This window comes from Poromitra crassiceps (genome assembly GCF_964638095.1).
Source record: "Poromitra crassiceps genome assembly, chromosome: 14".
Lineage (NCBI taxonomy): Eukaryota > Metazoa > Chordata > Actinopteri > Beryciformes > Melamphaidae > Poromitra > Poromitra crassiceps.
Genome location: NC_139633.1, coordinates 7,346,440 through 7,418,528, shown reverse-complemented (window position 1 = coordinate 7,418,528; position 72,089 = coordinate 7,346,440). Strand labels below are relative to the sequence as shown.

The 72,089-nt window shown below is 44.3% G+C and overlaps 2 protein-coding genes across 2 annotated transcripts; both read right to left on the bottom strand.

Annotated features, from left to right (window-relative positions):
* Positions 1-8,627: 8,627 nt before the first annotated feature.
* prorsd1 (prolyl-tRNA synthetase domain containing 1) lies at positions 8,628-13,908 on the bottom strand. Its single transcript, XM_083651144.1, has 4 exons — positions 13,780-13,908; positions 11,586-11,711; positions 10,711-10,800; positions 8,628-10,363 (listed from the first exon to the last, which is right to left on the bottom strand). Exons 1-4 carry the CDS (start codon positions 13,873-13,875, stop codon positions 10,151-10,153), a joined length of 525 nt encoding a protein of 174 aa, XP_083507270.1. The 5' UTR covers positions 13,876-13,908; the 3' UTR covers positions 8,628-10,150.
* Positions 13,909-17,600: 3,692 nt separating this feature from the next.
* On the bottom strand, positions 17,601-50,347 carry LOC310788795 (NLR family CARD domain-containing protein 3-like; the record flags this gene model as incomplete). The annotated part of the gene is made up of 7 exons (XM_083650369.1): positions 50,273-50,347; positions 49,747-49,972; positions 47,565-49,347; positions 47,297-47,470; positions 44,732-44,905; positions 44,536-44,582; positions 17,601-18,145 (listed from the first exon to the last, which is right to left on the bottom strand). Exons 1-7 carry the CDS (start codon positions 50,273-50,275, stop codon positions 17,601-17,603), a joined length of 2,952 nt encoding a protein of 983 aa, XP_083506495.1. The 5' UTR covers positions 50,276-50,347.
* Positions 50,348-72,089: the final 21,742 nt, after the last annotated feature.

Here is a 72,089-nt window from a genome sequence, read left to right as displayed (position 1 = left end):
AGTTACTGTGACACAGTCAAAAATGCCAAGCAAAAAATTGCAATAAATCCATATTAATTATATTAATTTATTGCAATTTTCCACCAACAACACAGCCGGGTGTAGTCTTAGCGTGCATTTATTTTCCTCATGCAATATTGATCATTTAACTATGGCAGTTGGGAGAGAGAGGGAGGGGAGAGGGAGGGGGAGAGAGAGGGAGGGGGTGAAAACTGTACTATTGTATATTCCATGTTTTAGAAATAAACAAATAATTAAGCTGTTACATATTGGTGATTATATTATGTAACATTATGATATGATGAATATATATATAACAAACAGAATACCTCAATATGATTTATGTATAAACGGATGTTTTTGTAAATTGACATGTTTCCTTCTGCTTTGTTGATTTTGTTTCAGATCAACAGTCCTCACAATGAAGTCAGTGACCCGAGAGAGAGAGAGAGAGAGAGAGAGAGGCAGAGAAGAGAGAGAGAGAGAGAGAGAGGCAGAGAAGAGAGAGAGAGAGAGAGAGAGGCAGAGAAGAGAGAGAGAGAGAGAGAGAGAGAGAGGCAGAGAAGAGAGAGAGAGAGAGAGGCAGAGAAGAGAGAGAGAGAGAGAGAGAGAGAGAGAGAGAGACAGAGAAGAGAGACAGAGAGAGAGAGAGAGAGAGAGAGAGAGGCACAGAGCAGTGCATGGCTTTGATTGGGGGAATTAGCGGTGGTTCCCACTCTAACCCTCCTGTAGCCATTCATCTGAAGACAAAGCAGTGATTTGAATACAAAGCGTCTGAAGGCGGCTGAACAATGTCAGCCGTTTTCCTGTGTGTGTGTGTGTGTGTGTGTGTGTGTGTGTGTGTGTGTGTGTGTGAGCACGTGCGTGTGTGTGTGTGTGTGTGTGTGTGTGTGTGTGTGTGTGTGTGTGTGCGCGTGCGTGCATGTGTGTGTGTGTTGTGTGTTGGCCGGTGGGTGCTCACAAACTCCTGTCTGAACCAGCTGAATTTTGAAAGAATGGTTCAAACAATTACTAATGATGATATAATTTAGTATTAAAGGGACGGCTCACCCTAAAATCCAAAATACATATTTTTCCTCTCACCTGTAGCGCTATTTTATCCATCTATATCGTTTTGTGATAGTTCTATATATAGATAGATATAGAGACCAAAACCGTTTTTGAACCAGGCTAACATGGTTATTTCTGTTATAAATTCGGGTATTTTAACATGGGGGGTGAATGGTGAAGGACTCACTATTGCAGCCAGCCCCCAAATGGCCATTCGAGGAACTGCAGTGTTTGGCACTTCCGTGTTGGCTTCATCCTTCCAAGGTGCTTGGTTGCTATGGATGTCAGAGTGTGGTGTGTGTATACTACTACTACTACTATGATAGTGATGATAGTAGCTCTAAAGCACTAACTCATCTGTTGTTTATTAAAAAAAATAGTTTGTCAGTGTTGTTTGCAGCAGATTAGATGTGAATCCACTCTGATAGAAAACAGCAGAGAGAGAGAGTTTAACCTACAGGAACCAGCTGCACAGCAGGCAGCAGGCGTGTCACATGACACCTGTCCTGTACGGTACAGTTACCACTGTGTGTGTGTGTGTGTGTGTGTGTGTGTGTGTGTGTGTGTGTGTGTGTGTGTGTGTGTGTGTGTGTGTGTGTGTGTGTGTGTGCGCGCGCGTGTGTATGTAGTGCCCTTCATTTCACTATGTCCACTTCCTGCATGACATCATCCTCACAGTTCCCCCGAATGACATCTGCACTGTTTACTCCCCGAGTCATATGATTGTACCTGAACACACACACACACACACACAGACACACACACACACACACACCACACCTCACCACACCACACACACACACACACACACACACACACACACACCACACCTCACACACACACACACACACACACACACACACACACACACACACACACACACACACACACACACACACACACACCACACACACACACACACACACACACACACACACACACACACACACACCACACCTCACACACACACACACACACACACACACACACACACACACACACACACACACACACACACACACTTAACTACTCCTTTTCCATCATTAAACCCTAATTCCCAAAATTCATTTCAGAATCTATCTATAAATATGGAAATATATTTGATTTCAAAAGTTCACCTGCTGGATACAAGATGTCTCCTACTTCACTGTAAAGCCCATTGTCAGTCTATGTGCACTGGAGGCTTCACGTTTCCACACATCACACTTGTGTACAAATCATGCTTGTAAGAAAGTAAATTTTCACTGAGGTCAAAGAAACCTTCAGCTTGCAGCAGACAAATGTGAAAACAGCCTTCTAGTGTCAAACTCTGCACAGAGAAGCTCAGACATCTAACTGAAGGAACAAGAAGAAAAACAGATCTGAGTCGAGGGAGAAGAGCAAAAAGCCAAAATGACAGACGTGTCCCTGTACAGAACGAGGGTTTTTATCTTTATGGAGCATCGAGAACAAACCATTACAGCCGAATCTGGAACCAAAACAGGGCCGACTGACGCAGAATCAAACCCAAAATGAGCCCTAAACCTAACCCTAAACCTAACCCTGAACCCCAGCGAGCGACCGCTGCAGCTGAGCCCATCCTTAGACACACGTAATTATCATTTTCAACAAAATATATAGGAATGTTTTGCTCCAGAAAACGCCACGTTCATTTTGGGCTAAATCTCCTCGCGTTTGGTTCTCAGAGGTGGAAAGTAACTATAAGTACTAGAAGTTGAGTACTACCATGTTATGGTACTTTATACTTCTACTCCATTATATTTTAGAGGGAAATATTGTACTTTTTACTCCTTTATTTGACTTAAGTAACTAGTAACTTTGCAGATTCAGATTATTAATGCAAAAGACAATGAATTAATAAATAGTGCTGTATTATTATAATGCCTGTAAGCTACCCAGCAGCATTATAAAGTATAGCACATCAGCCCACCTTTTCCAGCTGCAAAATTGAATTGGTGCTTACACATTAAAGCATCAATAATTATAATTCAATGATACTATATTATTCTGAAATGGACCATTCTGCATAACGAGTACTTTTATGTTTGTTGATTTACAGAAGTATATTTTGATACTACTATGAATACAGGACTTTTACTTGCAACAGAGTATACTGTGGTAAAAGATCTGAGTACTTCTTCCACCATTGTTGGTTCTAAATCAGAACTCAGAAGTTACGTTGTTTATTCTGCTCTCAAACTTCAACATATCAATAACTGTGTGTGATATACCAGTGTGTGTGTGTGTGGTCTGAAGCTAGTGAGAGTGTGTGCAGCAGTGTGTGTGTGTGTGTGTGTGTGTGTGTGTGTGTGTGTGCGCGCCGCGCGTGCATGTGTGTGTGCAGCAGGTGTGTGTGTGTGTGTGTGCAGCAGGCGTGCGTGTGTGTGTGTGTGTGTGTGTGTGTGTGCGGCAGGTGTGTGTGTGTGTGTGTGTGTGTGTGTGTGTGTGTGTGTGTGCGTGTGTCTGTGTGTGTGTGTGTGTGCGTGCGTGCGTGTGTGCAGCAGGCGTGCGTGTGTGCAGCAGTGTGTGAGTGGGGGTGTGTGTGTGCGTGCGTGTGTGCACCAGGTGTGCATGCAGCAGGCGTGCATGTGTGCAGCAGTGTGTGTGTGCATGTGTGTGCGTGCGTGCGTGTGTGCAGCAGTGTGTGTGTGCGTGTGTGTGTGCAGCAGTGTGTGTGTGTGTGTGCGCGTGTGTGTGTGTGTGCACGCAGCAGGCGTGTGTGTGTGTGTGCAGCTGTGTGTGTGTGTGTGTGTGTGTGTGTGTGTGTGTGTGTGTGTGTGTGTGTGTGTGTGTGTGTGCAGCAGGCTGTGATACGGTGGGTTTGGTTACAGAAAGCAGCCACAAACCTCCAGCAGCGTTTTGTTATAACACCTCGCATCCGCAACCAGACTCCCATTCAGCAGGGAGAAATATCACCGGCTTCAATTCCAAACACTGAGAACGCCTGAAAGCCACAGAGACCAAACCGCCGCTGTTACACCGCAATCTGTGACCAGCAATGAGTTGCCATGACGACCAGCTGGTGACCCGCCCCCCACGGGGGCCACGACCTAAATTGGGCCGCGACCCCTCGTTTGGGAAACACTGGCTTATGGGGAAAGAAGCAATAACAGCTGGGGGAGCTTTCCTCTCTTTATGAGGCCTGACTGTCATTATGTTTTCTGAGGTCAAAAATAACACTTTTTTTCAAATTAAGTTTGAGAAACAACCCTTTTTTTTATTATTAAACTGTGAAAATCTAAACATTTGTTTATTTTTGCATGCATGTATATACAGTAAGTGCAATTTGCATGACCTAATCTTCAAGTTCTTTAGGACTATAGGCCTACATAGCCTCTTCCTAAAAGTCACCATGTCTGACAGCAGCCATCAGCATAATGTGACCAGTGACCACACTGTACTGTCTGGAGCCATGAACAAGCGCCCTCTGCTGTCACACATTTGGCATCGGCATGACAGCAAAACCCAGTCTGGAGCAGCACTGAGAGGATGATTAAACCCAGCCTGGAGCAGCACTGAGAGGATGATTAAACCCAGCCTGGAGCAGCACTGAGAGGAGGTGATGATTAAACCCAGCCTGGAGCAGCACTGAGAGGATGATTAAACCCAGCCTGGAGCAGCACTGAGAGGATGATTAAACCCAGCCTGGAGCAGCACTGAGAGGATGATTAAACCCAGCCTGGAGCAGCACTGAGAGGAGGTGATGATTAAACCCAGCCTGGAGCAGCACTGAGAGGAAGTGATGATTAAACCCAGCCTGGAGCAGCACTGAGAGGATGATTAAACCCAGCCTGGAGCAGCACTGAGAGGAAGTGATGATTAAACCCAGCCTGGAGCAGCACTGAGAGGATGATTAAACCCAGCCTGGAGCAGCACTGAGAGGAAGTGATGATTAAACCAGCCTGGAGCAGCACTGAGAGGATGATTAAACCCAGCCTGGAGCAGCACTGAGAGGAAGTGATGATTAAACCCAGCCTGGAGCAGCACTGAGAGGATGATTAAACCCAGCCTGGAGCAGCACTGAGCTGATGATTAAACCAGCCTGGAGCAGCACTGAGAGGAGGTGATGATTAAACCCAGCCTGGAGCAGCACTGGGAGGAAGTGATGATTAAACCCAGCCTGGAGCAGCACTGAGAGGATGTGATGATTAAACCCACTCTGGAGCAGCACTGAGAGGATGTGATGATTAAACCCAGTCTGGAGCAGCACTGAGAGGAAGTGATGATTAAACCCAGCCTGGAGCAGCACTGAGAGGAGGTGATGATTAAACCCAGTCTGGAGCAGCACTGAGAGGATGTGATGATTAAACCCAGCCTGGAGCAGCACTGAGAGGATGATTAAACCCAGCCTGGAGCAGCACTGAGAGGAAGTGATGATTAAACCCAGCCTGGAGCAGCACTGAGAGGAAGTGATGATAAAACCCAGCCTGGAGCAGCACTGAGAGGATGTGATGATTAAACCCAGTCTGGAGCAGCACTGAGAGGAAGTGATGATTAAACCAGCCTGGAGCAGCACTGAGAGGATGTGATGATTAAACCCAGCCTGGAGCAGCACTGAGAGGAGGTGATGATTAAACCCAGCCTGGAGCAGCACTGAGAGGATGTGATGATTAAACCCAGTCTGGAGCAGCACTGAGAGGATGATTAAACCCAGCCTGGAGCAGCACTGAGAGGAGGTGATGATTAAACCCAGCCTGGAGCAGCACTGAGAGGAGGTCAAAATCAACACATACAGTAGGTCGGCATTCTTGACTGAAACAGCTCATGAAGCTGCTGCAGCCTGGACCTTGGCCTCTCTCTCAGCACCAAGAGATAAGATATCAGATCAGATCAGATCAGATCAGATAAGATAAGATAGGCTCTTCCTCAGCTCAGAGCTGTCCTACATCTCTCTGCCTGCATGGGAACAGCCTGGCCGGGTCCCCCCCCCCCTCCATACACAGCAGCTCAGATGATAGTCAGACAGGAGAACTTTGCGTGGCCTGCTGCTATATCACAGTGTTCTTCTCAACCTCTTTCATATCAAGCACCCCCAATCTAGTCCACATTAGAGCCATGGACCCCCATTTGATTAGAACATGAGAATAGCCTCTCTCTCTCTCTCTATACTGCTGGAAAGACAAGCTCTCTCTCTCTCTCTCTCACACACACAAACACACTTTCCCCTCTGTCTCCACTCTCTACACACACACACACACACACACACACACACTTTCTCCTCTCCCTCACCTCTCTCTGCTCTCTCTCTCTCACACACACACACTCTCTCTCTCTCTCTCTCTCTCTCTCCACAATCCAGCTGGAAGACAAGTGATCTCTCTCTCTCACCTTGACAAACAGCATTCAGATGATCTGCTTTTCCTCGTGTCTCCTCTATCTGCCCCTGGATCTCCTTCTTCTTCAGACCGACACCTCCTCAGGGGGAGAGAGGAGCTATGACCGGCTCGCTGCGCTCCTCCTTCTCTCTCTCTGTCTCTCACTCTGTGTGTGTGTCTCTCTCTCTGTCTGCTGCGCTCACTCAGCAGCAGTCTCCCAGGTGACTCAGACAGAGAATGACATCATCCCTGTCACCACATACACCTGTTTCCTCATGAAGCCCCACCCCCACAAACCAGGAAGCCCAGCCCCCCGCCCTCACTTACTTCCTGGATCTCTTAAAGGGGCAGGAGGCACTGGTCTCATCCATCCATGGTCTCGTCTGGGTTAGAGAGAACAACAGAAGAAGAGTTTGGCTCTGACGTGTGTGTGTGTGTGTGTGTGTGTGTGTGTGTGTGTGTGTGTGCGTGCGTGTGTTACAACCAGATAGGTTAATACAATTTGTTAAAGGAACAGTCCGCCCATTTTCAACCAGCTTTTTATCATTACAACATCAGTAGTAGATCAGAAAACTGTAAACAGTTTTGCAGTCATTCATTTAGTTTGACAGTTATTGAGAGTTATTTGCTTGAGTTCAGGTGTGGACCAGCAAAGACAGAAATAGAATGATACAATAGAATAAACCATAGAATGATGATAATAGAATGAACAATAGAATGATGAAATGTAGTAAGTGCTGCCAGTGCAGTGAAATGATTTAAAAAATCCTAATATAAACATGATGAGTCTGGAGACAAGATACATTTGTGCAGAAACAGAAACAACAAACCAAAAAGAAAAAGAAAAAAAAATACTTACATTTCTCGAAAGGTGCATTCACAGATCTCAGGAATAATTTCAGGAAACGCGTTGATTGCATGAGGGAAAAGTTCATATGGATTTAAGGATTTTGTTTCTGGACTTAAAAGTCTTTAAATCTGCAATTTTCTTGCTTGATATTGATTCTTTTTTTAAATTATAAATTATAGGCACTTTGGCAAAAATATAGGCTATATATACTAAACAAACTGAAACCCTTCAGCAAAGCAGAACACACACACACACATTCTCTCTCTCTCTCTCTCACACACACACACACACACACACACACACACACACACACGTGTCTGTCTAGCCAGTGGTTGATAGTTACTTACTTCTACATAACACACCCAATCTAATTATCACTTTCATACATGAACACACACACACGCAGACTCTGTAATAGTGACTTTTACCACACGGACAGACACACACACACACACACACACACACACACACACACACACACACACACACACACACACACTAAGAGCAGTGCTTATTTTTGGCCTGTCTCCCATAGCGACCAGCCTGCGCTCTGTCGCCACGGCGATAGATCTGCGGCACAGAATTGCAACTGACACAAAACATACAGACGCTGATGGGCGAGAGACAATACAGAGACTGCAGGAAAATATGCGTTGTCTCTCTCTCTCATGTTGCTGTACAAATCCATGTTAGAGGAGAAAATAATAGATGAATGGAAGAAAAGAAAGAGCAAAGATCTGGTAATAACAGCTCTCTCTCTCTCTCTCTCTACTGGGGGATTGACCATGTGACCTTCTGGATCCAGGACAGAGGTGGTATTATTATTATTATTATTATTATAATCATCGTCATTTTACACTCTTTTATTGTATTTATGTAGGCTACACTCAAGATACTTATTTTCATATACTATAATTACATTTTCTGAAGGGGTATTATTAGTTGTTTTTACATAAAGCTATAATCATGTTGTTTTTTATTTTACTTGTTTATTGTATTACATCAATAATTTCTCTACCAAGATTTTTCCCGACAAAATGTCGCCAACAACAGTGGACAGTCAACAACAGTGGCACCTGCAGTTCACACACACACACGCACACGCACGCACACACACACACACACACACACACACACACACACACACACACACACACACCCACCGTGTGAACGAATGCATGGGAACTGACCATCAGTAGGCTATGTGAAGTTTATTCGCACATTTTACATCACAATACCCGAGTTCATTATGAATGCAGGCTGGGCCTCACGTCCCCTTTCACAGGGGGGGGGGGGGGGGGGGGGGGGGGGGGGTAAACACATAGAGAGGGGTGAGAGAATTATGTGGGAGATAAATATAGATCTTTAGAATGAGAATGAATACATAGCAATAGTTTGCCATCATGGGGCAGCAAACTTTCATATCAACAAGCTACACCTCTAAAATGTCAAACATTGTTGAAGCAGGAGATGCAATGTCATTTTCTTAGTTTCATTGCATCATGCAGTTACTGCTCCTGGACTTCAGTTGAATGCAACAAGGTTTTAAAATAAATCAGATCGGATAGGATTTATAATAGATCGGATAGGATTTATGATAGATCAGATAGGATTTAGTAGTAGCTTACATTTTTACATTGTTGGCTGCAGCTAACCTATATTTTTCACAATTTCTTTTTAAACCAGCCAATGTAATAACTAGCCAATAATGTAATAACTTATTACATTATGTGAAAACAAGTTTAAGTTATTGGTTCAGAAATTGTATTAGATTATCCTGCTCCAGAGGACTATGACTTTCCATTTCACTGCATTCTTCTTTTCCTGTTATTCCCAATTTAAATTCATATATACAGTATATATAGAGGGCGGCTTTAGCTCAGGAGGTAGAGCGGGTCGGCCAATGACGCAAGGGCTGGCGGTTCGATCCCCGCTCCCTCCCAGCTGCCGTCGTTGTGTCCTTGGGCAAGACACTTAACCCTCCTTGCCTCGTATGACTGGCGGTACGAATGGTGTGAAGCGCTTTGAGCACTTGGAAAGGCGCTATATAAATCCAATCATGAATATATATATATTATATATGTATGTTTATATATACCGGTATATATATATACACACACACACACACACACACACACACAGAGTTTACATTGGGGCCAGAAGGTATTTTCAAGCATTGTGAAAGGTAATGTTATAGTAAACCATTTACTGTCCTGTACGTAACACTTTGCAATAACTCTATTTAAATAGAGTACCACAGAAATTAGTCTTAAAGAATGGTCTTACCCCAGAAGTTAGCATTGCCTGGGTCCCTCGCCTCAAAGGCCAATGGGTTTTTTATGCGATTTGATACATGAAATAAGGTCTGTGGTTAACAAAAGTTTATGAGACTTGAACGTTGTGTTCAGCAAGATCATCTTCACACATGAACACCACTTCTATCATTTTTGAAGCGTTTTCTAGCCCTACTGGTGGCTTGTGTCTCACTCCAGGCTTCAGGACGGGACAGGACGGGCATGTAGTGCGCTGGCTCTCAGCGTGGGGATGACCAGGGGTCCTTGAAGAGGGTCCAGGGGGTCCCTGACATACTGATAAATTGTTTGTAAATCACCATTATTTCATTTACATGAAGTGAGCACAATGGAAAACTATCTTTGCTAGTTTCTAGCACTCAAAATCTATCTTTTTTTCTTTTAATTACCACCGGGTCACTGAAACACCTCCTTTGATGTACTGAGCCAGTGATAATTTAAAGGAAAAAACTGTGATTTTGAGTGCCAGAAACTAGCAAAAATAATGCTTGCCCTTGCACCGGGCATAAGATATCAAATGGGGGTCTGTGGCTCAGGCTCTAGCGTGGACTGAATTCGGAGGTCCTCGATATGAAAAAGGTTGAGAATCACTGGCTCTGGTGGAAGCTGTGCGGGACAGGCTTCTAGTCAAAGCTGTGCATGAGGGGGTCGTGTCCCGTCTCCTTCAGGAAGCGCAGCAGGTCTTGGGGCCGCAGCCCCATGGTGGCGCCGTTGCTCATGGGGTGGAAGTAGACGCGCTCGTGACCTCCGTCCAGCAGGTCGCTGTCCAGGACGAACTTCACACTCTGGTCCTTATCGAACAGCAGAGCCAGAGCCGTCGCACAGCCCTGACCAACCTGAGAGACACGGTTGGGAGGGTTACTTTAAAAATGTAATTGTAATCATCAGTAACATAATCCAAGTATCACAATATTAAAGTAATGTAGCTGATTACTTTCCATTACTTTTAGATTACTTTTGATTTTTTTTTCTCACAATTGACTCACTGGAGTTTGGGGGTATGTTCCTCAGGAGGACTTTTTTTCTGCATTATAATAATTGATTATTGATAAACTGATGTGTCGGTCTGGTCAGCTGACTCCTCCATAGTGCATTATAATGAGAACAGCAGCAAGAGCAGCACCTTCTGTTCCTACAGCAGCAACATTACAGGCAAACAACAGGAAGAGGAAGCTGTCTTCACCTTAAGTTTTTCCAACATGGCCGCCTCGTCAGCGAAGCGCAGGTTGCCGCTGCCAACGCCGAGCTTCTTGGCCAGATCGTTCAGGTTCACCTGAGGACAGACAGAGAGGATTATGGTAACTAAATTGATTTAATTTACATGGAAATTAAATCAATTAAGACATCTTTTTGAGAGTCTCTTTCTCCGAGACTCTCTCACTGGGGGGCAGTGGTGGCCCAATGGTTAGAGAAGCGAGCTTGTGACCGGAAGGTCGTCGGCTCAATCCCCGGGACCGGCAGGATAAATCTGGGTCGGGAAAGTGAAAAGGCAGCGCTTGCCCCTCCCTCATTACCACCACTGAGGTGCTCTTGAGCAAGGCCCTTATCCCCAACCGCTCCAGTGGAGCTGAGCAGTGGCCAGCAGATCAGACTGTGGTTGTACTGGTCAGCTTCCAGGTATGAATGTGTGTGTGAATGTGAACAGGGCGCTCCTGAAAAAGAGAGCATTGCTCTCAGTGAGACTCCCCCTGTATAAAATAAAGGTAAAAAAAAAAAAACACTTGCCTGCCTGTTCACATTCATGTCGATCTGTTTGTATTTTGTTGCTGGCTAAAGGCTATACATTTAAATAGGCTAGACAGCTTCTAGTTAACTAGGGACAGAATTTCATTCAGGATCATGAAGAAACTCGCTGTCAGAAGAACGCTAGCAAAATGGAGAAGCATGGAGCTGAGTGCGGAACTGACGCAAGGTAGCGACGCAGCCGGTGTACGTTGAATTCCGTTCCGGAATGGCTCCGATGCGGCACAGGACGTTCCGCTTCCGTATCGGAGAGCCAGACGGAGCTCCTGGTGGACATTAAACTTTAGCAGGTGATGTACTTATAGAGAGTCTGACCTGTCTGTCATGGCGGGCCGACACCAGCCACAGGCCTTTCTTCTTCTTGTCCTTCAGGAAGAGGTTCTTGGTCACCGCTCCGCTCAAGTCCTGCAGGTGAGGCATCATCTCCTCCACCGTGAAAACCTGGGACATTTTTGAGCAACGTTTCTTTTAATATTAATAAACAATTAACACAACTTGAACAACTTTTTCAATTAAAGTAGGCAGTCTATGTTGTGTTATATTGTGTATATGCAGTGTTGGGCAAGTTACTTTCATAATGTAATATACTATATATTACTAGTTACTTTCATTTTAAAGTAATAAGTTACTTTACAATATTACTGTCTGTGTAGAGTAACTTGTTACTTATTACACTACTTTTGCATTACTTTCACCAAAACAACAGCAGCAGCAGGAGGATGACATCGCTGCACCGGAACCATCCTGAAAGATTATGTCAACCGCCTTGAAGTCAGTGTAAACAATCCAAAATTCTAAATGTTATTCTTTTCCTTTGTTCTTGTCATCTGAATCAGAATCAGAATCAGAATCACTGTTATGCACACAGTATGCAAGTTACATACGAGCAATTTGTCTTAGTGTCTTTATGCAGTGTAGTGGTCACATCAATATACAGAGATAAGAAGTAGGAAGATAACTAAAGACAATCACAAAGTTGCAAGTGCAATCAAATCGAGTAAATATATACACAAAGTTGCAAGTGCAATCAAATCGAGTAAATATATACAATATGTACATGAGTGGTGAAGTGTTCTGTGGATGATAAATATGAATTTACGTTGGATTTACATGAGATTTACAGACTGAGTTAAATAGACGTTAAATAGGCAGTGGATTTACATGAATTTACAGTCGGAGTTAAATAAGAGTTTACATTGAATGTACATGAAATTTACAGGCTAAGTTAAATAGGGGGGGGGGGGAGGAGTTCAGTTGAGTTTAGGAGGAGGTAGTGAGTTTGTGTGTGTGTGTGTGTGTGTGTGTGTGTGTGTGTGTGTGTGTGTGTGTGTGTGTGTGTGTGTGTGTGTGTGTGTGTGTGTGTGTGTGTGTGTGCATAAAAACAGACTGTTTGATTAGGAAATTATTATATCTTTATTTAAATATGTGCTTTGATTAAAAAAAATGCAACTCAATTTGTAACTTGAGTTACTTGACAAAGTAACTGGTATAATATTATTGAAATCCTATAAGTAATAAGTTATATTACTGAGTTACTGCTAAAAGTATATTACATCTAATATGTTACTTTTGTAATGAGTTAGCCCCAAAACTGTGTATATGCCATACAGTGTTTTATGGCATACAATATACAGCAGTGATTCTCAACCTTTCACATTACAGCCACAGCTCCCCCCCTGCTGGGGACCCACTGGAACTACAACCACTACTGGAGTAGAGCTCCAGAGTGGAAACTCGAGGCTATAGTTGCAGGCCAGACAAAAGTTGTCCTGCAGCGCCTCCTGCCGGCCGCTGCTGCTCAATGCAGCTCAACACAGCAACACACGTGTCATTGCTGTAGTGTACAGAAACGAGCTGCTATGCTGTTATAACGATGCATTTTCAAAGGGGTTAATTTGAGAAGTTTTAAACTGTCAACAAGTGGTCCCAAGAGGATAGGGGATTCCGAACAAAATGTATAAGTTTAATTACAGTGCACTGTCAGAGTACATGCTGTACTCTTCTCTCGTGTGGAGAAAATCTCCGCCTAATTTCATTCAAAAACCATGCAGTTTAATTTCGCCTTACTTGTTGGCCATCACACCCAGCTGGCAGAACATGCTTTGGGATGGGACCCTTTCCAATTAATGTTCTGGTAATTTCGGCCCAAAAGTGATCCGCTGTGCAGCTCTTATTTAACATTACATTTAAACGTTTGTAATGTTTTCACGCTACTCGCTCCGCCCACCGGGCTGCGTTTTGGTGGAAGAAGAAACCAGGAAAACCAGATCTAAAAGTTGAAAGGAAACTAAATCAAGTACAGATTGCTGTATTGGATGATGCCGAATTGAGGAGTGGACCAGAAAGATCCCGAAAAGGTCTCAAGTCATATTTTGGTAGATTTATAATTTTTCAAAAAACCAAACCACAATAAACTGTAAGGCATCTAATGGAGTTCAGAGGTGTTGTTTTCATACGAGAGAGCAGTGTCGAGGCTACTATCTTCCCAGCGGGGTAAGGGCTCACTTACCGGGGGGTGCTCCACGCAGGTGGTCTGGATGTCCAGAGCCTCCAGGTAGCTCTCCAGCTCTGACCTCAGATCAGCCGACATCATCGATTCATTCATACGCTGTCTATAATCAATGACGAGTCCAGTCGTGTGCTGGACACATTGATAGTACAAATGGACAGCTGCACGAAGAAGAAGGCGATGCCGACTTCTTCTGCTTGTGATTTTGTTAGTGGCTCACAAATCAAGTCATAACCTCACCCACCCCCTCTGCTGGAGTTGGGGTGTAGTCATAGGCGATTCTAGGCTTTCCAAACAGGGGTTGCACCACCAAGAAGGTAATAGTAGGCTACTCCGACTGGGGGGTATCTAGGGATGGCTGTGCCCCACCTGGACAAATACATTTTGTAAATTTTAAAGTAAAATGCATTATTAATCTGGTGCATTCTGAGAGCAAAATGAAGAGGCTAGTAGATATGATATAACTTGTCGCAGAACATCAATTTTGGTTTATTTGGTAAAAGTGGAACTGTATTCCTTCTGGTTTTCTTCATTGTTCATGATTTTGTGGAAAGTATTCACTAAAGAGTCTATAGTGAATGCTGCTATTTACTTGTGTTTACTTTTGCTACTAAACCAACATCAGGACATCCAAGCAAGTTCTGACAGAGAGCAATGCCATTGGACCCATTGGACAAATACATTTGCATATCCCCCAGCATGCATTGTTCCTTCCAAACTTTTGACCACAAAGTAAAGTAACCACATTAAATAAGTGGTGAGTGGAAATAAGCATTAGCCTATTCTTAGTTAAACATGCAGTTTTGGAACATTCAATAAAGACAAATAAAAAAAATAGACTATGACTCGACACCCTAAGTGATACACACATATAGCCTACCCCTCACACTACACACCAGTGTTTGTTTGTTGTTGTTTTGTGAGGGCTACAGAGCACCTTAGCCGAACTAGCTCCCCAGGCAGGAGGCTGTTTCGCCTGTAGGGTGAGCCGGCCCTCATCAACTATCGTTTATGTCAACATAAAATAAAAAATCATCTGGCTACTAGGGGTTGCACGTACAATCGCCTATGGGGGTATATATGCCACTCAACATGTGTGTATCACTTAGGCCGGGTGTCGAGTCATAGTCTATTTTTTTCCTTGATATGAAACAGTTAGAGATGAGGTGTAGAGGGTCTGCTGTGCTGTGGCAACATGTTGGAAGTCAACTGAAATCATTTGACTCCTCAAATCATCAAACTAACAGTTTTTAACACAACAATCAGCAAATGAATCAGGATGATTTCACCCACAACTGTACACACCCGAGCGCGCGCAGACGCACGCACACACACACACGCATGCACCCGCACGCACGCACCCACCCACCCACCCACACACACACACACACACACACACACACACAGTTTCGTATTAAATAATAGTGAACTAAGCAGAATGGGTCAGATTTGTTTAATGGCAGATGTTGATACTTATATGCACACTACACACTCATCTCTTCATGAGCTCATATCAACAAGATATGATTTGATTTGAGGAACATTGTAATCACATGTTAAGTCAAAGTTATTAAAAAGTAAAAGTTATATAAAAAGTATAGAATAAAATGTTTGAAACCAACACGATCAAACAATGTGAATTGAACCTTAAATTGTTGGAAACATGAGAGATGTTTAGTAGTTTGGTGACATGAATAAAATACAAACATAACAAAGGTCCAAAAGAAAGAGATTTTAACCTGTCAATCATCAACAACAGACTCTCAGGGGAACAATAACTCTGTGTGTGTGTGTGTGTGTGTGTGTGTGTGTGTGTGTGTGTGTGTGTGTGTGTGTGTGTGTGTATGAGGTCCTATCGACGTCACTATTCACTGACACATGCGCAGCAACGTGTGTGTGCCTGCATGACTTAACATAGTCGTTCTTGTCACGCGTGCACACGTACGCGCACTATGATGTGCGCAAACTACATCACGCGTAACGACAAGCTGCGTAGCACAGCTACTTACAGCGTGTACACGTGTGACCAGTGTTGGAGAAATTTCGCAACCGGAAGTGTATCTGCATCGTGCACAACACTGCGCGTACATGAACGCCTCGCGTAGTTCTCTTCTGTTTTATTCTATTTCTTTCTATGTTACATTTTCAGCCAGTAGATGGTGCCAGTGACCAAAATATTATCCACAATCCAATTTCCCCACAGTTTACAACATAAATCGCCCATTTATCTTCATAGTATATAGTGCCGCGCACTGATATGGTGGCGGGGGGAAGTTTGATGGTGTGGCACCACCGGATATAGAGATGTGTTAGACTGTTGCTGGTTCTGTAATAAACACAGAGCATAGCTCATTGGAGTTAAAACATAGTCTCGTGCATATTCCTACAAGTCATCATGTACAGCAGTCAGATGAAACTATAACAATATAAACAGAATTGAAACGTGTAATAATGGATATGAGTCGGTAAAAGAGTTTTTCATGCTGTCAGGACTGTACCAGTTGACAACTTGCTTCTACCATCCAGCCGCAAGGGGTCAGTTTAATCTAACTCGGCAATCCCAACACAACCTATTTATACTACAGCTGTTGGGTCTGCGTCTCTAACATGGTGTCATTCATTCACGAAATAAAATAAAATAAAACAACTAATAAAACAACTATAAAAACAGTTTTACAGACTCATGTATCCATTATTACACGTTTTAAATGCTGTTTATGAGGATTAATGGGCGATTTATGTTGTAAAATGTGGGCCCAAGGGATTGTGGGTAATCTTTGGTGCTGACCACAGAATAGTCTGCGAGCAATCTTGGGACAGTAACCTGCTAGCGACATGCTTGATCAACTGGTTGGTTTGGTCACTGGCACCATCTACTGGATGAAAATGTAACATAGAAAGAAATAGAATAAAACAGAAGAGAACTACGCGAGGCGTTCATGTACGCGCAGTGTTGTGCACGATGCAGATACACTTCCGGTTGCGTAACACTCAAACCTGCCAACGGGTGTGTGTGTGAACACGTAACGAAATTTCTCCAACACTGGTCACACGTGTACACGCTGTAAGTAGCTGTGCTACGCAGCTTGTTGTTACGCGTGATGTAGTTTGCGCACATCATAGTCCGCGTGCATGTGCCCGCGTGACAAAATTGTTCTATTATCTTCATGCGTGCGCTTACGCGCTCTGGCTGCCCACCCCGCGTACATCATTACGCGTACATTTACGCGTAATGATGTACGCGGGTTGTGCAGCCAGAGCGCGTAAACGCACGCATGAAGATAATAGAACCAATTTTGTTACGCGTTCACACACACACCAGTTCGCAGTTTTGAGTGTTACGCAACCGGAAGTGTATCTGCAGCGCGCACAACATGAACGCGTAATTTTACGCGTAAATGTACGCGTAATTTTACGCGTAAATGTACGCGGGTTGCGCAGTCAGAGCGCGTAAGCGCACGCATACACGCATGACCACTACAAGTCAATGGGGAAACTACATGACACGTCAAGCGTTGTGTGACACGTTCAGTCGTAGCTGCGCATGTTTATTGAGTCGTTTGGCACTTCAGATCCGGTCGCGTAGTATCAAAAACTGCGAACGCGTGTGTGTGTGAACGCGTAACGAAATTGACTATGCTACTCAGGTGTCAAAGCATGCGTTGTGTGACACGTTCAGTCGTAGCTGCGCATGTTTATTGAGACGTATGGACCTTCATAGTGTGTGTGTGTGCGCGTGCGTGCATGCGTGCGTGTGTGTGTGTGTGTGATCCTGTACAGAGTGTGTTTGGTCACAGTGTGTTTCTTTCTCACTCCTCTCCTCACAGAGACAGTGAGGCACCATCAGCCCACACTGAGGTACCATAAGACACATAGAACCCAGGGTACAGAGGTTCAGTGAAGGTGGAGTTGAACGTGTGGAGATGAATCAGTTTGTCAGAGGAAACTTTGTAGAAGGACAGAGAGCCAGCAGGCCAGTCAAGATACACTGCGACTCTGTTAGAGACAGAGGAGGAGGGGAGACGTATGACTGTGGGTCTGTTATTGTGCCGGGCAGTGTAACTGTTACCAGAGCAGACCAGACTCCAGGACTTTTTATTATATCCAAGCTGACAGTCATCACCCCCTCCTCTCCTGCTGATTCCTCTGTAAGCCACTCCTATACGAACCTCTCCTTTCCTCTCCACCTCCCAGTAACAGCGACCAGTCAGACCATCTCTACACAGCAGCTGATGCCAGTGGTCAAATCTCTCTGGGTGATCAGGATATGGCTGCCTCTCTCTCACCCTCGTCACCTTTCTGTTGTCTTTAGACAGGAGGAGGTATCTGTATGCTGTGTTTGGGTCCAGTCTGAGTTGACAGGCATCTGATGAGAGAACAAGTCTCAATACAGAAACTCTTTTGATTCTAATAAAGCTGTTTATTCTTTGTTGATTTATGAACACTTTGACCTTTAATTTCTTCACACTTTCATGGTGACACATTCTATCAGCCATCATCTTCATTCACAGCAGGACTGAACATTCTGCTGCTTCAAGTCCAAATCTACTTCAATCTGCCTTTTCTCAGGTTGATACCAGCACGAGTAGGACACACACACACACGCGCACGCACGCACGCACACACACACACACACAGACACACACACGCGCACACGCGCACACACACACACATGCGCACGCACGCACGCACGCACACACACACACACGCACACGCACACAAGCATGCACGCACACACGCACACAAGCACGCACACGCACAAACACACGCACGCGCGCACACACACACACACACACGCACGCACGCACGCACGCATGCACACACGCACACACACACACACATGCGCACGCACGCACGCACACACACACACGCACGGACGCACACACACACACACACACAAGCACGCACACACACACACACACACACACACACACAGACACCTCACCCCGCCCACACGCGTGATTTCTATTCGCACATAGGTTACGCAATAACCACGCCCTGTGCCCTCCTACGCAGCAATCAAGCGCCGGGATTGGCCAGGTGCCCATGCTGTAGAACAGCTGACTGGACTTGGGAAAAATGTAGAAAAAATTGTGGACTGGATTTTTTTATTGTATTTGATTTTTGAGATAAAATGTCTGCTTGTTGAAGCTTGGGACTAAAGCACCTGGGTTTTTTCATCTTTTAAAATAAAGATGTTTAAAAAACTATTGCTTGTTACATTTTCAGTGCTGTACCTTTTCTCTGGGTAAGAATTGAGCTTGAAATTAACGATATGATATATTATATTATGATATGAGCTATGAACGTGAACACAACACCGTTTATATTATTGCATGTTTTTGTAGATTGTGTACATTGTGTAGATTACAATTATTATGCTTATTATTATTACTATGCTAAGGAAGGTAGGTGACATAATTCATTTCAATGTCCGCTCTCAATGTCCGCTCTCGAAATCGCTGTCCGTTCTCAAGAGCTATTCAGTTGGTTCATGAAATCGCTGGGCTGCGTGCCCTCCAGTGTTTGTGGTGTGGGAGATTCCAGCTGTCAAAAGAACAAGACAAAAGACTTGCTCCTGGCCAATCCCGGCGCTTGACTGCTGCGTAGGCGGGCACAGGGCGTGGTTATTGCGTAACCTATGTGCGAATAGAAATCACGCCGCCCACACAGTGACACCTCACCCTCACACACACACACAGACACCTCTCACACACACACACACACACACACACACACACACACACACACACACACACAGACACCTTACTCCCCCACACACTCACACACCTCACCCCCCCACACACACACACCTTACACCCCCCCCCCCCCCCACACACACACACACACACACACACCTCACACGCCCCCACACACAGAGTCTCGGTATAGCGCTACCTACTGGCAGACACAGAAATCGGTTTATCTCGAGAACCGTTGATCCAATGGACTTCAAACTTGGGGAGTGTGCTCAGAGGGGACCTAATGGAGTGCAGTGACGAATTTCGTGCAATTTGGCATAGCGCCACCTACTGGCAAACACAAAAAGTGGTTTATCTCGAGAACCATTTGTTGGATCGACTTCAAACTCGGGGAGTGCGCTTAGGGGCACCAGACGGACTTCAGTGCCGAGTCTCATGCTATTCGGCATAGCACCACCTACTGGCAAACACAAAAAGTGCTTTATCTCGATAACCATTAGTCCGACTAACTTGGGCAATGCGCTTACGGGGACCTGATGGACTGCAGTGCTGAATTTTGTGCAATCGGCATAGCGCCACCTACTGGGAACACAAACATTTGTTTATCTCGAGAACCATTCGGCAGATGGACTTCACACTCGGGGAATGCGCTGAGGGCGACCTGGCGTATTTCAGTCCCGGATTTCATGCAATTCAACATAGTGCCACCTACCGATACCTTACACACACACACAACATAATACCAGCAAAATAGATTTGAAGGCTGCGTAGCGGCCTGATAATACCCTTAGACCTCAGGGTGTTAATATCCCTATCATATTCCTATAGGAGTTGACAATGTGTCTGTGACCTGAGGGTGTTAATATCCCTATAATATTCCTATAGATAGATAAGCCGTTTTCACACATGCGCTTTTTACCGGTAAATGAGCGGAAAGCGGTCTAATGCCTTCATGTGTGAAAGTTGTTTTCCGGTATAAGCGCGACCCCGTCATCGCGGACATTTCACCAGTTCCTAGGTTGTCAGGAGAGGGGTATGTCTGCTTCATGTGTCGGCGTGCTCCCCCCCCCCCCCCCCCCCCTCCCCTCTCTGCTCGCACTCTGGGCAGAGTCCTTCAGTCCAGCCCGACAGGGACACAGACAGCGAAAATGGCAGCGGCTTGAGTCTTGCAAGCTGCCCAACGCTTGTTGAGAAAGCAAATGCACGAAGCGAAATGTGGAAGTATTTTGCTTACGTTGCTGACAGCGAAGGCAAGCCCCCTGGACACATCAAACGAAGCCAGTCTGTAAAAAGTGCTTCAACGCGACGCAGGTGAACGGATAAACATCGAACCAGCCAGGCTATTTCTCTCCGACAGGGATCCCTACTTCTTCAAAGATTTCAGTTCAAAGACTGGTTAGCGAATGTGAAGGATACAACATACATGCCCTCTTAAGTCAAACGAGTGTGATTTATTGTGTGACAAGCAAACTTATTTCACCATCGGAGTTTTGCCGACCCCCAAAATAAGGAGGATTCCCCATCCAAGTGCACACGTCACTCCCCACCCACTCTGCAGTGCCCCCCCCCCCCCCCCCCTCAAATACAGGCAATTTCGCTGATATATTCACACATGTGAGCCCTCAGGTGTGAAGGGAAATTCCGGGAAATGGCCGATATTGATTTACAGGCAATGTTCCTGTAAGCATGTGTGAAAACGGCTATAGATAGATAGATAGATGAATACTTTATTAATCCCGAGGGAAATTCTGTTGTACAGCAGCTTCCAGTTGCACATAACAAAGTACAGATGAAGGATAAAAAGCATGTTAAAATACTAAAAAAGAAGAGGCAATAAAAAGATAAACAAGATCAAAAAGATAGAGCCAGTCCTGGCAGGGACATGGAAATAAGAGAGGTAAACAAGTGCCTGTGCCTGTGCAGTGTGCAAACATATGCATAGAGAAAGTGCCTGCAGTACATAAATACTAAAGTTTTAAGTCTCAAGTCTCCAGGTTGCTGGGGCCCCGCCTGCTGCAAGTTGCTGGGGCCACGCCCCCTGCAGGTTGCTGGGGCCACGCCTCCACACCCCCTGCACAATGGGGAGGCATTGTACAGCCTGATGGCCCCTGGAACAATAGTGTTCTTGGTACGATCTTTCTTGCAGCTAAGAGAGATCAGCCTGTGACTGAAGGTGCTTCTCTGGCTGTCCAGAGTGCTGTAGAGATCAGCCTGCGACTGAAGGTACTTCTCTGGCTGTCCAGAGTGCTGTAGAGAGGGTAGGAAGAGTTATCCATGATGGAAAGCAGCTTGGCCAAGGACCTTCTCTCCACTAGAGTTGTAAGGGAGTCCAGCTCCATACCGACCACGGAGCCAGCCTTCCTAACCAGCTTGTCCAGCCGCCTTGCATCCCTCTGTTTAATGCTGCCTCCCCAGCACACCACAGCATAGAAGAAGACGCTGGCCACCACGGACTGGTAAAACATCTGCAGCATTTTACTGCAGACATTGAAGGACCTGAGCCTCCGTAAGAAGTAGAGCCAGCTCTGGCCCTTCTTATAGAGTGCGTCAGTGTTCAGTGACCAGTCCAGTTTGTCATCCAGGTGTACTCCGAGGTACTTGTAAGAGCGAACCACCTCCATATCCACCCCCTCAATGGAGACCGGCCACACCGGAGTCCCGTGCTTCCCAAAATCCACCACCATCTCCTTGGTCTTGGAGGTGTTCAGTTGGAGGTGGTTCCTCTTAAGGCTGCTTTATGCTTACCATGCCGTGAAGGGCGCGGGGGTGGAGCGAGGGCCGGGCGCGTCAAATTACGTAAATTTGTTGGCCGTGGTTATTCGCTACCTCCGTAGGGCGCTCACCGTGTGCCTGATTTTTTTTCTCACAGCGCGACCAATGCACGGCTTCTCTCCAAACATGGCCACTGAGCCCTGAACACTGAGCTGTGTTTTCCCCACATTTCTTGACCCATGTGGTAGGCTATAAACTTTGATTTGCAACTGTTCATTTTTAGTCATTTCACCAAGTAAATGTGTTGTGTTGAGAGCATGATTTGAGAGAGATTAAAAGCAGCACAGAGTAGGCAATCAGGGCTGAGAACTAAAACGGCTTTCAGTAAAAACAAGTTTGGTGATTTCATTCATGTGCTGATGTACGGTCGTTTGAGAGTGAAAGCGCACTCAGTACTGCACATAATAGCGTTTCATTGCGACTTTTCACGGGCTGTTCTCACTATTACCATTGTACAATACATGCTGATCACTTGGCTGATCACTTCTGAGTATAAAAGCATCTGCCCCAGTGCGAGGTCCGCACGGTGACTCCCGGAGACTCGCGGAGCTCCACCCCCACGGAGCTTGCTCGAGTATAATGAGCCCTTTACACCAACCGACAAAGTCCTCGACCAGGCCCCTGTACTCCTCCTCCTGCCCCCCCCTGATACACCCCACAATGGCAGTGTCATCCGAGTATTTCTGTATGTGGCATGACTCGGAGTTGTGCTGAAAGTCTACAGTGTAAATTGGGAACAGGACAGGAGCGAGAACAGTCCCCTGTGGGGCCCCCGTACTACTCACCACCGTCTCGGAGACACAGTCCCGCAGTCTTACGTACTGTGGTCTTCCGGTTAGGTAGTCAGTAATCCAGGTTACCAGGGGGGGGCGTCGACCTGCACCTCTTCCAGCTTGTCTCTCATTAGGCGGGGCTGGCAGGGGTTGACAGTTTATCAGTGGCCTCAGGGTGTTAATATCCCTATAATATTCCTATAGGGTTTAACAGTGTATCAGTGACCTGAGGGTGTGAATATCCCTATAATATTCCTATAGGGTTTGACAGTGTATCAGTGACCTGAGGGTGTGAATATCCCTATAATATTCCTATAGGGTTTGTGTATCAGTGACCTGAGGGTGTTAATATCCCTATAATATTCCTATCCACCTTATTTTTGAATGCCCCACTGTAAAAAATAATTGTGGGAACAAGGTCCGGTTTAACGTGACTCATTGTTGCAGCTTGCCATTTCCTTTGTTAACAACTAACCAACGCTGCGGGTCCGTATGGAAACAGTGTTACTCCAAATGGTTAGAAGTTAAATCAATTTGGTCATTCAGTGGCGTTTTACTGCCATGTAAAGTAACTATTACGCTAGCATTAGCTACAGTAGCCGACTACCCACAATGCATTACGTTATCCCAAGTTAAAAGAGTGTAAAAATTACACCGGAAGCGGAAGAAGCACCCATCAGGCATCATGGCAGCTAGAAATAAGGTGGATAGGGGTTGAGAGTTTATCAGTGGCCTCAGGGTGTTAATATCCCTATAATATTCCTATAGGGGTTGACAGTGTGTCTGTGACCTGAGGGTGTTAATATCCCTATAATATTCCTATAGGGGTTGACAGTGTGTCTGTGACGGTGTTAATATCCCTATAATATTCCTATAGGGGTTGACAGTGTATCAGTGGCCTCAGGGTGTTAATATCCCTATAATATTCCTATCCACCTTATTTTTGGCGGCCATTTTTGCCTGATCTGCTGATGGGTGCTTCTTCCGGTGTGATCCTCCCAGCCTTGTTGCTGACAGCTTGACACTCGTCTGGGCGAACGGAGCAAATCACTAATCAGGTCCAGCTGGGCAAAAATCTCGTCGATAAATATCCCTTTAAGAGCGCAGTGCATTCATGGGTAATCGCCTGCTGTGGCCAATATTAACCATTTCGAGTAACACTGTTTCCATACGGATCACCGGCGTTAGTTTGTTGTTTATAAAGTGGCTATATTCATAACGTTTTCTATCTCAGATACGTTATTTCGATTCGCACATAGGTTACGCCAAACCCCACATAGGTTACGCCTCGAATCCCACATAAGTTACGCTAAAACGCACATACTTTACGCCTCGAATCCCACATAGGTTACGCTAAAACCACCACCGCAAAGCGTGTGGGTTTCAGGAGGAAACAGACTCGAGCCACTAACGTCATCTTAAGAGCACAATATTCCTGGAATGCAAGTTTAACTAAACAGTTACATGTCCTCTGCATTCTACATAAAATTTAGATATTACGGGTTGTTTTATTTTGTATGTTACATACTTATTGACCAAGTTATGTTCAATTCAGCCAGGGTACAAGAGACTGAGTGTAGGCAGCCATCTTTTCAAATCAAGTAGAATACATTAGGAAATGGCAAGCTGCAGCAATAGTCTCGTTAAACCGGACCTTGTACGCACAATTATTTTTTACAGTGGGGCATTCAAAAATAAGGTGGATAGGAGTTGACAGTGTATCAGTGGCCTCAGGGTGTTAATATCCCTATAATATTCCTATAGGGGTTGACAGTGTGTCTGTGACCTGAGGGTGTTAATATCCCTATAATATTCCTATAGGGGTTGACAGTGTGTCTGTCACGGTGTTAATATCCCTATAATATTCCTATAGGGGTTGACAGTGTGTCTGTCACGGTGTTAATATCCCTATAATATTCCTATAGGAGTTGACAGTGTATCAGTGGCCTCAGGGTGTTAATATCCCTATAATATTCCTATAGGGGTTGACAGTGTGTCTGTGACCTGAGGGTGTTAATATCCCTATAATATTCCTATCCACCTTATTTTTGAATGCCCCACTGTAAAAAAGAATCGTGGGTACAAGGTCCGGTTTAACGTGACTCATTGTTGCCGCTTGCCATTTCCTTTGTTATACTCTGGCTGCAGACCCGAATTATAAACCGGAAGCTGGAGTCCGTTATAAAAGTTATAAATATAGTCACGTTATAAACAACTAACCAACGCTGGAGGTCCGTATGGAAACTCGAAATGTGTGTTACTCGAAATGGTTAAACGTTAAATCAATTTGGTGGCGTTTTACTGCCATGTAACATAGCTAGCTAGCCGCTAACATTAGCCACAGTTAGTAGCCGACTACCCACAATGCATTACGTTATCCCAGCACCCGAACGACACGGCTGTAGAGCAGAATGGCTCTGCTGTAAAAGGGTAAAATCCTCATAGACGTTTTTTTTGTCAGGGGCTGGGGGGTTATCTAAATTGGTTACACCGGAAATACAACCCATACTTAACGTAAGGCAAAATGGCCGCCAAAAATAAGGTGGATAGGGGTTGACAGTGTGTCTGTGACCTGAGGGTGTTAATATCCCTATAATATTCCTATCCACCTTATTTTTGGCAGCCATTTTTGCCTGATCTGCTGATGTGTGCTTCTTCCGGTGTGATCCATCATCCTCCCAGCCTTGTTGCTGACAGCTTGACACCCGTCTGGGCGAACAGAGCAAATCACTAATCAGGTCCAGCTTGGCAAAAATCTCGTCGATAAATATCCCTTTAAGAGCGCAGTGCATTCATGGGTAATCGCCTGCTGTGGCTAATATTAGCCGCTAGTTAGTTATGTTACATGGCAGTAAAACGCCACTGAATGACCAAATTGATATAACTTTTAACCATTTCGAGTAACACTGTTTCTATACGGATCACCAGCGTTAGTTTGTTGTTTATAACGTGGCTATATTCATAACGTTTTATATCTCGGATGCGTTATTTCGAATCCCACATAGGTTACGCCAAACCCCACATAGGTTACGCCTCGAATCCCACATAGGTTACGCTAAAACCCACATAGGTTACGCCTCGAATCCCACATAGGTTACGCTAAAACCACCACCGCAAAGCGTGTGGGTTTCAGGACGAAACAGTCTCGAGCCACTATCGTCATCTTTAGAGCACAATATTCCTGGAATGCAAGTTTAACTAAACAGTTACATGTCCTCTGCATTCTACATAAAATTAAGATATTACGGGTTGTTTTATTTGGTATGTTACATACTTATTGGCCAAGTTATGTTCAATTCAGCCAGGGTACAAGGGACTGAGTGTAGGCACTACCATCTTTTCAAATCAAGTAGAATACCATTTAGGAAATGGCAAGCTGCAACAATAAGTCATGTTAAACCGGACCTTGTACGCACAATTATTTTTTACAGTGGGGCATTCAAAAATAAGGTGGATAGGGGTTGACAGTGTGTCTGTGGTGCTTAAAGCCCCATTCAGCAACCTTTCCAAGTTTTGCTTTTGGGGAAACTGCGCCCTCTAGGTGCAATAGTATCGGTATCGACGCAGGCACAAAATGCTTAGTGCCAGGAGAGGCCTTTAGAGGGCGGTGTGGGACCAATAGAGGTGACATTCTCCCTCTACACTGGACCATCTTCAATGACTAAAAAGCTGTTAATTTAAGGTGAAAAAGTTACTGATGGGGGTTTTAAAGCTCCCCTCTTGTCAGTTTCTCCTACCTGTTTCACCGTTTATGTTCTATGAAAACGTACATGTGCACGCGCTGTAACAAAGAGCTTACATTGATAAGAACCAAAGCCTAATAGTTTGTGTCTTCTTGTCTATCTTGTCTATCTTGTCTTCAGTAAACTCTTTGTCTGCAATACAATGGAAGTGAGCGGCCATACTGTTTCTGGTCATATCTCAGTGAAAAACATTATTTGAGAAGCCAAAACTTTGCTTATTGTCAACAAACCGGCCAACAGATATGAAAGCTGATGGGCTTTATGGAAAGAGCGTGACTCAAACCGGTTAAAAGTTATTATCGCACCATCTTGAGCCTGGTGTTATTAATTAATACACAGGACAAGATGTTACTATCCCTTGTGCCAAAATCCGAGGAAAAACACATTTAGAAGCCCAATCCAGAATAAAACAAGCTAACAGGCTAACAAACTAATAAACAAGACACAAATCACCAGTTACATACCCTATAGCCAACAGCAGTATGAAGCATGTCATTGGGGTTTTCAAGTGGGCACCTTCCTTCACCGATGTTTTGTTAAGTTAGGCCCACGACACCTCAAGAAGGCTTAACGGTGTAATCCAGCGTCCTGGAAACACCCCCCTCCATGCTACCACCGCACAACCTCACTATCTAAGCCTAGCTATCCAGGTCGGTTCGGTATGACATTTCTAACTACACCACCACTGTCAATGATTCAGCCCTGTTGATGCGGACCGTCAATCATGACCAACAACAAACAATCAATCTTACCTTAGCGAGCTCCCCAGCTAGCATGTTTCCTCCTTAGCCACAGCCATTCACTTGCTCGTTCTGCTGCCTGAGACATGTTGCTAACCGCAAGTTTCAGGCTCCGTCCCCGAATGCCCAACTCAGTTAGTAGGGCAATAACGGACTTTGCCACAAAACCACGGCAGCCCACCTCTACAGGCCGCACTCGAGCCCTCCAACCTCGCTGCTCTGCCTCTGCTGCCATTTCAGCATACCTAGCTTTCTTGCGCTCATAAGCCTCCTCAACTCGATCTTCCCACGGGACTGTGAGTTCGATAAAATAAACTATCTTCTCTACCTCAGACCACAGTAACAAGTCCGGACGTAGCCGGGTGCTAACTATATATGCTGGGATGACTAGCTGTTCATTCATGTCAACCCTCATTTCCCAGGCTCCACCTACACTTAGCTGCCCTAACTTGTACCTGACCTTAATTGGTCTAATCCTTTCTCCCTCACGTACAAATTTGATCTGTCTAGTCTCTTTGCTAGCAACTAGAGAATTTACTTCTAGCCGCTTTTCCTCAACTGCAGCTGCCAAACATTTCAACACCTGGTTGTGACGCCAGGTGTATCGCCCCTGGGAGAGACTGACCTTACACCCTGACAGTATATGTGTTGGAGAAAAATATAAGTTCCATGCCATTTCCTAATCAATATTTCCTAATCAATAAGCTATAAGCTATAATTGCATACACATAATTAATGCTATAAGTGATGACATGACATACACATTATGACATGACATCTGACATATAGATTCACCCATGACATCTCACAAATGCATATTTGCACTATGCAGAGACACATAACTAGCTTATCAAGCAGGAGATTTCTCCCCTTTGCTCTGGCCTTCAGAAACTCAGCATGACAATGGCCATGAGACAGGAACACTTGCTGATACAGACAGGCTCCAAGTCAAGTCATCACCCCATCACCCCCTCCTCTCTGCTCCTCCCTCCTTTTACAGTATAAAGCGTATGTCAAATTGTGACATCGCGGCTGAATATTTGACTCTGTACACCGATACATGTGTACATTGAGATTCATGCCCTCTGTCAATATATGCATATTGCAGAGAATGTAAGCTATTAAATATACTTTTATGGTAAATCTTCCTGGACTCATTGGTTTCAATTTATTTGGTATTAGATAAGCTGTGATATACATTTACATATACATTTAAGCGGATGTATAGAATTCTACTCTCTATCAATTGGCGTCACGAACAGGATATCTACGAGAGCGGGTAAGTCTGAATTAATTTCATAATTCATTACTGAGCTGTCGTCTGATATTTAAAAGAATCTGAAATGTTTGCATGTTGTGGGTGTGTCAAAATGACATTGTATATAACTGTAAATATGTATGGTTGATATATTAACCTAAGTTAGTATTTTGTGGGCTTCTTGAGACAAAGGGGGGACGCCCCAATGTAAATAATACAGATGACCTCAGGACCATTACAAACTCTCTTGACCGGCTGTATTTTGCAGTGACCAGGATGGTCCAGTGTTAAGCTGCACAGCAAGAGAGCCTGAGAAGCGTTATCACATATTGCCTAAAAAGGCCATAAGGCTGCATTAGCAGCGACTATTATAGTCCAGTGGGAAACTGCGGTGATTCTAGGCATATGCTTGATACGGTCTTTAAGAACCACACGACATACTAAATAAAACCAAAAGATCTCCCCATAACATACCACTCACTCGAGGGGTGTGTGTAGCCCCGATGTTTTTGAAATACCTACAATGTGTAACAAGCATGTAACAAACAAACAAACAAAAATAAGCAGCTGTTTCACTGTAAAACAAAACAATTTCTTAAGAAGCCTATTTTAAAGGAGTTGAACAGGAAGTTTGCAAAAAGTGTATTTTAGCCAATCCCAAAATACAGAATCAATTGTCCATCGAACAAATTGATCTGTCACCAAATTTGTAAATTCCAGATACCCCACACACGGACGGAACTGGTCAACAGGAGAACAACCGTCCCTCTGTCACCAGAGACCCCACATCGACTAAAAGGTAAAGTGTTGAAAATTACTTTACACACACGGACACTATCAGAGATCACAAGTAAGTGATAAACAAAATACGTAGTTCTCTCTCTTAGTTCTCTCTCTCTCTAAAATACAGGTTTATTACTTTAGGTCAGTTTACTTCCAGAGTTTTGCCTTCACCTGAGAGGTCAGTTTACCTCCAGAGTTTTGAGTTCACCTGAGATGTGTGTTTTACCTCCAGAGTTTTGAGTTCACCTGAGATGTGTGTTTTACCTCCAGAGTTTTGAGTTGACCTGAGATGTGTGTTTACCTCCAGAGTTTTGAGTTCACCTGAGATGTGTGTTTTACCTCCAGAGTTTTGAGTTGACCTGAGATGTGTGTTTACCTCCAGAGTTTTTCCTGAGAGGTCAGTTTACCTAATCAGTGATTTGCTTTCTGCCAAAGAGAGAGAGAGAGAGAGAGAGAGAGACGTAACAGAATTGATCAAAACAACGGCTCACCGAGTCGTGTGTAAACTAAAACAAATACTGTAGATAAGCCTAGGCCTGCTCAGTTGTCTTTTCATACTGTAAGGAAGCCATCTGGTTCTGCTCTCTGAAAAAGCTATCATAATGGACGCTGAAGGGCCTTGTAGAAGGCCAGAGTGTGAAGGAGCCAGAGAGACAATTAGACAGCTTGGGATTGTTATCAAACAATATGAGCAGATGCTTGGGCCCCCACAATTAGCCACAGCGCCAAACGAAATAACTATTGCTGTGATTTTCCCCAATGTAAACACCATGGAAAAAGCACCTCAAAAGCACACACCTAGCAGCACCGACGTATGTCATGCGTGCGGTAAGTTAGGACATTGGGCGAACAGGTGTCGTAGCAGACGTAAAAATCGTGGCCTGCCAGAAACACTCAATAAGCCTGTGATTTCCCCCAATACAAACATAACGGGGGGTGCATATCAAAAGCCCTCACCTAGCACGGACAAATGTCATATTTGTGGTAAGCTCGGACACTGGGCCACTAGATGTCGGAATAAGAAAAAACGGGAGCAGCCAGTGGACAAACAGCCATCTGTTGATTCAATTGGCTCAAGTAGCAACACGGTGGTCATTCTCCCCTATACTGTAGCTGGCCCAATGTGATAGCAGACTGAAATAATTTGTTTATGTTCCTTGGAACAGTCAGTCTTCCAACAAGGTTAAACTTAGCCAGAAACAATTGGATCCCCAAAACCTTTGAGCAAACAGTGAGCCAGCCACCGCATTTTTCTAGGTCAGAGAGATAAGCCCTGTATCACAGGTTCAAACCCCACAGTATTACACATTATGAAATTGAATGTCGAAACAAGCCCCAGGTTCAAACCCCACAGTATGTGATTGAATGAAATGTTTTTTGTTATGAATCAATAGAGTGAAGTAAGCTCTGCATTATTTAAAGTGCAGTAAGCAAATTTGAAAATCAATTAGAGTAAATAGACTGTTGATTATTATTTTGAAAATAAATCATAATAGAATGTGTTGTGAAGGGTGAAGACTTCCTGTGTACGATAATCTGAATCTGAAGTATTTTCTTAAACAGAAAAATGCACATTTATCAACCACCAATTGGGTGGATGAGAAATAAAATTAAGTGGGCAAACCAACATTTAACTTTTGGTTTGATATACACATAAGCAAAATTTACACTTAAGTACGGTGAGATGTTTTCAAAAGTATCTATAGATAAGCCAATGGCCTCTGAGGACGAGATTACACTTGAGTTTGCGTTTAGAGTATTGTTGTTTTGCCTCAGTCTGGGGACTGACCCACCCCAATAAGCTAGCTCTTAAAGCAGTTTTTTTTGGGAATTCATCCAGCCCACTCAAGACAAGTCCACGAAATCTGTAAACTTGAAAGGCAGACTCAAGGAGCCATCTTGTTTATGAGGTTCATTGCAAACAAATTATAAAATAAACAATTGAATATGTACTCACAGAGTATCTCAAAACATTATCTGCCGTATGTACGTACTTGTTGTACTAATAACTTGTAATTAAGTTATTTTGTCTAAAATACAGGCACATTGTGAAATCTAATGTTTATAGTTACAGGTTGTACGTCACAGAAAACCTTCAACACCAGCACAAATCTGTACTTTGAGTACTGTGCTCCCTAGCCTAGTAAACTACTAGAGAGAGTACGTTTAACTGTGCTCACTAGAGTAAAGAAGATTCTTTCTATTTTCAATATTAAATAAAATTAAGTGTTTTAAAGTATCATTTTAAGAATAATCAGTTATATGATACTGTGATTATGTTTTAATGAATATGATTAATCAATGTTATGAATGTTTTGCATTTTAGAAAGTTTCAGTTCCTATTCCAAAACAAACCAATATTAAAACTAGAAATAGAATAAAATAGTTCTAAAAAGAAATTAAACCACTGCATGGAGATGGGCTATTAAATAGTTTTTAATAACAACAATTACAACAACAGCACCAGGAACAAACAAATAAATACATTCTAGAGTCATCACATGAATGATGAGAAATATTGTTGTTGTTGTGAATACTTTGAAAATATTTTACTTAAAGACATGATTCCTTTTACAGGAAGGTTTGAATAAAGTGAAGCTGGAAAGATTATATATATACATACTGTATGTAAGAAGCTTCTTTTACAAAAGGAAAAGATTTAAGTGTGATTTGGAACACACTGAATATTAAGTTCAATGCATTATATTATTATTAATTAGACTGTTTGCATTGAACCATATAGAGTTAACATTAAGGCCCACTCCTATATTATTATAGCCGCAGTGGTGATGTAATTTTGTCATTATATCCCTAAAATTTGTTTTTCTCTTCCCAATAGATAATGGAGATGCTGTGATATGAGCTGAGACTGCGCTGGACTGCATATTGATCAAAAATTCTGTGTTCTTTCAAGTGTTTAATGTTTCCTATGTTTTCAAACCCCCCCTGCCCAGCCCTGGCCCACAATTAAGTATAGATACAAGCATTATATTGAATAGTGAACTTAAATTTTGTAATTATTATTGTTATTGATGAACATAACAATTGGGTGGATTGTTGGAGAAAAATATAAGTTCCATGCCATTTCCTAATCAATATTTCCTAATCAATAAGCTATAAGCTATAATTGCATACACATAATTAATGCTATAAGTGATGACATGACATACACATTATGACATGACATCTGACATATAGATTCACCCATGACATCTCACAAATGCATATTTGCACTATGCAGAGACACATAACTAGCTTATCAAGCAGGAGATTTCTCCCCTTTGCTCTGGCCTTCAGAAACTCAGCATGACAATGGCCATGAGACAGGAACACTTGCTGATACAGACAGGCTCCAAGTCAAGTCATCACCCCATCACCCCCTCCTCTCTGCTCCTCCCTCCTTTTACAGTATAAAGCGTATGTCAAATTGTGACATCGCGGCTGAATATTTGACTCTGTACACCGATACATGTGTACATTGAGATTCATGCCCTCTGTCAATATATGCATATTGCAGAGAATGTAAGCTATTAAATATACTTTTATGGTAAATCTTCCTGGACTCATTGGTTTCAATTTATTTGGTATTAGATAAGCTGTGATATACATTTACATATACATTTAAGCGGATGTATAGAATTCTACTCTCTATCAATATGCCTCAGTGTACATACACTAGAACACAACGGGCAGCCACCATCCTCGCCCAACCACTGATTTAAGTTCAGGGGAGATGGCAGCACATCATAAGTAGCCCCTAGAATAAATCTAATTCTGCTGGCCTCCATGCTCCACAACTCTCTCCACTTCAACTTTCTCTTCTCTACACTCTCCCAGTTCACCCACTGTCCTTGCTTTGCCTGCGACACTGCCTTAGTACATCTTACTGCCTCCTCTTGCCTATGTACTTCTTCAACTACCATCTTCCTCTTTTCTATTACTGATGCCTTGTTCCACACAGGTTTCCCTATGCACGACCCTAAGCCTCCACGCCCATGCTGCACCTGACCTATGATATCCCTGTGTCTAAGAGCTGACTGTGCTTGCTGTACTGCCTCCTTTGGGTTCCACTTCCTCCCTGTTTTAACTGTGGGCGCTACACTCCTAACCACTGGATCCTTTGACTGAGTCAGAGTCATTTCCAGTCTAACCTTAGCACACTTGAACTCCTCTGTCAGGCTAGATAATGGCAATTCCAATATAATGGCCTTTCCCATATAAGGCTACACTGTTTAGGCAGCGTGGGACTCCGAGCCATTTTCTAATGAATAAGTTAATCATCCTTTCTAGCTTTTCTACCTTTGAAAGGGAAACCTCATACACTGTCAGTGGCCACATCAACCGCGGCAACAATCCAAACTGCAAACACCACAACTTTAACTTTCCTGGGAGCCCTGACTTGTCTATACTTAAAATACTGAATAATGAACTTAAGCCTCTTTTACACAGAGAGCCTGGAATATAATATGTGTAAAGAGGATCCACCATTAGGCTTCCTCTGCCCTTTGATACAGAACGAAGCAGCCCGGCCATATTTCTGCCCCGCAGTGCTTTTAGACAACGTGACTAGCATTTCAGCATGACGTTCTATCGTTGCCATGGAGATGTGAACTAACTAGCCTATATTATATACCTGCTGCTGAGGGGAATAAACATATTGTGGGTGATCAGAGTGAATATCCTCACCTATGACTTACAGAGGGATTTATCAGATGCACACAAACAAGAAGAAAGAAAAAAAACATTTGCAAGCTGCTGCGGGCATATTGAGAGAATAACAGCGATAGGTCCTCTGACAGATCAGGTCTTAAAGAGCATGGGGCAGGTTAGAGACCCCAATCAGTCAATGTGTAGGTGAATTATGGAGGAACTCGATTTTCACATTAACACATTGAGTGCCAGCGACGCCATATGGCGTCATTAGAAATTTACCGTAGGCTGCCAGCGACGCCAAATGGCGTCAGTAACTCGAAATTGTTTTTTTGACGGGGGGGTGTCGATCTATGCCTCTTACATCGCCTCTTACAATATGATAGCTATTGAATGTGTCTAACCTATTTTACAGAACCCTTAGGTGGCGACAGCGCACTCCAGATGAGAGAAAGTGGAGTAAAACCATAGAGTAAAACACACAGAAGAAGTCGTTTGGGAAGAGGAAATCGCATCGCATCCGTCCGTATGCAGCTGCTTCATTGAAGCATAACGTAGCTGTGCCCCTGCAGCAGCCAATCTGCTGTCACAATTGAGCACCTCGTGTCCGCTGCATTCGCTGCATTCGCATGATCAGCCGTGGAGTTCTCAACTGGAAGCATGGTGACATACACGCGGGTGTAAAAAAGCTGGACTAGCGGACTTTTCACTGCTGAGAGCACACGCAGAGCAAACGCACTCACAGCAGAGCAGAGCAGAGAGATACTCCTCCCACAACGGGGGGGGGGGGGAGGAGGAGGGGGGGAGGTGGGGCACGCAGGACACTACAGCATACAACAGACCCAAGCAGCTGCAGCATTACATGAGAAAATATTATCAATGAGTCAATGATGTGCTTGAAATGCTTCCTTTCACAAAATGGGCATTATCTCAGCTCGTAGAAAAAAAGGGCTGTTTTTGGTCTAATCAAGCTATCTTCTCCGGCTCATAACTAAAGAACGGAAAATGGGATCAATAAACTTTTTTTTGCAGGTGATAGAAGAGAGTCTCATCGTTATTTGTGCGTGTTCAGTGTTTACATAGTAATTATTAAAGAAATTATATGACTGTTTTAAAATGCATTGCGGCCTATGTGGCACAGTACAGCACCTTTTGCCCAAGGGCCGTGGCACTCAAAGTGTTAAGACACTTACATATACACTACAGTGACTTCTGGGGTCGTTTTACTTTTTTAACTTTTATTTTGACATCTTGGATCCCAAAACTCCGACGTCACAGTGGGGAGTCGCCAGGCATGACCGTCTGTCCCTCTGTCTGTCCCTCTGTCTGTCGTCACTTAGGTCAGGGCTGTCAGTCACACACTATGGATGCTAACGCCGGTTTTCAGGAGGAAGAGGAGGTAGCAAATGTTTATGCACATGCATACGATGGCCTCAGCCTAATTTTGACAGTGAAAGAGAGCAGGAACAGCCCAGCTACGAAACAACGGACCGCGGAGAGAGTTGAGAAAGCAAGCGAGGCGAGCGGAGGCGGGCCGAGGTGCGGACTGTAATTCGATACACACACACGCACGCACGCACACACACACACACACACACACACACACACACACACACACACACATACACACACACACACACGCGCGCGCAAAAGTGACGTATGTGTCCAGCCATCTGGCCGAGTTAGAGCCGAAGTCCCGAACACAGTGAGAAAACCTCCCGAAGCTGCTGCTGCAGCGGGGTGCATATTGTCCGGCCAGCCGACCGAGAGGCATGCGAGCCGGGCACAGTTGGGGTGTGTGAGGTGGCTGGCTGTGGAGGTGGCGGTTTCTCCTCCTCCTTCTTTCTCCCGCACAGCAGAGCAGACCCCAGGCTGCACACAGCCCGGCGCGGCGCAGAGCAGAGCAGAGCAGAGCAGAGCAGAGCAGAGCAGCGGTGCTGTGCTGTTTGGGGAGGAAGGAGCCGCAGCCTCCCCCTCCCTCGAGTGAAGAGAGCGTATCACACAGCGCAGAGACACACACACACACACACACACACACACACACACACACACACACACCGAGAGAGCGAGAGAGAGAGAGAGAGAGAGAGAGAGAGAGAGAGAGAGAGAGAGAGATAGAGCGTGTCACAGCGCAGACAAGCACAGTGGGAGGGGAGAGGGAGACACGCACGCGGGAGCCACTCCCCACTGTGACGTAGCAGGCTTTTTCTTGTCAAATTAAAAGTCTGTTATTTCCTTCTGAAAAAGGAAGGTGTTTTTCTCCATATTTTTTTTCAAACTTTTTTTTTTTTTTTTTTAATGATGCATTAACTTTTCAAATGGACATAGGGACAAGGTTAAGTATACATTTAGCAAAGGAATTACCCTGCTCCATGCTCTTTAAGTTCATTATGTCCGAGGAGTCTATTTAACGAGCAACTTTCAATATTCATCTGATCGACTTTATGGATCACAGAGGCAGCAATGCATACAGGTAACACACAAGGCTTTCCTCCTTTTGATTTCAGTTTTTTGTAAAGCATATTCCCATGTTGTGAAGTAGCCTAATTAAGTCTGTTCTGAAAGCGTGTTGACTGGACGCCCGCGTGTCAAAGAGCTGCAGTCTGCTTTGTCGGTATCGATGTCAATATAGACCACTTGGTTTCTCCTTTTAAAAGTTTGACTGTCTGGTTATGTCACTTTCAGAAGAGCAGAACTCGTCTCAGGCACGGTGGGTGACGCGAGGCGTACAGCTGCTCGAGTGAATATTCACCACACAGTTGGGATATAGACTACTAAGAGCACAGTGTGAATACTATAATGTTAGTTGTTTTTCATAAGGAAACGCACAACAGGCGAGACACACTGCAGATATGCGTATTGCTTTGGTTAACTTATTTCTGATATAACTTCATTCTGGAGGTGGTTTTCCCTCAGTCCTCCTGTCACTTTCTTTAAATAAATAAGCAGATTCCTGTCTTCCTGCGGTGTACCCTTTTAGACAGACATTGATTGGGCGCTGATAAAAGGTGGAACAAAATGATACTACCTCTGGTCACAGAACAAAAGGTGGAACAAAATGATCCTCCATTCCACATTGATCACTTTTACACAGGGGGCGAGGCGTAATAATCCCACAACGATCATGGCTTTCACAGGCTGTGTAAAAGGTGCTTTAGTTAGCAAACGTTGCCAATGGGCTAACAGCTAGCTAATGCCAGAGGGGCTAACACCAGCTATTTGCTGTAACATATTGTAATGTATTATCTGAATATCATACGTCACTCATCTGATGTCATCACCCGTTTTTACCAACAGCTAATTTTTTAGGACTTTGTGCCCAAAATAAAGTTATTTGTCAACAAAATACACTGGTGAACACTGTGGCTAATCAGCAGACCAGGGCAGCACCCAGCAACACATGAAATATCTACAATAAAATTGGGAGTGTGGACGTCCAACTGACGTCCGGCAGGTGGGCGTTGTACCATTTTTTTCCATTGGGTTGGTGGATTAAACCCAGCCAAAATCAAGAAGGGAGAAGAGGAGTGATGTCATCAGACAGTTGTGATGGCTAAGTGGGTGGGCGGACCTAGATATCTGATGTGATGTCATCAGACATTTGTGATGGCTAAGTGGGTGGGCCTCAGTGATGTCATCAGTGATGTCATCAGACAGTTGAGATGGCTAAGTGGGTGGGTGGACCTAGAGGTCTCGCGCGCACTCGAGCAATTGTGATGTCATCATTGCCACACAATAAATTGTGTGATGTCACTCGCACATAAATTATCAATGATTTAAAGGGCCCATATTTTGCTAATATAATGTATTATTATTTTATTGTTGGCCTCCACTAGAGTAACTTATTGCATCAGTCATAGTTGAAAAAACTCAGTTTATCTTGTACTGGCTCTCACTGCCCCCTCCAGTTCAGCCTCTGTCTGAAACGCTCTGTTTTAGGTCCTGTGACTCCTGTCCCTGAACCCCCACCCTCCGGAAAATACTCCAGGAGGGCAGCGCGAGGAGTTTTTGTGTTTGCAAACTTCTGCCCAGAGAGCTAGTAGAAGCGAGACTGTCTGTCTGTCTGTCTGTCTGTCTGTCTGTCTGTCTGACTATCTATCTATCTATCTATCTATCTATCTATCTAGATGAGATACATAGATAGATAGATAGATAGATAGATAGATAGATAGATAGTCATGCATAACAGAAACAGACAGGCGATCTCTGCTATGGCTACTAAATTTGGTAGTTGTAAAACAATTATATCAACGAGCAACGGATTGTCAAAACGAATTTGACCATCGATGAAAAACGTGACTTGGACATAAAGCAAGCTATCAATTGATATATCAACATCCCCCTAGCTATCTACAGCTCCGCTAGGCCGGGCACCCGGACATTTCCTTCGGTGGCTGGCCAAGCAGGGATTCTATTACCGCGGCCGCCATAACGTTACACCCTGCCCGGGGAGCTTCACACTAGCTAATGTAGCTAGTTAGCTAACTTCCCAAATGCTTGTGACTATAGTGTGCCTCTCCTAGCAAAGGCTACACGGACCAAACCAAAATGAGGACTTGGAGAAGTCAGCAAGTTGGACTAACGTTACAAGTTCTGAAAATATGTGCCTTTCGTCATTCATCGGTTGTTCATATGTCTATAAGGCAGCTGTGCTGCTAGGCTAACATAATAGCAAGTGCTAACGTTACCCAGCCGGTAAGTAACGTTAGCGATTCCTAGCAGCACATTGGACCGATGCTGGAATGAGACACATATTTTCAGAACTTACCACTTCAGTCCTACATCCTGGCTCACTTCCATGTCGTCTCCTTGTTTTTGCGGTCTGGAATCCGTTATTCCATGAGACTACTGTTGTGTTAGTCCCAGACAGCCAGGCTGGAGAGAGCCTGGTGAGTGGTGACGTGGGGTTATGTTACTGAAACACAGAACAGGGAAGAGAGGGGAAGGGTGGGAGCTAGCGTGCGCGCCGGCCAGCGGCAACGCTTTGTTGCCAGGGTAACAAGTCCTACCTGACGTCACCAAAATTATGGTTCTCGCACAAAATCGCCATAAATCCATGTCATCTCGTCTACGAGAGTTCATAGGCGCGAGGGGGGGTTCATGGGGGTAACATTAAAACACTTTCACATATTTATTTGAAGCTTAGCCCATGTTTAATATGACCATCCAAGATTGTAACAACATATATATGATACAAAATTAAGAAATGCATAATATGGCCCCTTTAAGACCTCACCTATGATTTCACTGAAGATGTCAAAAACACTGTGACATAATCACAGATGAATCACCAAACAAGCAATTTGGCTAAGTGGAGGCTGGGTGGGTGGGTGGGTACTGGTGAAAGTGGGCCGGAACCCTCCGGTGCCCAGTTCCTTTAAGACTTTCTGTGCCTGAACGCCATTGGGGGAAGACATGCAGCTGCCTGTCAATCAAAAGCCGATTGCTGCAGAGTGCAGAAGCAATCACGATCGCATAATTTCCAAGGAAACACATGGCTGACGTTATGTCGCATAAACAACAGTAGTCTGTCTCATAAATTGCTTCTAAATTGTTCCAATGCAGTGTTTTAGACCTGTCAGTGGTTTTAATCGTGCTGTCTATCCACCTTATTTTTGTGAGGCTCCCGCTGTAAAATAATTCTGGTAGCTATATCCGGTCTCGTGAGCAGCTGTGTTTACGCTGGCTTGACGCTGCCTGGATAGTACTCTGCACTGTAGCCCATGACTGCAGCGCAGCGCGTGCCTCCCATACATCCATGGTGCCTCCTCGCATCGCATTTCCTTGTCGAACTCCGATGTTAAAAGTTTGCTCGTCACAAAATAACACTCGTTTTGGGAATGTAGCCTAATGATGTTATCTATCACATCCGCTAACCTGTTGCTCGTTGAACAAGTCGGCATATCAGCTCAGCTGCACCGTTTACAGACGGGTACATTGGACAGGCTGTGTTGTGTCAAGCTAGACGTAACGGGGGAAGAGGACAGCAGAAGGAAGCAGAGAGAGAGAGAGAGAGAGAGCTTTTACGCATGGTTTCATGGCGCCTCCGATGCGTAAAAGTCCTTCATCGTTCATTCAGGAATGTTTTCAAGATGGCATTTGATTGTCTTGTCTGCCCACCCAGTGCCCAATTCGGTGTCTGTTCTTTGATTCCTGGTGGGAATCTTTTGCTTTGGATAAGGATTTCTCTGCTGACTGCATGGATTTCTTCTGTGCACAATCTAATGTGCTTTTTCCCCTCTGTCTCCTGCATTATGAAAAGCTTTATAAATCCAAGCAGTAGGCTAATTCTCAGTAATTTACTTAGGTTACTGTAGGCTACATATTCACCTTCCAGATGGCTTCTAGAAGAAAAAAATGATTTTAAATGAGCTGTTTGATAAAACTATTTATAAACCTTATTAATAAAAATGCTTATAAATGAGCCATTTAAATTAAATGAATTAAAATGTGCATTTTTTAATCCATTTTCATATTCTTGCTTATTCATTTTCATATTATTTGTCCTTTGCATAATTCATTTCGCCTTTACTTTACCATTAGACAACTGCTTTACTTAAAGCACAATTATGCCACACTGTATACAGGTTAATTAAGTAGGCTACTAACTTGCACAATAAATAAATAAATAAATAATTTTCTATAGACTAAATGATGTCAAAAATATGCGTGTTCAGGAACGCATGAAGCTGGGGCGGGAGGAGAACAATGCCACAATGAAGGTTGGAGTAGTAGTTCCGGCAAGAATTTCAATCCACTTTCACCCCTGTGGGTGGGTGGTATGTACGGAGGGCCGTCAAGGTTTTCCGATGAAAAGGAGAGGAGTGATGAAGAAGGAGAGGAAAGAGAGGAGAGGAAGGAGGAAGAGAGGAGATGAGGGAGGTGGATGGAGATGGGGAGAAAAAGACAAGAAGTGTCAAAGTGGACAAAGGGAGAGAGAGTCTAGTCTTAAAAATGACAAAATACACTGGAGTATCTGTGATACTAGTCTCGCTGGCCAGCCTCGTCTCCCTACCGTCCGAGGAGTCTGGCGCCGCAGGTCTCCATAGTGCGATTGCGATGGGCGGCGCTTAGCGGCAGTGCCCTTGGAAAATAGTTTCCAACAATCCAATTTGCCGTTTTCAGCGTGTAGCAACGAGCTAGCGTGTAGGTTTCTGCCGTTAGCTTGCTAGCTAGTTAGCGTTGTTGTTTTCACTGAGGCGGCAGGGCACTATTTACAGCGACACACAGGGAGGAGGGAGCGGAAGCCGCTCTGATTGACATGGTCGGAGCCAATGACAGAGTGTGTAATAAGCCGGGAGTGGACATCCTGCTGCCACCGAAACCAATGGGAGAGCAGCTGTAGAGCAGGGGAGGGCTTATCCCAGTTATGGAGACCTGCGGCGCCAGACTCCTCGGACGGAAGGGAGAGGAGGCTGGCCAGCGAGACTACTGTGATACTGACCAAGAGTTTGAAAAGCAGGCTACAATCCTGACACATCGTTTCTCACAGAGAGGCTATAAAGCAAAAACTATCCAGAATGCTTCTAAAAAAGCTCAGTCCACTCCTAGATCTGAACTCTTCAAGAAAAAGGAAAGAAATTCCTCAGGACAGGAGCAGGTTTACTTTGTCACAGGATAGTTCCTTAGCAAATCCTATAAAAAGGATAATATACTCAAATTTGGATCTTACTAAAAGTGACCCTATTCTTAGGGAAGTTTTTCCTGCCCCTCCTAAGATCAGCTTCAAGAGGGCCCCTACATTGCGGGACAGGCTAGTGCCTAGCCATCTCCCTGCCAATAACAAAACTACTTGGCTCCATCGGTGGGTCAAAACTCGCATCGCAATTTTGTGCCGTATATTCGCATCGCTCTTGATGTGTAAGGACCTTAACACTACGTTTGTTGTGTATCGTTTATCATGTGACCTGTGGTTGCTTTTACATAGGCCGGACTAAGAGACGCCTCAAAGATAGCTCAACAGATCAGCTGTTATTTTGGGTTATTTCTCCCGGCTTGTTAGTGAAGACACAACAAATAGAATACACAAACGAAAATACGAGTGATTTTGATAGCGAGGACGATATGCCATTCTCCTTGATGAGATGAGGATACAATTATGAACCAGAGAGAGTAATATACAGAAGTGGAACTTTTGCAGAGAGTGAACAGCCAGAAAGAGATACGAGGAACTGCCATAATATGCAGCCTAAATGCCGGGGTGTCCTGCAGACCTTTTTCACCATTCCCAGGGTAAATTGGGGAAATCGTCAGACCAGAGAGGCCAGGTGACTTGTTGTCTCTAAAGTAAGTCAGTGTTTTGTCTCTCTTCTAAGCCTTCATGTTTTGTAAACTGCGGCTCTGTGCTCTGTGCAGGCGTTTAGCGGAGGAATACGGTAGTTGTACGGTTGGGAGAAAAAGTAGTGACGAATGAGACGGCTGTTTGGCGGAAAAGTAAAGCGCTGAAAATTGTCAAAATAGACCGTACATTTTACACAGATATTGATTTGTTTAGGTGGGCGTTGTTTTAGGTGGCTAAATTACGTTTTAGTTCTTGGCCCCGTGTACTAGAGAGACAGAGCTGTGGAGGCTGTTGCTTCAGAGTGCCGGGTCTCTATACACAGTGCGCTCAGTGTCCAGAACACTGTACCTATTTCACTTAGTGTATGGAACTAGCTGATAGGACCCCACTTCAAACAAACCGAACTATCCCTTTAAGCATGCCAACTGCCATAAAACACAGAAGAAGAACCTGAGAAAATGGAGGTGCTGAAGGGTTGTAGCTATTGCGCAACACAGGTGAAAACCTATATGCACAGTCCTATGGTCTCACAGTCGCAGAACGTACGTGCTAGTTGAGCGTCGGCTGTAGTCTTTGCAGTGTGTTCAAGTGCACATCTTTGGCCGCAACACAGGAGACAGGAGGTGACAGTCAGCATTCTTTGCCGCTAGTCTTTTGAAGTTTTGCTGGTGTGTTGCAGCCTTAAGATATCTGCTGGAGAAAATAAAATCCATGCACAGACGTACCTCCTATAGGTCCACAAATTTCACATATATTTTTAAGCCCTGCCAGCAAACATTGTGTCTAAAAGTATTAATATTGCATGTCATATGTCCAATTTGCATTATTCAACACTGCATTTTCTGAGGGTCCCAGAAACGCGCTCGCCAGGTTTGAAGTCGATCAGATGAAAAATGACACTTGCGGGAGGCAGACAATAACATAAGAGGCGTGTAAAGGCCAGTATTTTGCACGGACACGCCTGGGCCACACCTACACTTGTGTTTGCACTTGTGTTTGCGCTTATAGCATAAGACACAGGGAAGATGGCATAATAGGCACTGGCGCCGGAACAAGGGGGACATGGGGACATTTTGTCCCCCTTAAAATTTGGTCCCCCTAAAAAAAAAAAAAAAAAAAAAAAAAATTAAATCTGAGGGGGCAACTGCCCCTGACGCTTAGAGCCCACTACACTGTTTACACAGCCTGTGATGCTTGTTAAAGCCGTGATCGTTGTGGGATTATTACACCTGAGACAGACAGACCCAGGGATCAAGTTACAGAGAGCCCACTTTACACTGTTTACACAGCCTGTGACTCTTGTTAAAGCCGTGATCATTGTGGGATTATTACACCTGAGAGACAGACAGACCCGGACTCTGTACTGCACTCACTGTCATTGGCTGCTGCTATAATCGTATACGGTTATTGTTATTTTATTTTTGTGTTGAGATGACAAGTTTTGCACTGTGTTTCGAAGTGATAATAATAATAATAATAATAATAAGTTCAGTGTTTCTGCCTGTGTTGCTGTCTGTTGTAGTGTAATTATAAAATGACCTAAAGGGAGAGCAGGTCACCAAGTGAGTGAGAAAAGGAAAAATACTGAATAATTACATCACTACAGTATAATCCTAATGTTAATTTAAAATGAGATATTCATCTAAATATGGCTAAAAATCATCCAAACGTCCATAAAAACGTCAATTTTTCGTCAAGGGCGCTGAAAATGCGTCGCCCTGAGGGCTCCGTTGAAAAAAAAAAAAAAAAAAAAAAAAAAAAAAAATTGTGTCCCCCTTATTGCAAACTCGTTCCGGCGCCACTGATAATAGGTGCACAAACTGCACATTAGCAAACAATAGCGTTTATACGACGATAGGGCCCTTTGTCTAAAAGTGTTAATATTGAACATGTCACGTGTCCAATTTGCACTATTCATACTGCACTTTCTCAGTGTCCCAGAAACACATTCGCCAAGTTTGAAGTCGATCGGACAAACGGTTTTCGAGATGTGTGATAAACAAGAGAACATACAGACAGACGGTCGTGCATTTATTAGGGAGATACACACTTACACTTCCTCAGACCGGATTTCAACCACTGGACTCCACCATGGTCCACACTGTGGGGGAAACAAAGTCAGACCAGAAAATTATATTTGATGAAAGAAACAAAACCTTCCCTATGAAGGGTTTTCCATATAATAGTTTGTTCTTTATGGAATGGGTCACTGGAGGAAATAGGTGAGGGTGATGCTTTTTAAATATATACCTGAGAGAGTCCAGTCTCCAGTGTGGATCCTCCAGTCCAGCAGAGAGCCTCTCCACTCCTGTGCCTCCTGGATGATTGTAGCTCAGGTCCAGCTCTCTCAGATGGGATGGGTTGGAGCTCAGAGCTGAGGCCAGAGAAGCACAGCCTTCCTCTGTGAGCAGACAGCCTGACAAACTGCACACACACACACACACACACACACACACACACACACACACACACACACACACACACACACACACACACACACAAATCAAGCCATGTCAGATTTTATTAGTAACCTACTGTGAAATTAGTTGTGATAATGCCGTCAAATTCTAGCAAAACAGTTACTGCCTCATAGTCAAGTCAAGTCAAGTCAAGTCAAGTTTATTTATATAGCCCTAATTCACAAGCATGTCTCAGAGGGCTTCACAGAAAGTATGTCTAGCTGATTCTAGCTAACACACAGTAACAAGAATATACAGAATAAAGATAACATTTGAACATTTGAAGAAAGCAGGAGAGTGGAGGAGGGAGGGAGAGGGAGGAGGGAGGAGAGGGGGGAGGTGGGGAGAAAATAGGAAATGTGGAGAGGTGGGAGGGCGCAGGGGAAGGAGAGCAGTGGGAATGTGAGAGAGGGGAGAGGACAGAGAGGAGGAGAGAACAGAGAAGGAGAGGTGGAAGGGTACAGGGGAGGTAGAGTAGAGGTAGGGTCTGGGGTGGAGGGAGGGAGGGAGGAGAGGGGGGAGGTGGGGAGAAAATAGGAAATGTGGAGGAGGAGAGAACAGGGGAGGAGAGATGAGGGTGCAGGGGAGGGAGAGCCAGGGTAGGGGTAGGGTCTAGGGTTGGGGGAGGGGAGGGAGTAGGATACGGGCCCGGATTAGGGCGAGGGTGGGGAGAAATGGGAAATGTGGAGGAGGAGAGAACAGAGAAGGAGAGGGTGCAGGGGAGGGAGAGCAGGGGGAATGTGAGAGGGAGGAGAGGGCAGAGAGGAGGAGAGAACAGAGAAGGAGAGGTGGGAGGGCGCAGGGGAAGGAGAGCAGTGGCTGGTCAGCTCTGTGGTTATTTGCTTCAATTTGAGAGTTCCCTACTCACTGTCTGACAGAATATTAGGAGTCCTTTCTACTTTTTCAGGTTTCAACAACTGAGGCAGCACAAAGAGGAAAGAATGAAATGCCCTCATGGAAAGTCATTCACAGGGGCTATGAAGGGCTAAATGTTGGTATCACACCTGGTGTAAAAAATACATGGACAGAGAAAATCATCCACAGGTGTTTGTCTGTCGATAGTAATCTATGTAAAGCAGGATAACATTGCTAACAACATTGTTGTTGGCAGTTGTTGGGGAATGTTTGATTTGTGTGCTATGGGCTAAAGGATTACAGGTCTTCACGGGTCCAAAATGACAGACCCAGACCCTAATGGACCTGGGAAACTTGTGCCTGAACACGGATTGGACCGATAAATGTCAGACCTGGACCCGTATAGAACCAAGCATACCGGACCCGTACAGAACCAAGAAATACTGAGGAAGAGACTAGCGGTGCCAACATCAAAGGTGCTTGCTAATTGCTATTACAAGTTGTATAAATGAAACTTTGTGCATTTTTCTTACCTAACATTAATGTATTCTCCCCTGGTTGCTCCTGTCAGACACTGCAGACACTGCCTGACCGTGACGTAATGCATAATCCATTCAATGATCCTTACCAATAAAGATTGTAATGCTAATAAAAATAAATCAACATTTTCTGTTATCCTTCTTGCTGATTGAAAAGCCATGGCTAACGTTAAAGGGATACGCCAACATCTTCACTTCACTGTGCATGCATTAGAAAGCACGTTTCACTCCTCAGTCCTCACTGCAAACATTAGTCAGATAGCACTACAATGGCAGTCTATGGTACCGCCATTCTGTCGCCCAAAATACACATTCTAACAGCACCAGAAACACTCACATGTATATGTTGTGACTTGTGTACTCACCACGTGATGAAATAATAAGTTACAATAATAAATAATACATAAATAAATAATAAGATACAGGAAACAGTCATTTTAAAAGTAAATTAGTAAGTATGTGTGTATGTGTGTAAGTATGTGCGAAGTATGTGTGCTCATGCGCACAAATGCGCCTCAGGCAAATAAGGAAATCATTTTCGTTGAAGAGGGAACCCTCTTGCTAGTTATTCTCGCTAAGGATTTACTTGCAGTTTGTGACAACAAAGACTCACATGCGGCGCGCACTGTGTGTTTTCATATGTTTCTCTCGTGATCAGCACTGATCACGGGTCTTCTTGGATCCACTCGGGTATTACACATAATGATAAACCGACCTGGGACCCGTGTTGATAGAATCGGACCCGACCCGGACCCTAATTGACCATAATAAATATGGACCCGGACCCGGACTCGTACAGGTCTCGGGTCGGGTCCTAAGGTCCGAGTAGACCCGTGAAGACCTCTCCATGTCGAATCTGACCAAACATCTCCAAACAATGACAAACAGCAATGGCACACCAAACAAACATCTGTTTGTCTGTGTTTGTTGGAGAATGTTTGATTGGCTTAAGGGATACTGACCTGAGACTCTCCAGTCTACAGTGTGGACTCTCCAGTCCAGCAGAGAGCAGCTTCACTGCTGTATCTTGCAAGTCGTTGTTACTCAGGTCCAGCTCTCTCAGACTAGAGGACTGGGAGCTAAGAACTGAGGCCAGAGCTTCACAGCTTTTCTCTGACAGCTTACAGCCACTCAGCCTGGGGAAGAATTTGCCATGAACAAGAAGTTTGAAAATAGTTTTTCTGTATATTGCATTTCATATTGAAGACATCAAATTATGCATGCACCTACAGAGATTTATTGGAGGCTTTGACCAGCGGCAGCAGCCTCAGAAGAGCCTCCTCTGAAGCAGAGTATTTCTTCAGCTCAAACACATCGAGCGCTTCTTCTGATGACAGTAAGATGAAGACCAAAGCTGACCACTGAGCAGGGGAGAGTCTGGCTGTGGAGAGACTTCCTGAACTCAGATGCTGTTGGATTTCCTCCACTAGAGAACGGTCATTCAGCTCATTCAGACAGTGGAACAGATTGATGCTTCTCTCTGGAGAGGGATTCTTCTTGATCTTCTCCTTGATGTACTGGACTGTTTTCTGATTGGTCTCCGACTTACTTCCTGTCTGTGTTAGCAGGCCTCTTAGGAGAGTCCGATTGGTCTCTAGTGAAAGACCCAGGAGGAAGCGGAGGAACAAGTCCAGGTGTCCATTTGGACTCTGTAAGGCCTTGTGCACAGCACTCTGGTAGAGGTGTGTTAGTTTAGAGTTGCCTCTTGATAGTGTTGATTGAGTTTTTGACAGTAGATTGACACCAGTGTTGATGAAGGACAGGAAGACATAAACTGCAGCCAGAAACTCCTGAATGCTCAGATGAACAAAGCAGAACACTGTGTCCTCGTTCAGCCCACGCTCCTCTTTAAAGATCTGTGTGAACACTCCTGAGTACACTGCGGCCGCTCTGATATCAATGTCACACTTTCTCAGGTCAGCTTCATAGAAGATCAAGTTGCCTCTCTCTAGCTGCTCGAAAGCCAGTTTTCCCAGAGAGAGAATCATCTCCCTGCTCTCTGTATTCCACATTGGATCTTTGTCATCTCTCCCATGATACTTGACATCTGCCTGTTTGGACTGAACCAGCAGGAAGTGGATGTACATCTCAGTCAGGGTCTTGGGCATGTCTCTTCTCTCACTGGTTTTCAACACAAGCTCCAGAACTGTAGCAGTGATCCAACAAAACACTGGTATGCGGCACATGATGTGGAGGGTTCGTGAAGTCTTGATGTGGGAGATGATTCTGCTGGCCTGCTCCTCATCTATGAATCTCTTCCTGAAGTACTCCTCCTTCTGTGAGTCAATGAAGCCTCTTACCTCTGTTACCATGTCAATGCACTCAGGAGGGACCTGATTGGCTGCTGCCGGTCGTGTGGTCATCCAGAGGCGAGCAGCGGGAAGCAATTTCCCCTTGATGAGGTTTGTCAGCAGCACGTCCACTGAGGTTGACTCTGTAACATCAGTCACAATCCTGTTGTTCTGGAAGTCCAGAGGAAGTCGGCACTCATCCAGACCGTCAAAGATGAACACAACTTGGAACTTGTCAAATCTGAAGATTCCTTTGGTCTCAGGAAAGAAGTGATGAATAAGTTTCACCAAACTGTACTTGTTCCCTTCCAGCAGATTCAGCTCTCGGAAAGTGAATGGAAATGTGAACTGTATATCCTGGTTGGCTTTGTCTTCAGCCCAGTCCAGAGTGAACTTCTGCGTTAAGACTGTTTTCCCAATGCCAGCCACTCCCTTTGTCATCAATGTTCTGGTTGGTTCATCTCTTCCAGGTAAGGGTTTAAAGATGTCTTCACTTTTGATTATTGTTTCCGGTCTCACTGGTTTCCTGGATGCTGCTTCGATCTGTCTGACCTCATGTTCATCATTGACCTCTCCACTCCCTCCCTCTGTGAGGTAATGCTCTGTGTAGGTCTGATTCAGAAGTGTTGGGTTTCCTGCTTTAGCAATCCCCTCAAACAGAGCCTGAAACCTCTCCTTCAGACTGGATTTGTGATTACGTTGGTACACTGCAGCAAGAGTTTCTAAAAGGACAAATTACATCAATCAGTGGATGTTGCTGTAAATATGAAAAGCCTAAATATTAATCTGTGAATGCATACTTTTCCTGACCCCATGGGATCTATTCTGCTCATCACTGGTGGACAAACAGGTCCTGACTGTGTGTGCTACCCAATGTGAAATGCATCTGTGGTGGCATTTGTTCTTAAATAATACTGTGCACTGTGCAGCATTATACACCCACATGAATAAATCAATGACTTTAGCTGATGATTCATGAGGATTGTGAATATTACTTTGCAATCTGGAATTTAATCGATCTTTCATGAGAAATGTCTATATTTAGCTATATCATATACTGTATCTCCCATTATCCCACCACTTCCCCTCTCCATCATGTTAAAGCTGTTAAAGCCTCTTACTGCTGTGCAGAGAGTCAGCCAGCTCCTCCTGCTTCATTCTCCTCAGGAAGAGCAGTGTGATGTTTAAAAAAGCCTCTATGGGGCTCATCCTCTCTTCCTCCTCACTGTCCACCGCCTCCTCCTCCTCCCTCTGGCTCTCTAAGCATTCTGGGTAATCTGGACTCAGAACCCTCTGGAATCTCTTCAGCTCCTTCTTCACAAAGGTGACAATGTTCTCCTCAAGCATCTGCAACAGAATAATATTTGAATTAAACATTCTCACAAATAAGAATACTGTAATAACATCAGATCCACTGGTCTAAAAAGTGCAGCTTGAAGACATCATCAAACACCAATCTTTATTTTATGAGGTAAGAAGTTAGGTAAGAACATCTACAATAACGACCAGGAAGGGTGCAAAAGACCTCCTGATGGAACAGGGTTTGGAGAGAAACAACAACAACAACAACAATAAGAACAAAAACAGACCAGAGTAGTTGTTTTGTATTTCAGTAGCTGCAGTAAAATGTGTTGTACATTTACACACCATAAATATGGAATCCAGGTCTGTTTGAAGGTCCTTGACAGACTGACCACTGCTAACCTCTGACCTCTCCTGGTGGACTCTGGAGAACACATGAAGTATTAGGTCATATAATGTCACATACACACACACACACACACACACACACACACACACACACGCACGCTCACACGCACACAGTGAAGTACACTGTAAATTAGGGATGCACGATATGGATACGATAACCGATAAATATCTGCTCCTCCTGGTCGATAACCGATACGATAACCGGTAATTATTTCACATTTTTGTATTTAAAGAAGTTCTTAACCTGTATATTATGCACACCTGGGGTAAAAAAGAAGACAAAAGGCAGATGTGTTGAGCAAAGATGGATGATTTAATAGACTATTCCATAGCTCTGACCTAACCAAATCTGAAGCCCCTTTCAGACATGCCTTGGACCTCTGCAGTTACCCAGAGGGGACCCGGGTGGCGGTGTATGTATGATCTAGCCTGGATGGAAAAGCCTCGCTCCAAGTCTCCCGGCTATGGAAAGTGGCAAAGTGCTGTGCTCCAGGAATAATATTCCGCAACATGGGCGACGCGAGTAACTAGCGTTAGCTAAAAACAAACATTTTGTTTGGTATGTCCATGCTTCTTATTTTTTCTCTAACTTGTAGCGACTGCCTACTGTTGCATTTCTGTGCGGGGACGAGAACACTGCAGCACAGGCCATCTGAAGACGGGGGCGTGTCTTCTTCTGTCTTCCTGCCTGTAGTAACACCTACCAGGCTCTCTCCCCTGGTGACGCGAGGTTATGTATGAACACAATTTGCAGAGCTATGCGCGCTCCCGAGACCCTCCTACGACGACCCGCCTCTGATACAAGATTCAAGATTCAAGATTTTTATTGTCACTCCGTAGTACAAGTATCACGCGTGAAATTCTTGTGCTGTAGACTCCGTTACAACATACTGTAGTGCAAAATAACAGGGCATATAGGTGCAGGAAAACAAGAGAAACAACAAGCAATAACAGTAAAGCAATAAAAACAAGCCAGAAACAGTGACATTCACTGCACATAGGTGCAAATTACATAGACATAATTTAAACATAATTAAACATTCTGTTTGCACAGGTGCAAATAACATAGACATAATTAAACATACGTAATGGTAGCAGCTGCAGTACAGCTACTACATGATTGTTTATTTGTGTATGTTAAGGAGTCTCGTGGCCTGTGAGAAGAAACTGTCCCTCAAGCGATTTGTGCTTGCCAGACCGTAGTGTATCAGGGGCGGGTCGGTCCCCCTCCCCTCCAGAGAGCTGTGTACTAAGCGAGTGGGAGGAGACAGGGGGAGGAGGCGGAGCCAGAGAGAGACAGGCAACGTGACAGATTATTATTATTATATAAATAGTCGATGTGAATGAGCGAGTGAGCAAACATGCAGTTTCAGTTTTTCCAAATGAAGCTGGAGCTGCTCCGTGTGTCAGCCAATAGGCTGCTTGATTGAAACGCTGGGTTTGATCTATTTCTGCAGAGCAGCACACACCACCTTCGAAATATAGCATTTTTGGACGCGAGGGTCATCCTGCTTCCCAGTATTAGACATCGCTAGGTAGGATATCTGGATCTGGTTGCGTTCATTTATCGGCTAAAATGTCATTATCGGAATAATAAATAATAACGCAAAATGGCCATTTGAGGATGATAATTTATTGGTCCATTAAATATCGTGCATCCCTACTGTAAATGCTGCTATGATTATTGGATGTGATGTTTTGAAAGAATAAACTAAATCAACAGAGTATCATGACTTCTTTCCTCTGTTCAGTAGAATCAAATAAACTCATCTGTTTTCAGTTCTTACCTTTGCTCAGTAGACTGCTGTCCATCTTTGAACTCAAGAGGATGATGCTTAGACCAGTCACTCTGAGCATCCATAGACCAGTCACTCTGAGCATCCATAGACCAGTCACTCTTCATGGACAAACAGCTGGGTAAAGGGGAGTCTGCTCTCTTCTGCTGGATCCTGCTAAGGATTGATAAAACAGGGTGGTGGCAGCAAACATGTTAGAGAAGCAGGGTTTTGACCAGCAGGTTGCCAGGTTGAATCCCAGTACCAACTTTCAAAGTCAGAGTGAATAATTGTTTCTCCACCCTGTGCAACTACCACCACTTAGACCTTGAGCAAAGATCTCAACCCCCAGACGGTTCTGGTAGCTGCTCAGTGACCACCAGGGGGCTAGCTCAGGGTTTGACAGAGGAAGCTGTGGAAGTGATACTTTGTAACAGGATGAACCATGTTTACAGCCTGGTTCAAAACACAGTTTTGGTCTACAGTATATAGCTCATTTCACCTTTCATGACAAATGTACAGGGTGAAGTTTATATAACTCACCTGTTTAGAAATAGAAAAGACTGTTTTGGGCATGATTGACAGCTCCCTTGTCGAATGACGGCGCAGCTTTCTGATCACGGACCAATAGCAGGTGGAGTTGCGGCTCTGGGAAACAACTGGTTTCGTGCCATCTCACACGAGCTACGCAAGGACCCCAAGATGGCGACATGCCACACTAGGCATGATGGTGCAATTGTAGCGTTATTGCCTCACACTCTCACCTCACAGTAAGACGGTCCTGGGTTCACTTCTCACGTGGGACGCACTGGGGGTATATCTCCCCATGTCTTCAGTGCCTATAGTGCCCAGGTGGGCTATCTCATCGATAGGGCTTTTCTGTGTGGAGTTTGCATGTTCTCCCCGTGCTCCTCTGATCTTTCCTCCATATAACATCAATATGGAGCCCCACTAAAGATGCAAGACGATGGTCATCTGACCAGCAGCAGTTAGAAGAAGAGTGTGTGTGTGTGTGTGTGTGTGTGTGTGTGTGTGTGTGTGTGACTGTGTGTGTGTGTGTGTGTGTGTGTGTCTGTCTGTGTGTGACTGTGTGTGTGTGTGTGTGTCTGTCTGTCTGTGTGTGTGTGTGTGTGTGTGTGTGTGTGTGTGTGTGTGTGTGTGTGTGTTGAGACACGGGTTCGAGCCCCTGTGTCTGCGAAAACCTGCCCAGCTGATTAAGTCCTGCCACGTCTCACGCTTGACCGAAAACACAGAGACAAACACAAACACACACACACACGCGCGCGGCGCGTGCGCACACACACACACCTGCACGTCTCCTACCTCAGGCACGCATGCACTATATAAGGACTGCGCTCAGTAAAACGGAGGTACAGAGAAATCCTAATCGTTAACTTTGGATTTGTGCCGGACTATCTTCTGCTGCAGTGTGGCTCATCTCCATAGCCTAGATCTGCAGCAGGAGCCTATAGCTCGGACCTGAGCGTTATTTTCTGCCTTGGCCTCCTACATCAGCCACCTCCTGTGCCTCCAGCCTGCTTCACCTGGGCTGCCATCCCTACTGGGCCACCAGTTTCACCTGGGCCTCCAACACTACTGGGCCTGCAGTCTGCTCGGCCTGGGTCCCCGGCCTGCTCCACCGGATCTCCAGCCTGCTCAGTCTGGGCCTCCTCTTCACCGGCCACCACCCGGGCCTCGACAACCAACCACAGCCTGTTACCCTCTACAGCCTGGGCCCCACAGGGCCACCAGCTTCATCCGGGCAGTTTGGCTCTGCCTGGCTTCTGGCCTGCTCCACCTGGGCCTCCAGCTCCACTGAGGCATTCCGGCTTCACCTGGGCTGCCAGCTCCAACTGGGCCCCCAGCTCCACTGAGTCTCCAGCCTGCTCCACCAGGGCCTCCAGGTCATCGCTGCGCCTCCACCTGGCAGATAAGGATTAACCCTTTCTCTTCTTTTCTCCCTCGCTGCCTGTTGTTTTGCTGTTCGCAAAGCTAAAGCCGGGTATTTCAAAAATCAATTCAACCTCTGTGGCTCAGACCCAAAGAAATTTTGGAAAACTGTACGAGATCTTGAAAATAAACCTCCCACTCAGCTGCCTTTGTCACTCACTGACGGTGACGTAATAGTCACTGACAAGGCTCGCATGCTCAATATTTTTAATCAGCATTTCATCAAGTCTGGTCACATTTATGACTCTGCTAATCCTCCCTCCTCCTCCTCTCATCCTGCTCACTGCAAGAGCCGGGAATCCTTTGACCCTCAAAGCCCGGAACCCTCCAGCACTTCTCACTCCCCCAGTCCCCTCCCCAGACCTCCAACCCCTTTACATAGCTTTTCACTACAAATCTTTTCAGAAGGTGAGGTTTTGAAAGAGCTGCTCGAGCTTGACCCCAAAAAACCTGCAGGGTCTGACGATCTTGAGCCTTTTTTAAGCTTGCGGCCCCCATCATCGCAGCTCCAATAAAGGAACTTTTTAACCTGTCCCTCCGCTCAGCTGAGATTCCATCAGCATGGAAAGAAGTGATAGTGCGTGCCCTCTTCAAAGGAGGAGATCAGGCTGACCCAAACTGCTATAGACCCATTTCTATACTTCCCTGTATTTCAAAAGTGTTAGAAAAACTGGTTAATAAAGCAGCTCACTGATTTTTTGAATGCTCATAATATCCTGTCTGATGTTCAGTCTGGTTTCCGTTCTGGTTTTGGTTGTGTAACTGCTACTCATAAAGTGATCAATGACATATCTTCTGCCATCGACTATAAGCAACACTGTGCAGCCATCTTCATTGATCTAGCCAAAGCATTTGACACAGTTGACCACTCCATCCTTGTTGACAGGCTTGACAGCATCGGGGTCTCTGGTCCCTCCCTGGCATGGTTTTCAAACTACCTCACCGATAGAGTGCAATGTGTCAGCTCTGAATAACTCCTGTTGCAGCCCCTCCCTGTCTCCAAGGGTGTGCATCAGGGCTCAATATTAGGTGCAACTTTGTTTTCTGTGTATATAAATGATTTAGCTACCTCTGTTGGTGACTCACTGATTCACCTATATGCGGACGACACCATTCTGTACCCCTCTGGCCCTACCCCAGATGCTGTAGTCACAATGCTTCAGTCTAGTTTCAATAGCTTACAACAGGTTTTCTCCTTTCTCCTCATCTTAAACACCTCTAAAACCAAGGTCATGTGGTTCAGTAAAAAGGGCTCATGTCACCACCTCTGATCAGTACCCTCAGTGCAGCGACCCTAGAGCAGAGATGCTCACAAGTCATTTTTTGCAAGTCCAAGTCAAGTCTCAAGTCTTTGGTCACAAGTCCAAGTCAAGTCTCAAGTCTTTGAGGGGCAAGTCCAAGTCAAGTCTCAAGTCTTTGGTCACAAGTCCAAGTCAAGTTTCAAGTCGCTTACGGTTGTAATGAGTTTTACCATCTGCTGCATGCCATTCGGTCTGCTTAGATTAGAACACTGTATAGCTATGGAAATCAAAGCATGTATCATTCATCACTCTTTATCTGCATACAGTATCATATCTGCATATCAAATCATTAACTAAAGGTATATAGACAGGCTATTGCAATGGAATATGAAAAAATCACAATGAACGCTTTCCTTTAAAGTCAATAACTGTATTTTACAAACTCAGTTATTACACAACACATGCAAAACATGCAACTATTGCTAACACTATTGCTGCCAAATTATTCAAAAAGGAGGAAAAAAAGTTGTATTAAAACATGGAGTTTGTCTGCTCATCCTTGAGTCTCTGTTCCAGGAGTGGTTTGTGGCAAGCCTGAAATCAAACAAAGAAGCTAGGCTTGTCAAGCAAAGACAGAGGCAGGTTGCAGCAAATGATGAGGTCCTGTATTATGGATTCAGTGATGGCCTTCTGTCTGGGATGGCTGTGGTTGTATAGTTGTACAACCTTTGCCTGACTAAAGAAGGAATCAATGGTGCTCTGTCCCTCTCCACTGGCGACAGTCTTCGCTTTTCCAAATTCAGTAAACCTGTAGATGAACAACATTGGAAATGAATTAGCAAAACAAGAGTAACATCAATGTTGTATAATTATACTGGGTCTCAACTAACAGTTTATAATCTACTAAATGAACACATCTCTAGCCTCTCAAACCCAGTGTAATGCTGTTACCCTAGGTCGGACTGTAATGTTAACGCTACGTGGTCCACAATAGCCTGGCTGTAGCCGACATAACAATTAACTAGTGAGGTGTTTCTCTCATAACTGTCGTTAACCAGTAGATTGTAGCAGCAGAACGGTTACCCGATCGTTTTAACAAGTGTGGTAGCAAACATTCATCTTTCTAAAATACAAGGGAACGAGAAAAACTACAAAGCTAACGCTAGTAATGTTAGCATTATTCTGCTGCTATCTGTTGGAGGGAAGCTAACGATAGCAAACAAGGCTAGCCACGACGCACAACTATAAGCCTTTATAATCAACCTTTATAGTTGTGTGTCGCGGTTATGTGCTGGCTAAACACCTCGTTATTAGGTCGGCTACAGGCAGGTTTAGAGGTTTGTTTCTGACCATGTAACGTTAGCGTTAACGTTACAGGCTTATTGGGTTAACGTAGCTACATTACACTGGGTTAGCAAGCTAAGCTAACGTTAAATTATCCACCAAGCCATTCACTGACCTTTCAGGGTGCGTTTTCAGGTGCCCGATAAAGTTACTTGTCGTCGATCCAGCATCCTTGATCGTCATACCACAGAAGTTGCATTTAGCGATTCTTTTGTTGCCCCCTTGTGCAAAGTCTTTATAGCCAAAGCTGATAATAAATGGTACACCGGCTGCTGCTGCAAGTGTGCTCGCCCGGCTCGCCGTAGGCAATGATGGCATATTGCTTGGCTAGCTTGCAGCTCTGTAGCCCCGTGCGCGCACGGCTAAATAATGGATCGGCCGGAAGGAGGACATTTCCGTACTTTTTCCCCCTTATTGCTCACGAGTCCCAAACCTCGAGTCCGAGTCAAGTCTCAAGTCTTTTGAGGACGAGTCTCAAGTCAAGTCTCAAGTCTCTGCATGTGCGACTTAAGTGCGACTCGAGTCCGAGTCGCAGACTCGAGTCCCCATCTCTGCCCTAGAGCAGGTCTCTGAATATAAATATCTGGGCATATGGCTGGACAACACTCTGTCATTCTCTCAACATATCAAAAAGTTGCAAGCCAAGGTCAAAACAAAAATTGTATTTCTTTATAGAATGCGCTCCTCTTTCACTCTCTCTGCTAGACTCACCCTGGTTAAAATGACAGTTCATGTTAGACTATGGTGACACCATCTACCGATCTGCCTGCAAATCTACTCTGCAAAAGCTAGACGCTATCTATCACTCTGCCATCCGTTTCGCTACAAATGCCCCTTTCAGAACTCACCACTGCACTTTATATTCCTCTGTTAACTAGCCATCTCTACACACCCATCGTGAAATACACTGGTTGATGCTAATTTACAAAACTCTCCTTGGTCTGTCACCCCCCTACCTGTGTAGTTTGTTGCATACTGCACCTGCCGCGTACAACACCCGTTCTGCTAACCTCATCCTACTGAAAGTCCCCAAAACTCACTCTGTAATCGGTCAGTCATCTTTCCATTCTGCTGTGCCCACAGACTGGAATGGCTTACAAAAAACACTAAAACTGGACAATTTCATCTCCAAATCAGCTTTCAGGGAATCTATCATGGACATATTCACTGACACCTGCAACTGCTTCCTAAACTAACTCTATTCCCCTGCCTGTCTGCTCCGACTGTTTTTGTTTTATTTGCTCTGTCTGTCTTGCTATGTTTTAACTGTGTTTTAACTTGTGTTTTAATTTGTTCTAAGTAACTTTGTATTTATTTTATCCCCTACCCCCATCGCTCAAAAGGCTGTGCCTTCTGCCAGGTCGCCATTGTAAATAAGAATTTGTTCTTAATGACTTACCTGGTTAAATAAAGGTTAAATAAAAAAATAAAAAGTATGTGTGTGTGTGTGTGTGTGTGTGTGTGTGTGTGTGTGTGTGTGTGTGTGCGTGCGTGCGTGCGTGCGCGCTTGTGTGTGTGTGTGTGTGTGGTGTGTGTGTGTGTGTGTGTGTGTGTGTGTGTTTGTGTGTGTTTCTCTGTGTGTGTGTGTGTGTGTGTGTGTGTGTGTGTGTGTGTGTGTGTGTGTGTGTGTACAATGCGTATGTGCATGAATTAGTGCATTGTGGCAAATAAAGACGGGGTTGTCCATCCTGACCGTCTCAAAATTGGAGTGACTACGTCCATCATACAGTCCATGTGACCACCAGCAGAAGACTGTGGTGTACTGAGCAGCTCTGGTATGAATGTCTGTTCTGTGTGGATGTGAGGCAGAGCAATGCTGCAACATATGTTACGCAAAACCCTTCTTGATAAATACAACAACAACAACAGCAACAACAATAATAATAATAATAATAATAACAATAATAATAATAATAATAATAATAATAATAATAATAATAGACAAGGAACTCTGGACAAAATCATAACTAACAAGAAAACATATTTGTGTCTGACATACACTGTATCATCAAATCAGGGTCTGTGGCCTATTGTGGAATAAATGGGGGTCGTTGATATGAAAAGAAAAGGGTTGAGAATCATTGTTCTATACGGTCCTTTCTCTTCTCGGCACTTGATAGGAAACAAACACATGCTTCCTCTACTCATTTGCAAGGAGAAACTCCTGGCAAATGTTTTCCTTGCTGACTTGATCCAGGATTTCTTATTATTGTTAATGTACTTTATTTAAATTAAACCATGTTCACTGCTTATCACTCCTTCCTCCTCTCTCATTATCAACAAAGCAAAATCACCTAACTCTTTATACAGCAGCACAATTTATTATTATTATTATTATTACCTTTATTATTATTATTACTATTACTATTATTATTATTATTATTATTATTATTATTATTATTATTATTATTATTATTATTATTATTATTATTATTATTAATAATATTATTATTACACAGTGCACAGCAGCACTTTCAACCTAACTGCAAAGAGCCTCTTGGCCCTGTCTCGCCCTGTCTGTCTTCAGGCACCTTCTCCACCTCATCTGATCTCTGATATGAAGTCAATCACACATTTTTCCATTTCAAAATAATAAATAAAATACAAATACATGCAGAGTGTCTCATCTTGACTTCATTGTTTGTATGGCTTCTACTGAGGCCTGAGCCCTGTACTACGAAACTAGTTTAACAGATCCGCGATAAGTCCCTTTGATCTGGTTTGACTGAACAGGATCAAAGCTATCTAGTTAACTGATACTACGACGCTGGTTTTTTACTAGGTAAGTGGACCTGGGATCTGCCTGTGCACGCGCACGTTTTTCGCTCGTGCACAGGCGCGCGTCCACGCGAAAGAGGTGCGCTGGCCAATCACATTATGAACAGCTGAGTTGATCCACGCCCACACCCATTTCCACACCCATTTCCTCGTTCCATGAAAGCGCAGTGCATGATCAGAGTTTTAGCGGATATTTAATGTATCCGCGATTTAATGTCAGAATGAAAATCCGCGTTGGATAGTCTGCTGAAGGGCTGTCTAAAGCAGCAGCTTGTATTCACATCAGTCATTTGATTTAGGCTACTTTGATCAGCGATTTCTGTCTGATACAGCTGCATACATTGATACAGCAGTCTCAGTCTATACATTTCCACAATCTGTAAGCCTATTTAGACCATAGATTTAGAAACGCATGCTCAATGAATAATGATCTCTATCACTCATGTGTGTGGTTGCACTGATCGAATAATTCATATATAAAATAGCCTAGTATAAAGCCTAATAGCCTACTATAAAAGAGAAAACTGCTGAACTGAATTGAGACGATGCGGGCATATTATCATTGATAAAAACTAGCCTATTTTTGCTCATATATTGGCATACAGCCTACAGGACACAGTTCCAGCTGAAAGATGCAAGAATAGCCTGCATATTTAGTATTGGGGCTATCCATATTTATCCCATATCTATATTATATGTATAGGCTTTTCTGGCATGTAGGAGAATATCACCCTCACTCCATTTGAGGGTCCATTCATGATATGCGCCGCGGTGATTAATAGTGATCATATTTCTCCACGCATCGTTGAGCTGTTAAGACATAAAGTGGTAAGTAGGCTTAATTTAATTATGTAGCCTACAGAGCCACAAATGTTTTTCTTGTTATATTCTCAGTTGACTGCAATCTATTTTTCATATGGCGATCTTATATGAACGGTGAGTGACTCCAGAGAGCCGATTATATGGGTCTGTCATGGATTTTGATCTTATCCTCTGAAGCTAACCTGGTCGCGACCAGGTTAGCTTTGCAGCGTCAGTTGCCATGGTGATTGAAAGTTAACTTGCTTTGTAGTACGGCTAAACCAGGTTTAAACTCAAACTTACTCGGATAAGGCATTCAACTAGCTTCGTAGTACAGGCTACTGTACTACAAAGCAAGATTTAGGTTGATCCTGATAAGTTTGGGTTTAAACCTGGTTTAGCCGTACTACAAAGCAAGTTAACTTCTTACCGACATATATTTCCATAGCAACTTATGCTTCATACTTAACCTGGTCCGCAGCAGGTTAAGTTGTAAGGATAAGATTAGACCTTAAATACACCGCCCACGAACCAATTGAATCAGCAGTTTGGAAAAATGGCCAACCCCTTTTCTGGACGAGTTTCCCATCGAGGAGGGAGCACGAATTGTAATGTTGATTTAATCAAGGACTAAAGCCTTGCACTTGTTGGCTATTTTAATTAAGCCCTACTTACCACTTTGGAATATGTTTTTATATATTCATTTTTGTGCTCTCAAGTAGCCTAGATACGTTGTTTGACCCCGCTGATTGATTGCAGCTGAATAGTGAGTGGAGAAATATCACTAAACCGGCATAAAAAGGTTACATAAACGTCTCCAAAGCGCACAGTGCCGTGTGCGCAACGGAGCTGAGAGTGACGTTGGGTTGGAATTGAAATGGTCATAGCCTACATGCTGGAATAGCCTACTACATCTAAGCAATTTAATATCGGATCACCTGCACACAGGCGATCCCATATTAAGATGATTCATATCTAGGCTACTCCTGCATTTTACAGCTGCAACTGTGTTGCTTTTGGCCTGTATGATGTGATTGAACTTCATATTTCCAGCATCATTATATGAAATATGGAGATATGCGACTCTGCTGACAATATATGTGACCACAAAATAGGCTATTTTTTATAAATGAAATCTATGCCCGCACGTACCGTGTCGATTCAGTTCAGAAGCATTTTTTTATTTTATTAACATTCTTTTTTTTATTGATTAGCCTATAGGAATTATTCAATCAGTGCGACTAAACACATCATGAGATCATTATTATTCATTGAGCCTAAATGGTCTATACATACGGATTTTGGACTGAGATAGATTACACATTGCTTCCATAAAAGACATGCCGGTTTTGAGTTTATTGAGAGGGTGAATTGAGCTGCTGTTAACCTACGTGAAGGTAGAAACCGCTCTTCAAAGAAATTACTGGTGTGGATAAAAGTGGTCAATTTAGACAGTCATTCGGGAACAGACTAATAATATCCAACGCGGATATTGATTTGCGGTTTCATTCAATGAGGAAATAGGCGTGTCTGGCGCTGTCGGAGTTGGAGCAGTCAATATTACATTGTGATTGTGATTTGCGGGCACGAGCTCCAGTGCACGGGCATTTTCATGTGCACGAGCTCTCAGCTTGATTAGAAAAACCTGGTTCGAGTTAACGAGTGGCAAACGAGGTTCGTAGTACAAGTTAACTACAATCGAGCCAGATCAAGGGACAGATCCTGGATCTTCTTATAGAACATTCATAGTACAGGGCTCTGGTGTTTGGAAAAGACAAACAGAGAAAATGTTCTTCAATTAGCCTAATTGATTTGGGGTTAGAGGAAACATGCTGCAGGATACTTGGATGAGGGATAGCGTTGGTCTAGTCTGGGGAGGAATGCAGCCATGTGGCTCTGCTCTACTCTGTTGTGGTGTGATGTCATTCACCTTATTTGGACAAAGAATTTGAAATTCCCTGCCTTAATGCCGGGTGTCCCTGTTCACATGCTGCTTGGACAAAACAGATCATCCAAACAACTCGGTGACAGCCAGGGTCCCGCTGTTTGAAAAGTGATCTTCCAAACATTTCAATTCAACTCACAATGTTTTAACCTCGCGTCACCAGGCTCTTCTCGGGGAGAAAGAGCCTGGTCTTCGTTTACAAGGGATTTTGTCACTCTGCCTGTTTCCGGCCTAGACCCCACCCTAGACAGGAAACAAGGAGCGGAAACAGAATAAGACAATCAAACAACAAAACAAAAGATGGACGTACCGAACAAAGTTTTTGAACAAGTTCTTGTATAAAACATTGCGGATTCACAATATCACATATTTTAAGCCAATACAGAAGCTTTTTTTATCAGGCTCTAGCTAACGTAACCTCGTTGCGTCAAGCTAACGGCAACACTTGTTTTGGCGCACTTGGCGCACTTGTTTCCTGTTTCCTTGGTTGACGCCCCCAATGCCAAAAGCAGTGTAAAGCGTGCCCAGACTACAATGTTTTGGTAACTTTCCACTCCACACGGCCGGTCAGGTTGTCTCACACACAACTGACAGCTTCCAGAAGGTTCTTAAACCCGGCGGAGCAGCATTAATGTTACCGGCAGTGGAGGATGGACTAAACCCAGAGAGAATCAAACTTCTCTGTGTCACCACACCAGATAAATGTTTTGCTTCATCGATGACATCTTGAAGTATAGGCTGATAACGTGGTTTTCAAAGGGTTAAGGTGGACAACACGTTCATGTTATTAGAAACTCCTGCTGTTTTACAACCAATAATGAACCAACTCACATTCCTCTTCTTTCTTTTCATCCCCTCTCCAAAGAAAGACAGAAGATTTCACTGTTTTTGCCGTTTTGTCGGTCTGCACTCTACACATGTGGGTCCGTCAGCTCAGCACCTCAGCGCCTTTCTCATCCTAAACTTTTTTTTTGTTAAGTGGGCGTGTCTGATGTCCATGTCTAAAGATGTCATAGAGGCATTAGCATAGAACCAAGGATGATAGAAGCTGTCCGCTCATCTGTGGCAATCTTTTGGAGTAGCCTATACCATATCATCAGGGGCTTACAATCAGCAACTCAATTCACATTCACAGCCAGAATATGATGGCTGGCCAAACAGTAGCATATTAACACTTTCAGTGCCACGGCCCTTGGGCAAAAGGTTGCTTGCTGTGCCACATAGGCCGCAATGCATTTTAAAACAGTCATATAATTTTTTTAATAATTACTATGTAAACACTGAACACGCACAAATAACGATGAGACTCTCTTCTATCACCTGCAAAAAAAAGTTTATTGATCCCATTTTCCGTTCTTTAGTTATGAGCCGGAGAAGATAGCTTGATTGAACGAAAAACATACCTTTTTTTCTACGAGCTGAGATAATGAGCCTTTTGTGAAATTAAACATTTCAAGCACATCTCTGACTCTGAAGCTAATTTTCTGATGTCTGGGTCTGTCTGGGTGAAGTGTATGCTGCTCTGCTGCTCTCCGTGCTCCCCCCCCCCCCCCCCCCCCCTCAACTGCACACGCCTCCTGGGTGTGTCTTATGTGTCTGGTGGCTCTCAGTCTCTGCTGAGTTTGCTGCGCACACACAGTGAATGATGCGCGACATTCAGCTTTTTGGTTCCGCGTGTGTTTGTCACGGGCTGGCATGCTTCCAGTTCGGAATAATAATGCTGATTATGTGAATGTGCTGTTGCAGCGTACATGGAAGTGCTCAGTTGTGACAGCGGATGCTGCTGCTGGGGGCACAGCTGGCGTTGTGCTCGTTTATGGAGGCACGTCGATGCATACGGACGGATGCAATGCGATTTCCTCATTTTCACCAGTGACTATTTCTGTGTGTTTGGCTCCTTTTTCTCTGATCAGGAGAGTGCTGTCGCCACCTAATGGGTTTGTAAAATAGGTTATCGACCTCCAATAGCTACAATATTGTTAGAGGCGACGTAAGAAGCTTAGATCGACACCCCCCCGTCAAAAAAACAATTTGGAGTTATGACGCCATTTGGCGTCGCTGGCACTGTACGGTAAATTTCTAATGACGCCATATGGCGTCGCTGGCACTGAACGTGTTAAGCATGATTTTCTTATGTTTAAAAAGTGTGTGTGTGTGTGTGGGGGAGAGTGGTGTCATGTCCCTCCCATACCGAGTGGAAGTTTTCAGTTCTTACCTTTGCTCAGTAGACTGCTGTCCATCTTTGAAATGCATAGGAGGATCCATAGACCAGTCACTCTTCATGGACACACAGCTGGGTACAGGTGAGTCTGCTCTCTCCTGCTGGATCCTGCTAAGGATATCAAACAGGGTGGTGGCAGTAAACATGTTAGAGAAGCAGGGTTTTGACCAGTAGGTTGCTGGTTTGAATCCTAGCACTAACTCAAGTAAGTCAAGAGAATGATCCATAGACCAATCACTCTTCATGGACACACAGCTGGGTACAGGGGAGTCTGCTCTCCTGCTGGACTGGTCTTCAACAAAACAGAGACAGAGCTTTGACTCTGGATAATGAAGGGTTAATGATGTCACTGTTGAGATGGAATGATGTCACTGCTGAGATGGAACGATGTCACTGCTGAGCTGTAATGATGTCACTGCTGAGCTGTAATGATGTCACTGCTGAGCTGTAATGATGTCACTGCTGAGCAGACAATTGTCCAAGTCCCTCTGATCCGAGTCCCAAGCGAGTCTCAAGTCAATTGGTCCCGAGTCTCAAGCAAGTCCCAAGTCTTTCCTTTTGTCGGCAAGTCAAGTCAAGTCAAGTCACAATGTTATTTCAAGTCAAGTCTCGAGTCGAGTCACTTATGTCAAGTCGAGGCACAGGTTAGAAAAAATGACAAGGCAGAGATTATTTAGGCTGCAGACGTGCGCGTTCACGTTAATACGTGCTTGTTGCCAAGCAACACACTTCTCTCAGACGAGCTCGAGACAGCTGACAGACAGCTCCAACTCAGCTCAAACTTATACAGTTGTAACTTGTATTCAAAGCATAGAAACGTTCTCACAGCTCAATTTAACAGCGCCAACACAAGCAGTTTGATCACAAGTGCAATCAGTACTGAATGCGATGGCAGACTGCGCACTGCGGGCAGTTGACGAAGTCAGGAAGAAATTGAAAGATCTTCCGACGCACCAGCTTTTAAAAACCCGCCGACGAGCGGAGGTCCTGCGCCCAAAACGTCTATATTTACAGCACTATCGATCGATATTTTTGGAGAAGATTCCGGCCGCATCACGCGCAGATCAAGATGAGACAGCTGTCAGTGAGCTCGCGTCACCAGGCTCTTCTCGGGGAGAAAGAGCCTGGTCTTCGTTTACAAGGGATTTTGTCACTCTGCCTGTTTCCGGCCTAGACCCCACCCTAGACAGGAAACAAGGAGCGGAAACAGAATAAGACAATCAAACAACAAAACAAAAGATGGACGTACCGAACAAAGTTTTTGAACAAGTTCTTGTATAAAACATTGCAGATTCACAATATCACATATTTTAAGCCAATACAGAAGCTTTTTTTATCAGGCTCTAGCTAACGTAACCGCGTTGCGTCAAGCTAACGGCAACACTTGTTTTGGCGCACTTGGCGCACTTGTTTCCTGTTTCCTTGGTTGACGCCCCCAATGCCAAAAGCAGTGTAAAGCGTGCCCAGACTACAATGTTTTGGTAACTTTCCACTCCACACGGCCGGTCAGGTTGTCTCACACACAACTGACAGCTTCCAGAAGGTTCTTAAACCCGGCGGAGCAGCATTAATGTTACCGGCAGTGGAGGATGGACTAAACCCAGAGAGAATCAAACTTCTCTGTGTCACCACACCAGATAAATTGTTTGCTTCATCGATGACATCTTGAAGTATAGGCTGATAACGTGGTTTTCAAAGGGTTAAGGTGGACAACACGTTCATGTTATTAGAAACTCCTGCTGTTTTACAACCAATAATGAACCAACTCACATTCCTCTTCTTTCTTTTCATCCCCTCTCCAAAGAAAGACAGAAGATTTCACTGTTTTTGCCGTTTTGTCGGTCTGCACTCTACACATGTGGGTCCGTCAGCTCAGCACCTCAGCGCCTTTCTCATCCTAAACTTTTTTTTTGTTAAGTGGGCGTGTCTGATGTCCATGTCTAAAGATGTCATAGAGGCATTAGCATAGAACCAAGGATGATAGAAGCTGTCCGCTCATCTGTGGCAATCTTTTGGAGTAGCCTATACCATATCATCAGGGGCTTACAATCAGCAACTCAATTCACATTCACAGCCAGAATATGATGGCTGGCCAAACAGTAGCATATTAAGCATGATTTTCTTATGTTTAAAAAGTGTGTGTGTGTGTGTGGGGGAGAGTGGTGTCATGTCCCTCCCATACCGAGTGGAAGTTTTCAGTTCTTACCTTTGCTCAGTAGACTGCTGTCCATCTTTGAAATGCATAGGAGGATCCATAGACCAGTCACTCTTCATGGACACACAGCTGGGTACAGGTGAGTCTGCTCTCTCCTGCTGGATCCTGCTAAGGATATCAAACAGGGTGGTGGCAGTAAACATGTTAGAGAAGCAGGGTTTTGACCAGTAGGTTGCTGGTTTGAATCCTAGCACTAACTCAAGTAAGTCAAGAGAATGATCCATAGACCAATCACTCTTCATGGACACACAGCTGGGTACAGGGGAGTCTGCTCTCCTGCTGGACTGGTCTTCAACAAAACAGAGACAGAGCTTTGACTCTGGATAATGAAGGGTTAATGATGTCACTGTTGAGATGGAATGATGTCACTGCTGAGATGGAATGATGTCACTGCTGAGCTGTAATGATGTCACTGCTGAGCTGTAATGATGTCACTGCTGAGCTGTAATGATGTCACTGCTGAGCAGACAATTGTCCAAGTCCCTCTGATCCGAGTCCCAAGCGAGTCTCAAGTCAATTGGTCCCGAGTCTCAAGCAAGTCCCAAGTCTTTCCTTTTGTCGGCAAGTCAAGTCAAGTCAAGTCACAATGTTATTTCAAGTCAAGTCTCGAGTCGAGTCACTTATGTCAAGTCGAGTCACAGGTTAGAAAAAATGACAAGGCAGAGATTATTTAGGCTGCAGACGTGCGCGTTCACGTTAATACGTGCTTGTTGCCAAGCAACACACTTCTCTCAGACGAGCTCGAGACAGCTGACAGACAGCTCCAACTCAGCTCAAACTTATACAGTTGTAACTTGTATTCAAAGCATAGAAACGTTCTCACAGCTCAATTTAACAGCGCCAACACAAGCAGTTTGATCACAAGTGCAATCAGTACTGAATGCGATGGCAGACTGCGCACTGCGGGCAGTTGACGAAGTCAGGAAGAAATTGAAAGATCTTCCGACGCACCAGCTTTTAAAAACCCGCCGACGAGCGGAGGTCCTGCGCCCAAAACGTCTATATTTACAGCACTATCGATCGATATTTTTGGAGAAGATTCCGGCCGCATCACGCGCAGATCAAGATGAGACAGCTGTCAGTGAGCTCGCGTCACCAGGCTCTTCTCGGGGAGAAAGAGCCTGGTCTTCGTTTACAAGGGATTTTGTCACTCTGCCTGTTTCCGGCCTAGACCCCACCCTAGACAGGAAACAAGGAGCGGAAACAGAATAAGACAATCAAACAAAACAAAAGATGGACGTACCGAACAAAGTTTTTGAACAAGTTCTTGTATAAAACATTGCGGATTCACAATATCACATATTTTAAGCCAATACAGAAGCTTTTTTTATCAGGCTCTAGCTAACGTAACCGCGTTGCGCCAAGCTAACGGCAACACTTGTTTTGGCGCACTTGGCGCACTTGTTTCCTGTTTCCTTGGTTGACGCCCCCAATGCCAAAAGCAGTGTAAAGCGTGCCCAGACTACAATGTTTTGGTAACTTTCCACTCCACACGGCCGGTCAGGTTGTCTCACACACAACCGACAGCTTCCAGAAGGTTCTTAAACCCGGCGGAGCAGCATTAATGTTACCGGCAGTGGAGGATGGACTAAACCCAGAGAGAATCAAACTTCTCTGTGTCACCACACCAGATAAATTGTTTGCTTCATCGATGACATCTTGAAGTATAGGCTGATAACGTGGTTTTCAAAGGGTTAAGGTGGACAACACGTTCATGTTATTAGAAACTCCTGCTGTTTTACAACCAATAATGAACCAACTCACATTCCTCTTCTTTCTTTTCATCCCCTCTCCAAAGAAAGACAGAAGATTTCACTGTTTTTGCCGTTTTGTCGGTCTGCACTCTACACATGTGGGTCCGTCAGCTCAGCACCTCAGCGCCTTTCTCATCCTAAACTTTTTTTTTGTTAAGTGGGCGTGTCTGATGTCCATGTCTAAAGATGTCATAGAGGCATTAGCATAGAACCAAGGATGATAGAAGCTGTCCGCTCATCTGTGGCAATCTTTTGGAGTAGCCTATACCATATCATCAGGGGCTTACAATCAGCAACTCAATTCACATTCACAGCCAGAATATGATGGCTGGCCAAACAGTAGCATATTAAGCATGATTTTCTTATGTTTAAAAAGTGTGTGTGTGTGTGTGGGGGAGAGTGGTGTCATGTCCCTCCCATACCGAGTGGAAGTTTTCAGTTCTTACCTTTGCTCAGTAGACTGCTGTCCATCTTTGAAATGCATAGGAGGATCCATAGACCAGTCACTCTTCATGGACACACAGCTGGGTACAGGTGAGTCTACTCTCTCCTGCTGGATCCTGCTAAGGATATCAAACAGGGTGGTGGCAGTAAACATGTTAGAGAAGCAGGGTTTTGACCAGTAGGTTGCTGGTTTGAATCCTAGCACTAACTCAAGTAAGTCAAGAGAATGATCCATAGACCAATCACTCTTCATGGACACACAGCTGGGTACAGGGGAGTCTGCTCTCCTGCTGGACTGGTCTTCAACAAAACAGAGACAGAGCTTTGACTCTGGATAATGAAGGGTTAATGATGTCACTGTTGAGATGGAATGATGTCACTGCTGAGATGGAATGATGTCACTGCTGAGCTGTAATGATGTCACTGCTGAGCTGTAATGATGTCACTGCTGAGCTGTAATGATGTCACTGCTGAGCAGACAATTGTCCAAGTCCCTCTGATCCGAGTCCCAAGCGAGTCTCAAGTCAATTGGTCCCGAGTCTCAAGCAAGTCCCAAGTCTTTCCTTTTGTCGGCAAGTCAAGTCAAGTCAAGTCACAATGTTATTTCAAGTCAAGTCTCGAGTCGAGTCACTTATGTCAAGTCGAGTCACAGGTTAGAAAAAATGACAAGGCAGAGATTATTTAGGCTGCAGACGTGCGCGTTCACGTTAATACGTGCTTGTTGCCAAGCAACACACTTCTCTCAGACGAGCTCGAGACAGCTGACAGACAGCTCCAACTCAGCTCAAACTTATACAGTTGTAACTTGTATTCAAAGCATAGAAACGTTCTCACAGCTCAATTTAACAGCGCCAACACAAGCAGTTTGATCACAAGTGCAATCAGTACTGAATGCGATGGCAGACTGCGCACTGCGGGCAGTTGACGAAGTCAGGAAGAAATTGAAAGATCTTCCGACGCACCAGCTTTTAAAAACCCGCCGACGAGCGGAGGTCCTGCGCCCAAAACGTCTATATTTACAGCACTATCGATCGATATTTTTGGAGAAGATTCCGGCCGCATCACACGCAGATCAAGATGAGACAGCTGTCAGTGAGTAGCTACGCATTTGGGTGTAACTTTTACGCCTGCTCCATACACAGACGCAGCGCATACAGGGTGCACTAGTCATAAAATTAAGTTAGTCGTAACTTTGAGTTCTACATCGGACGTAGCGTGTAAACCTAGGCGTACGCCCAGCTGGTGCACTCGGCTGATCTTGTCACAAGTACGAGTCGAGTTTCGAGTCATTTTCTTCCAAGTCCGAGTCGAGTTTCAAGTATTTACCTTCCAAGTCCGAGTCGAGTCGGAAGTCGTCAAATTTGCGACTCGAGTCGACTCGAGTCCGAGTCCCTATGACTCGAGTCCAATTGTCTGCTGCTGAGCTATAATGATGTTATTGCTGAGCTGTAATGATGTCACTGCTGACTCGTGCTGAGCTGTAATGATGTCACTGCTGAGCTGTAATGATGTCACTGCTGAGCTGTAATGATGTCAGTGCTGAGCTGTAATGATGTCACTGCTGAGCTAATGATGTCACAGTTAGACATAATCATCTTACCTCTTACCTCACTCAGCACCTTTCTCATCCTGAGCTTTTTTTTCTTAAGTGGGCGTGTCTGATGTCCATGTCTAAAGATGTCATAGAGTCATTAGCATAGAACCAAGGATGATAGAAGCTGTCCGCTCGTCTGTGGCAATCTTTTGGAGTAGCCTATACCATATCATCAGGGGCTTACAATCAGCAACTCAATTCACATTTGCAGCCAGAATATGATGGCTGGTCAAACAGTAGCATATTAAGCATGATTTTTTAATGTTTAAAAAGTGTGTGTGTGTGTGAGGGGGGAGTGGTATCATGTCCCTCCCGTACCAAGTGGAAGTTTTCAGTTCTTACCTTTGCTCAGTAGACTGCTGTCCATCTTTGATATCAGGAGGATGACCCATAGACCAGTCACTCTTCATGGACACACAGCTGGGTACAGGGGAGTCTGCTCTCTTCTGCTGGATCCTGCTGATTGATAAAGGGTGGTCGCAGTAAACATGTTAGAGAAGCAGGGTTTTGACCAGTAGGTTGCTGGTTTGAATCCCAGTACAAACTTTGAAAGTCAGAGTGAATATGTAACTTTTTCTCCACCCTGTGAAACTACCACCATTTAGACCAGCGGTGCCCAAATTCTTTCCCATGAAGGGCCAAAACTCAATCTGGGTGGAGGGCCGAGGGCCAAAAATAAACATTGTGGAATTACATTCAAATGTATTGTGTTTGATAGAAAATTAACATTCTAAATCTAAAATAACATTTCAATATAATAATCTACTTTTTTTATCTGTTTGGTAATTGTAATAATTTGCAAGTGGTTATATATATAAAAAAAAAAACCTGCATTTGTGGGGAGCTTAAACATTTAATCAGTAAACACCCAGTTAAAAACAGTTGTATTATTGAATTAAAAAAACAAACAAAAAACAAAAAAAATCCCCAAATCCGTGGCGGGCCAAAACAAACAGAGCGGCCCGCGGCCCCCAAATTGGTCAGCACTGATTTAGACCTTGAGCAAAGATCTCAACCCCCAGACTGTTCTGGACTGGTAGCTGCTCAGTGACAAAACAGAAGGCTGTGGTTGTACTGAGCAGCTCTGGTATGAATATCTGTAACTATGGATGTGAGGCAGAGCAATGCTGCAAAAGAAAATATGTTAAGCAAAAACAACAACTTCTAGATAGTTAATTGTAATAAAAGAAGAAACTAAATCAACAGAGTATCATGACTTCTTTTCTCTGTTCAGTAGAATCAAATAATAAACTCATCTGTTTTTAGTTCTTACCTTTTCTCAGTAGACTGCTGTCCATCTTTGAACACAGGAGGACGATTCATAGACCAGTCACTCTTCATGGACACACAGCTGGGTGCAGGGGAGTCTGCTCTCTCCTGCTGGATCCTGCTAAGGATATCAAACAGGGTGGTGGCAGTAAACATGTTAGAGAAGCAGGGTTTTGACCAGTAGGTTGCCAGTTTGAATCCCAGCACTAACTAACTCAAGAGAATGATCCATAGACCAATCACTCTTCATGGACACACAGCTAGTTACAGAGGAGTCTGCTCTCTCCTGCTGGACTGGTCTTCAACACCTGCTTCTCTTTTTATTCTCGAAAATCTATTGTTCAATCGTTAATTCTATCTGTTTTTGATTATGGAGATGTTATATATATGCATGCCTCAACCACCATTTTGAAGCAGCTTGAT

What these genes read in the sequence shown, in the direction of transcription:
- prorsd1 (XM_083651144.1), bottom strand. Translation starts at nt 13,875, where the DNA reads ATGAATGAATCGATGATGTCGGCTGATCTGAGGTCAGAGCTGGAGAGC. An exon ending in CGGCCCGCCATGACAGACAG is followed by an intron (nt 10,801 to 11,585) that starts GTCAGACTCTCT and finishes GTCTGTCCTCAG; the next exon opens with GTGAACCTGAACGATCTGGC. An exon ending in CCATGTTGGAAAAACTTAAG is followed by an intron (nt 10,364 to 10,710) that starts GTGAAGACAGCT and finishes CGTGTCTCTCAG; the next exon opens with GTTGGTCAGGGCTGTGCGAC.